General features: G+C 55.3%; 1 protein-coding gene across 3 annotated transcripts; it reads right to left on the reverse strand.

Moving 5' to 3' along the window:
* Positions 1-245: 245 nt before the first annotated feature.
* ZBTB16 (zinc finger and BTB domain containing 16) lies at positions 246-54517 on the reverse strand. Of its 3 annotated transcripts, none has more exons than XM_030964914.1 (7): positions 54389-54517; positions 52321-53658; positions 25914-26011; positions 17552-17638; positions 4291-4461; positions 1984-2151; positions 246-1737 (listed from the first exon to the last, which is right to left on the reverse strand). In XM_030964914.1, exons 2-7 carry the CDS (start codon positions 53586-53588, stop codon positions 1508-1510), a joined length of 2022 nt encoding a protein of 673 aa, XP_030820774.1. In that variant the 5' UTR covers positions 53589-53658; positions 54389-54517; the 3' UTR covers positions 246-1507. The 3 variants fall into 3 exon arrangements, with proteins under 3 accessions (XP_030820774.1, XP_030820772.1, XP_030820773.1); XM_030964912.1 differs by lacking the exon at positions 54389-54517 and adding an exon at positions 54151-54253; XM_030964913.1 differs by lacking the exon at positions 54389-54517 and adding an exon at positions 54151-54228 and having other exon boundaries at positions 52321-53662.
* Between the last annotated feature and the right edge of the window lie 15728 nt (positions 54518-70245).

Below are 70245 nucleotides of genomic sequence, written 5' to 3' on the forward strand. Positions count from 1 at the left end.
ACGTGCAAAGCCGGACTGGGGCGCCAGGGAGGACGCTGCTCCCACAGCCCTATCCCTGCTTGGCACCAGGAGAGGTGGGAAGGGCACCCCAAACCCAGAGGGGCCATCAGTGTCCCTCCAAACTCTATCCAGACACTGTCCCACCCCCCCCCCCCAGCTCCTTTTCCCCCCTTTTCACCCAAACGCAGCAAAACGACAAAAAAAGAACCGTGGGATGGAACCACCAAGCCCGCGGCTGCGCAGGAGAAACACAACAAAAACAAACACAAGAGGTAGCTTCAGAACCAACACCCCAGCCCCATGGGGCCAGGCAAAAAATACCAGTTTTGGTAAGGATAATGCACAACAGGAGGCTGGCAGGGGCACCAGTGCCCTACCACCTCTCCACCACCAATGCTGGGCACGTGGCTGGTGCACCCCAGCCATGCCACCCCCTGTCCCTCCCAAATCAATAAAAGCTCATGAGGTCACAAAAAAATGAGGTAATTTCAAGTAAAATGTGCTAAATGCGGAAATATTCCAAAAGAAAGTTCAAAAAAACCCAAACAAAAAGCAAAAAAAGCGGCGAGCAAAGCCGCCTGCCACGGGGCACCCCTTACTTGTGGGCTCCTGCGGCTGAGGGCTGGGCAAAAAACCCCACACTTGGCACCTTCCAGGTGCCCCAAATCAGCAGAAGAAAAGAGGATCCCTGCATTCGGAGTGATGCCACACGCTAACAGCTCCAACACTGGCACTGACTGCATATCACCAAACCAACTGCATCTCCCCATGGGGGGCTTCACCCTTGCCCTGGGAAGGCAGGGAAGGAGGGAGAAATGCATAGAGAGGTCTTTGGTCATGGGGAGAGCAGCAGCATCCTGTGCCCCTGAGCCCACCTGGACACCAGGCAATACCTCAAGGCAGCCTGGCTCACAGCTGGCTCCCTGTCCCAAACACCCTCCTCTGGCCAGGATGCCCCCAGGACACTCTCGCCAAAGCACTTGTGGCTCACAGGGCACTGTGCTCTCCTGCCTGCGATGCCGCAGCCTGGGAGCATGAGAACCTGCCAGAATGGGGCCCAAGCCCCACATGGGAACTCAGGTCCTCTGCAGGGCATCCACGGCAGGGTCTATGCAGGGACAGGACACCAGGAATTAAAGCCTTCCCAGAGCACTAGCTGTACACACGCTTTTAGGGAAGTGCCTCTTTCCTACATGGTCCTCCCAGCAGCACTAATGGCCAATGCCAAGGGTGGCGGAGGGCCTGGCTGGGGGTTGCAAAGGGTGAAATCTGCCCTGCAGCAAGGGTGAAAGGGCAGCAGGCGCACGAGCAGCTGGGACAGCAGTGTGGATGGGGCTGGAGAAGGGGCCGGTGCGTCCCTTGGTCCGGCATGAGCTGCGGGATCCTTCCGGCGAGAAGAAATGAATGAGAACTGAAAACAAACAAGGCCATGGATGCTGCGGGTTTGGTGGGATTTTTTTTGCCCAGTCATCTGCCACTTGGCCCTGCTGCCCCTCTGCCTCCTCCCTTAGACGTAGCAGAGGTAGAGATAGGTCTTCTCTATCCGCCAGTCAGTGGGGATCTCCTCTGGTTTGTGGCCCTTCATGTGCTTCTGCATGGCGGAGAGGCTGGGGCAGTACTCCAGGCAGATGGTGCACTGGTAAGGGGAAGCGCCATTGTGGGTCCGAAGGTGTTTGATCATGGCCGAGTAGTCCCGGGAGCGCTGGTGGCACAGCTTGCACTCGAAGGGCTTCTCACCTGTGGGATACAGGGCTGTCAGTGCTAATCCACTGCCCAGCATCAATGCTGCCGCAGTGGGCACGGCCGATAACCAAGTAATGAGCAGCAGAACCGATGTGACTATTGATCCCTGTTTACAATAGCGACATGCCGGCGCATCGCGGGATCGGTATCCCTGGCTGCCACCCCGGTCCATGTGCCAGCCCTTCCACCGGGGGACTGGTCTGTCCTTGCCAGCCTCACCACAGACACCCCAGCATGTACCTGTGTGGACTCGGTAGTGGGTCTCCAGCTGGTGCTTGAGGCTGAACTTCTTGCCACAGCCGTTGCACTCGTAGGGCTTCTCCCCGGTGTGGATGCGCTTGTGGCCCTTCAGCGTGCTCTCGTCCCGGAAGCAGCTACCGCAGAACTCGCACTCGTAGGGGTGGTCGCCTGCAAGCACATGCCAGGGTCAGGGCTGCCGTGACTGCTGTGCCACACCAAAAACAGCTCCCCAGCCTTTTTACCCCAGGCAGCCATCCTGGGGACAGAGCGTCCCCGTCTCCCCAGCGCAGTGTGCTGGTCCCTCCATGCACAGACCTTCCTGTACAGAGGACATGCTCGGGTCTGCAGCATGGTAGAGACTGGAGTGTGCTGCAACCCTCCCGCCACCAATTTCCAGGTTTTTCACCCAGCAGCACCAGCACAGACCCAGCCCTGGGCATCTCCCACACTCTAGACCAGGCGGCTGATAAATGAACTCTGGTTTGGCACCAAAGGCAGAATGATTTGAAGGAAAGGTGAGGGCTCCAGCTACTTATTTATTACAGCCGCGAAGGCAAGGACAATAAAGATAGATTGATCGTCCGAGACTTTGTTCATGAATATTTAAATATTACTGATTTGTCTTGTCACTGTAATTACAATTTCTCTGTGCTGCATATCCTACAAGCACAGTTTATGGTAAAGAATGGCGAACTGTATTTCACTTGTCCTGCTGCAGATGTGCGGAGCTGCCAAGCGTGTAATGTTCCCCGCATTTCATACATTTTCTTCAGCTGTGAAGGCTTAAGTCATCCACAATGACCTACGTTTTTTCATTATCCCCGTGTCAAACTGCACTCGTGCCTGGGCATAAATTGTCCTTCTCGTTATATACTCACATGCCTGTGCTTTCGCTTCCTCTTTAAAATGATATTTTACTCTCTCCCCATTTGCCGCAGCCCAGCTCTGCGGCCCCTCGCCCCTCCCGCAGCTGCTGCCTGGGCACCTGGGGGGAGGAGGATGCTCGGGATGCAGCTCGGAGCCCCCCTCCAAAGGCAAGGCAGGCGGTGCCTGTGGGCTGTTGTTGACTTTCCCTTCCCTGTGCCCAGTTCCAAACTACCACTTTGGCTTTTGATCCCACAGTCAAAAGACAGCAATTTTTCAGCCAGAGGCAGCCAGCATTTCTACCGGCCCACTTTTCAGGGGAGCCTGAGCCCATGGAGCACCCTGGCCCTGGGACAAGAGGGAGCATCCTGCAGCTGTGCAGGACGGCACCACATGGCATGATTAAATGCTCCTAAAGCGCCGATGATCCCAGTGTTTTTTCACAGCCGGGAGCTACTAAAGCAGCAGAGGTTGGGGTGGGACACGCGCAGCCCGACCCGCAGCCCAGGTCACCGGATTACTGGCTATAAATAGCTCCAGCACTCAGCATTAACATGCTTATCATCGACACAGGATTCCCATTTCCACATCGGGACCCCTAGCCCACGTGTGGGTCTGGCAGCTGCCAGCCACAGGCTGGACAGAGCAACCCTCTGTGACACCACCCGCACAACCCCCAGCAGCCACCTTTACGTCCCTTTTGGAGATTGTGTGCATGCCCCCTGCCTGACAAGAGAAAGAAGAGGCATCCCTCCTCAGGATACATTTTGTTCCCTGTCAGCAACAACAGTGGTGTCAAGGAGGGTGCATGAGCCTCACACTTGTGTGGGCAAAGGATGGGTGCGGAGTGCTTCACCCAGGCAGCTGTGAAGATCCGTGGCACTGGCTGTGATCCTGCATGCTCCTGCTCATCCCGCAGGAATCAGCTCTTTCAGGGGTGTTTTGTGGCTGGCCCCGAATGATGGTGCTGATGATGTGGCCAGGACCACGGAGCTGCCCAGGGATGCTGTCGGAGGAGATGAGGACACGGCGCGGGCGCTTTGAGGACACAGCGTAAGGCGGCCAAGCCGGGCTCTCCCGCTCGGCAATCCTGCAGCCCAGCCCTGCCCCAGTGGGGCCACGGCAGCACCAGCTACACGTAGCGCAGGTCGCCCTAATCCCATTAGGGCCGAGCTCCAGCTGATTATGTGCATCTACCGCCGTAAGCTGATGAGGCGGATATGATCGCACACCCCCTAAGAAGGTCACGTGCCACCTCAGACCAGATCAACTTATTACACACAGCTTTTTTTTTTTCTGTTTTGTTTTTCAAATCCAAGCCACTTTGGGCACCTCCACCTCCTCCTTTTTTAATACAAATCACCTCTCTTCCCCCTATTTCTTTTTCACGTGTGTGGAAGGAGCACGTCCCGGCTGCCCCAGCCCTGAGTCCCCCTGCCGTACCTGTGTGGGAGCGCAGGTGCCTCTTGAGCGCGGTGTGGCTGGGGAAGGTGCGGTTGCACTCGCTGCAGATGTAGCTGCGCACCCCGGCGTGCACCTCCATGTGCTGCTGCAGGGCGCTCTGCGTCTGGAACCGCTTGCCGCACAGCAGGCAGAAAACGGCCATGTCTGTACCTGTGAGAGGGAGAGACACTGCTTAGGCACTGCCTGGCACTCCCCGTGCCATCATCCCACTCCCACGTGGCAGCAGGCACACTCGGGCAGCAGAAGGGACCCCAAGAGCTGCAGGGCTTTGGGTGTCATTGGGAGTCCTGGCCACCCTGACCCTGCTGACACTGGCCCTGTGAGGGGAACAGCTGAAGAGGAGAAGTTGCTCCCACTGCATTGGAGGCAGCTGGGAGCCCTGGCGATGTCGAGGGATGCCCCTCGACACAAGGCAGCTGTTGGGTGATCAGTGCATCCCCAGACACCTCTGAGAGCTGCTGAGCTCAGACCTTGTGATGCCCAGGGAAAAGGGGACCCCAAGAAGCGCCCCATGAAGCTGCCCTGGGGAGCAAGGCAGGATGTGAGAGGGGGACGTGCCCACCCCTGGTGCTGTGCGTGGCCCTGAGCCCCAAGGCAGATCCAAGCTCCATATCATCACTCTTGGGTACAAACCTGGCTGCAGTAACACAACAGGGACAAAACCCCAACCCAGGTGCTCGTACCCTGTCCATAAACATCTCAGACCTCTAGCCTTAAACAGTTTGTTTTTGCTTATGCATAGCTGATTGTTCAGAACTGTGAGTCACTGCAAATTGTATTACACAGGGAGATTAAGCAAATAAATGCTCGCTTTTTGGAGACATTAAAATGTGAGGACTATGGAAATAAAATTAGCTAGAAAATTGTATTAGCAATTCATTAGTAGCACAAGATGTTCAAGGTAACCAACAAATCCGTGCAGCCTTCAGGAACAGCAGGGGCAGAGGGCTGCTTGCCATGCTGCCAAAACCAACCCCAGCGACACCACGAGGACCACAGCAGCACGGGGCAGGGACATGATGGGCAGCAGCACTGTCACTGGCATGCAGGCAGGGGACAGGGAAGGATGCTCCTGGGCAGACCCACACCTCCAGCTTGGGAGCCACGGGCAACGGGCATCCCGGAGGGCATCTTGGTTCACACATCACCTGCTCTGGCATTGTGCCACCACCCACCCAGGTGTGGCGGCACACCGCGGTGAGCTCTGTCCTGCTGGGGATGCAGAGGCTGCCTGGGGGGATGCTCAATCTCAGCCTTGCACTGGGCTACCCAAAAATGCTCTGAAATCTGAAAAAATCCCCAGTGAAATGGGAATAAAGGCAGCAAGAGAGGTGGCCCCGCATGGGAGCTGCCTTTCTCCCTCTGCAGGGATTTATCCCGGGGGGTTGTGGGCTCATGTGCCCCCCACGCAGCTGCGGACAAAACGCTCCCAAGACAAAAAAAAATTAAAAAAAAAAAAAAAAAAAAAAAAAAAAGCAGGCAGCCCCGAACGGGCAGCGCGCAGCAAATCCCAAGAGGTATGTGGCCCCGCGGCCCTCGGCGGCCCCGGCGGTGACAGCAGGACGGGTCAAAGGTCCCCGGGGCTGAGCCCCCAGCGCCGCGGCCAGCTGCGGAGCGGAGGCCCCGGCCGGCGGGACGCCGGCCCCGATAAATCTGCCGCCAGCAGCCCCCGCTGGGGCCGGGGACAATGGGCTCCCGTGGGGGCGGAGGGCAGGACAATGCCGCCGGGCCGGCGCGCGGGGCCGTAACAAATCCTCCCTGGCACCGTAGGGCCCTCATTTGTGAAACTAATTGGCCCCCGCTTGAAAAAAAAAAAAATGGGCTGACTCCAGCAGCCACAGTGATGGGGACGAGCTGCCTCGTGCACGCATGGGGGACGGGGCTGTTCGCTGGAGCCGGGCATCCCCCAGGTGCTGCTTCCTGAGACCTGCAAAAGGCCGGCTTTAATTTCTCCTTTTTGTTTTTCCTTCTTCAAGTAATGTGTCAGTAAATAAACATCCCAGACTGCGAGGTCAGCGTGTACTGGCATGGCCTGTGAAGGCACACGTTTCCAGTTGTGCTGTGAGAGCAGAGCATCTGCGTGACACAAAGGCTGATACCGGCCGGGCACAGAGGTGGAGCATGTGGGAGGTGGCCCCGCATCCCAGCACTGAGCCCAGCGGTGGGACACGGAGCTCAGGCAGGGCTTGCTCCGTGCCCTGAGGCTCCGCAGGTGACATTCCCCAGCAGCCGAGGGGCGCGGCAGGCACCACGCCCGGGTCTGCTGGGTACCGTCCCACTGCCGGCCTCCGAGTTGTTTGTTTTGTTTTAGGCTGCATGCCAACTATGTCACGCCTTTGGAGAAACGATGGGAAGTGGGAAAAAATGGCAAAACTCTTGAGAGGGTGCCACACTGGGTGCCACAGAACTCAGCCCTGTGTCCTGTCGTGAGTGCATCCCTGGGCTCCAGCAATACAGAAGCCCCGAGCCAGCCCTCAGCCATTGGAAGAAAAATCGCCCCTGATAACGAAATGCTGCCGCCCCAAATCAGTGAGAGACGGATTTATTCATTTCCCTGACATTTTAATGGTTTCTCCCCTTTTTGCAGGAAGATGATTACAAATTAAGCAGCATTTAAACGCTTTTTACTGTCAACAATTAAAAGGGGTGAAGGCGGGCGAGCAATTCATTCCCCGGGAAACGCGCTGGCTCTCGGCGGGCGCCGACGGCCCTTCCCTCTACTGTACACAGCACAATGGCCCCGAGCACGCCATTAATTTTGCAGGACGTTCAAAAGCAAATTAAAATATAAAAAGCCCCTGGGCACAAAGATAGATACCGAGGGAGGGGGGGACGTAGGTCAAGCTCGCAGAATTGAAGTCTTAGCAACTGGGAAGGTTTAGGCACAGCCCTGCACGCTGCGTTCAGCTGCCACCTTTGCCCACCATCCCCAGTTTCTGCGTCCCTGCCAGACCCAGTGCTGTGCCAGCAGCTGAAAGCCACTAGTGGGGCAGCTGTTAGCACTGCCACAGGGTTCCGAGGTGGAAGCTGGAGTGATTTGGGTGTTAGACACTCTCTTGGTAAGCGTGTTGGCCACATCTCGCAGGGTCTTTTTAAACACAAGGTGGTCCCCAAACTGATTTTTTGTGGGCGGATGCTTGATGGAGGGAGGGAAAACCCTATGGCTGCAAGGCCAGGGATGCACATCCCTGTTCTCCAGCAGCTGGGTCCCAAAGCAGCGCAGTCGGCAGGGACGTGATGACGAGCAGGACGCGCCGTGTGACAGCGCGCCCCGTCCGTCCGAGCCACAGCGAGGGAGGGATGCTGCAGCGCCGCCCCCACCGCCGCCTCTGCCAGAGCAGGAATCCAGCTAAAAACCGGCGTGGCCACGGCTGGGGGAGGCAGGGTGGGGTGGGTCCCCCTCACACTGGGCCCTGGTGGAGTTTATGGATGCGGGAGGTGCACTGCAGGAGAAAGGCGACACGTCCCCTTTAAAAGGAAATATAATTTACAGTGTGCAGCCAGGCGGGCCATAGTTTCAATCTCGTTTACTATAGAGAAAACTCTGCTAGCTGTTCTCTATCCCACAAATCCGATTTAATCAGACAAGCCAGCCAGCGTGGCTTGAAGTAAAAACGGATAATTAGTAAACAGAGAGCTACTTCAGTGCTTCATTGGCATTCGAGCCGGGCTAGTGTGTCGCATTTAAAATGCAGTCTGATGAAGTTTACAAAATCAAACCATTTGTTACTCCTATTGAAGAGGCTTCAGGCCACTTGCAATTAAATTGGAATTAGTGCTTAGAATGAGATACAGCAAATTCATACTAAAAAGGGATCTGACTTTCAGACATTTGACTTCAAGTTTTTCCCCCCATGCTAGAGCACGCATGCGTGTGCTGGCCTGCCAGCCCCCCAGAGCCCCTGGCAGCACTGCCAAGCCCAGACCTGCTGTGTGGCTGGAGAATGGGGCGACTCGGGGATGCTGTGGCAGCAGGGCAGGGGGGACAAAGGGAGAGGTGCCACTATGCTGGTGAAGCCATCATCCCCACTGAGCCCCAGCAGGGTGGCAGCACGGGGCTGGCAGTCCCCAGGCTCGTGGCACCAACATCAAGATGCGCAAACCAAACTGCCCCTCCCTGAGTCCTCTTCATAACGCTGCCGTTTTTCCCTGCCTGCCCTCAGACCCATGTTATCAGACTTGAAAAATGAGCAGATCCATCCACTGTTGAAATAATCAGGAGCACGGAATGAAAGGCTGTGGAGGGGCACGCTGGGAAGGCTCCAGCATTATCACGGGCATGAGCATGCTCACGTCTAAGGATGCTGACAGAGCCTGTTGCTGCCTCATGCACCCTAAAACCCCCAGACCCTCGGCTCAGGTCCTGATAATTCAGGGTCTTCCACAAGGCTCCCTCCTTCACTCTTCATGTTTAACATCACGTCTCACATGGTTCATGTGCCAGAGGTGACCTGACACAGCTGCTGTCCTTACAACAAAAGTGAGCAGCTCCAAAACATCCTGGCCATGCAAAGCAGGAGCCCAAAGGCTGTTGGCACTCCTGAGACGAGATTTCAGGGACATTTGATGATTTTTGTCAGCATGTCAAAGGCTCTCTACCAGCCTCTACCTCCCAGCCAACACTGCTGGCTGCTGCTGCAGGGCAAGCTGCAGGCCCAAGCTGCAGGAACAGCAGCACTGGGGAGGAAGGTGCCACTGGCAGTGGGGGCCAGAGAGTGGCAGAGAACCGTCCCTTTCAGCCCTGCCTGCAGGAAGGCTGGGAGAGGCAACAGGGCTAGCAAGGGGCCCAGTGCCTGGAGCATCCATCTCACAGCTCCAGCACCCAAGCTCGGGCAGAGCTGGCCTGAAGGACAGCCTGAAGGTGCCCAGCTCAGCTTTCCACAAGGGCCCCTGGGATCATGGTGCACATCCTGCTGTCATTGAGTTGAAAAGCAGGCACCAGCACAGGCCTGGGTAGCACCAGCACCAAGGCTGCAGGACTCACAGGACTTTGCCCCAGGATGATGGTGGATGCATGTGCAGGGTAAGAAAATCAACCCAGTTTCAGAGTCTGTTTTCAGGACGATTATGAAACCCAAAGCGGTGTTTTTGGTGGCAGCACCGAAGTGCACCCACAGGCAGGTGCAAAGGAGCCCTCCCTGAATGCTGCTGCTGGGACGTAACACCTGCAGATGCCAGCCTGGATGTAGGGGTGTTGTGCAGAGCCGTGTCGTGTGGTGCCACCCACTCCAGTGCTACTGAGAGGTGATGGCATTCATTACTGTGCTGAGTCAAACAGCCCCTATAATCTTCATGGTTCAGTGGAGAAAGGGGGGAAAACCCCCATAAGATAAACACAGGAAATGTGTGCATTTTGTACCAGAGTCACCAAATCATCTCAGTTTCAAAGGCTGCCTCTGGACTCCACAGCTCGGCTTCTGTGCTAATTAACATCTTTATGGAAGGCAACTTCTCCCAAGGGGGCATTTGTTTGATTATTATTATTTACTTAGAGATAGCACAGCTTTCTTCCCAACTTTAACCGACTATGGAAAATTAATTCTTAAAAAGCAGCTGATGCAGCCTGCTCTCCTGCCCCTGCTGGGTTTCCTCCTGGGCTGGATGTGGACACTGGCTGCAACAGGAGGGCAGGGCAAGCTTCTGGCACTGCCTGCTGCCTCCACGCCAGCTCACCCTTTTACAAACACTGAGGAAAACTGGCATTTCAGAGCAGTTGTACAGCATTGACCTTGCAAGCACAGGGGATTAACAAACCCCCCAAAAGAAATGCCTCATTTTTTGCTCCAGCAGTGATGCACAGGGCTGCTTCCCACTCAGCCACATTCCTGCTCTCCCCACTGCCCAGGCAGGATGCACATGGAGGATGCATGGGATGCTGGTGCCCGCAGCAGCCTGGGCAATGCTCAGGCCCTGAGCTGCAGCTCTGGCATGGGCAGCTCGTGCCTGCTGGGGATGATTTATTCCAGGGGCCATCTGGACCTGGGGGACAATGTGGTCCCGTATCCTCGTGAACTGGGTCATTAGTCACACCCTCGTAGCTTGACCTCTCTGTCTTCCTTTGAGTATGGTGGGACAAGAGCATCCCCTTCTCGCCTCCCTTTTGGTGGCCCGTTGCTGCCCCATGCCCAGTTGTGCCCTCCCCACCACCCTCCATCCCCATCACTGTCACCATTGCCATCATCACCACCTTCCCTCACCGTGTTTCCTGCGATTGCTCAGGCACAGCGATTATGGGGGCACGTGCAGGGAGGGAAGGAGCCAGGCGACGATTAGCGGCGGTGGCTTTATGGCAACAGGCACACAACTCATTCGTTTCATGTTTTGCAGAATATAAAAGCGCCGAAACATCTTAATTTTAAATTCTTATCATTGAATTTACTGCTTTTCTCTCGCAATGATTTGTGTTGCTTTTTAATTTTTACAGTCTCTACAGAAGCCAGATGCTACTGCCTAGGGCCAAAATAATAAAAACCCGCTGCAGTCGCGAGTTACAGAACAAAAAGGAAACGCGCGGCTGACAGAAGTTAATATCTCAATTTAACAGTGCTGCTCCGCTAATGATCCTTTGATATGTGTTTATTTAGAAAGGTCTGATCTTGACCTTGAAAGCAAACTAAACCGCAAAGTCTTTATGAGAGGAGAGAAAGACTTTATTTATAGACTGGCTTTGCGTCAATCACGGCGGCAGCTGGACCCGCGCGGGTGAAGCTCCGCGCTGCCTGTGGGCCCAAACGGGGCCTTCAGCGGGAAATGTGCTTTTGGGAGGGCGTGGGATCAGCTGCCATGGGGGACTGCAGCGTGTCCCCATCTCCGGGGCAGGGTGCTGAGCGCACCATGGAGATGCAATCCAAGGGATACGGGCTGCTCCAGGCCTGTGAGGGATGCTCTTGGGGGACAACACTGCTCCAGACACACCCCATCCCCAGAAGAAGCCACCCTGGAGCGTTGCATGCCTAACCCCTTCTTCCAGCACTGCAAAGTGCTGCCTCTGCTCCCCATCTACTCCCTGAATGTGGTCTCCTGGCTTGGAAGGAAGGGATGTGTTCAGCATCACCCCAGCTAATACTGACAGAGCCTGAGCAGCGTTTCCTCCTCTTCCCGAAGAAACTGAGTGCTATGCAAATCTGGCAGAGGGAGTTTTTAAGGGCCAATACTTCTTATTGCATTTCCACCTCCTGGTTGGGGGAGGTGGGAAGTTCCTGAGCTTTTAACGCTTCTAGCCCGGGATTGCACTGCGGACGCTTCACACCTATGGTGTGCTGTGCCCTCCAGCCCAATTTCCATTTTTTTTCAGGCCGAACAATTGTTTGAAGCCATTTGCAGTCCCTAAAGCCTTCTGGCCGAAGCTGGAGGCACATCCTCCCAGCAAAGTGGTAATCCCAAAGCCTTTTTATTGTACTGAATATCTATCAAAATATATCAATACATATTAAACCCATTCAGGAGGACTCATGATCATCCTTGGCAAAAACCATCACCCAGTTGCTCCAGCCCTAAAGGTACTGATGGAAAACTGCCCCCTTTGCTGGCAAAGCACATCACCTGGCCAAATGCAGTAATCTGGTATCTGAACATCTATGTGCAACACCTCCCTTTTGTGCTGCCTTCCCCTAAGCTCACACCATTCTGGAGAATGCCAGATTCAACCTTGCTATTCCCAAGGAAGCTGTGCATTGGGACACCTCTGCCCTTACTGAGAACCAGGATTTCTCTGGGGCAACCACCAGCAAATCATGGTGGCATTTCTGGCCACTGCATCAGATGGGAAGCTGTCACACATACTCATCATCACTGCACCAGCTTCCCAGATTTCCTCTTCCCAGTTGGAAATTGGACTGAAATCAGCTGAAAAAACAATCTGACTTTCTGCTGAAAACCCAGAGTATCTCCCCCACTGCTTCTGAACTGTTTAACTGATGTGCTAGAAACTGCTCCATCTCCCAAAAAAGAGTTTTGGTGAGGAGACTGAGGGGTCTTTCCATGTGAGATCACTATCACCATCACCACTGCCATCATCCCACCTGGCACAGGGCACCACCTGCCCATTGCCAATCCGTTCCACTCGTGCACCTCTCCTGTTCAAGGTGGCACCATTCTGGCATCCTCCAGTCCCGCAGAGCTGTCACGAAGCCCTGCTTCACACCCCAACCAACAAAATGACCTTTTTGGTGCTGAGGCGGCTGCCTGTCAGAGCCTGGCCAGTGGAGCGACCGGCTGCCGTGAGGCACAAAGCCGGGACTCGCAGCATCTGCTTATTATTCCTGCACCCCCATCATTAAAAAAAGAGAAAAGATGAAAAGGCCCCATCGGCAAAGCCGGGGAGACGTGGAGCGGCACCGAGCGCGGCCTGGCCCCCAGTTGTTGGGGGTTTTTGTACAGCGGGGAGACGCGAATCCTGGGGGACAAAAGTAACTGCTAAGGTAAGTTAAACCTTGTCGAGATGAACTTTCCTGCTACTTTTAATTAAAAGTTCTTTGGAATTAAAAAGGACACTATTCAGGAAAGGCTGAAAAAAAAAATTCATTGACACCAGCCCGCCCCCCTCCCCTTTTTCCCAAGGAAAAGAAAAAGCTGTTTTTGTGTGTCTGCTCACCCAGCCCGCACTGTACAAAAGGAAGCGGATTTGCAGCAAGACACATGAGATGACCCCCTGACCCCGAGCCGCTGAAAAGTCCTCAATGGCATAAATACCAGATAATCAATCACATACCAGGAGGGCCGGTCCCCCTGCCCTCGCCCCCGCCGCCGGGTTTATGAGAGATGCACTGTAAACGGACACCGGCTCCTGACGGGAGGCCCCTCTCGGCATTCCTCTGCTGGACCAGGAGACCCCGGCCGCCCCTCAGACCGTGTTTCATCCCTCTTTTATAAAGCCCAGCATGGAAATGCCGAGCATCCTCAAGCTTGCCATAGCTGATCCCTTGTGCTCCAGAGCAAAGGGGGACAGAGACACCTCTCAGTGCTCTGGAGAGATGGCCAGGCATCCTCCGTGCCACCACAGGCCAGCACGTGGCCAGCACTGAGCTGGGCATGCAGAAACCAGGGAGAAACCAGCCCCATTTACAGAAGGCTTTTCTTTTTGGGGGGCTGGCTTTGTGAAGCCTTTGTGGGTTCTAGCAGCAAGTACCATGTCATGCTGTGCTCCCCTATGGGGCTCTGACCAGCACCCTGAATGCCAGCAAAGGAAGGCTGCCAAGGCCCTCTGGTGCTCCAGGGCAACAATAGATGTTAAAGCTCTCAAGGGAGGGAGGGAAAAAACTTGCAGTGATACCGCACTGGTTTGGTTAAATGGGGAGCCACTTGGCAACTAAATTTGATAATGCTTTTGTCCATGGGTCAGAGGTTAAATATGTTCACACTAATCCCCTTCATCTAGAATTAAAGGACAAGAAAGATTTCTCCGTAGCTTAGTGAGAGGGCTTTTCTCATCGCGCTTTAAATAGTATTTGCACAGGAAAATTAAAGGCAGACCATTGGCCCCGATGCCATCGTGGCTGCACGGCTCTGCCACGCTCCCACCTCCTCGCTCCTTTTGGTGAATCCACCAGCTTGCATGATGCCTGGCCTCATCATATTTCCCCATGTGCACACCAAGGAGCACAGGGAACTCTTGCTGCCATTTGCTGTCAAAGTGGCAAGGGCAGCCGTGGTTTGGGAGGCAGGGAGATTCCCGGCTGCAGGAATGCGCGCCAGGACTCAGATTTCAAGTGCTGTCACAGGACATTACTGTCAGACAAAGGGGCTCTGTGCTGCGCCCCTAGGACCCACTGCCCCCAGACCCTCCGTGAGCTGGGGCTGGCACCTGAGCGTCCAGAATCCACTCTTGCACCAAGAGAAAATGTGTGAAGCATCGACTGTCCATCGCACATGGCATTGCCAGCACACCCTCCCCCCGCCGGGGCTGTGCAGCCCAGGCGAGCACGAGCACGGGAGGGATAATTACCTCTAAGCATACTTAATGCTACAGTGCATTATCTCTAGCTGTGGAGAAAAGCACGATCTGGAGGTATTTCCTCCCAAAGTCTCATTGGGCTGCTCTCAGAAAACCCTCCTGAGTCCTGTGAAATGGTAACAGAAAGTCACAGGCAGCCCAGGAAGATGTCAGGTTGGTTTTGGTAAGGAAGTGTGCCAGCTGCTTATGCTGGCTGCTTGTGCCATTGCTTTGATCAAACTGTGGAAGAGGATGCAGCAGGACAAGCCACAAACAGCATCTCCCAAATCTGCTGCTGGAGCAGGGACATTGCAGATGGCTGTTGGTGGCCAGCGGCACCACTGAGACAAGCCTCAGCCACTGGCAGAGTCATGCCAGCATCCCAGTGAAGCACTGGCCTGACCATTAATCATGGTGCCACATTGAGTGTGAGGCAAACAGAATTTGTTTTTCAGTGTGATTTATAGCTCACATCACCAAACTCACATGTTATGTTCCACTTGCTCAAAATCTCTCATTTCCACACTGGAAGAAGCAGTGTGCCATACATCTGCAGCATCACTGCAAGGTTTTGGGCGGGAACCATTTTGAGGCAGAGAAAGCAAAGCAAATGCAAGGAGATAAGACAAATATGTAATAAATTTGACTTGATGTACATTTGCCAAGAACAGGGGTGGTGCGTGCCCATGTGACAGTGCAGCTCTGGTGCAATGCCCCCTCCACCTCCTCCAGGTTCCCACTCATTCCTTGGCAAATCCAAGCCAGTAATGGGGTTGCTGGGATGCTCTTCTATGGAAAAACACTGAGAGCTCTGGCATATAACACAAAAATAATTTAAAATTTTTTAAAAATCCCCGTGCGGTCGTTGAGCAACACTTGCCATGGGAGCCAGCGCGGGGGCATCCTGCCACCTCTGCTCCCAGGTTCCTGCTCTCACGCGCCAGATCTTTCTCCCTTTGTACCTCCGCTTATACTGCACGACTGTTTTGAATCTCTAAAATAATGTGACAAGTTAATGATGGCACAATTATCTAAATGTTTAACAGACATGTTATCTAAGTGAATCGGATTGAGATTCCATCCCGCTGACAATAAACATCAATGGGAGAGCAGAAAGTGATAGGCAAATTATCGCCAACCCTGCAATTTCAATGCTATTAAATTTGGAGGAATAACAGCCCTGAGGCCTGTAAACTCTGAATAAAATAGACCCTTGTGTTTGGCCAACTATTAAATCAAAACGCTACCAACATCCCAGCAAAGAAAAAACCAGGGGGGAAGAAAAGGGGGGAAGATATAGAGCTTTTCAATTTTCAGTTACATGTTGGTTTTATTAATTCTTTTCTGCTACTGGTGTCTCAGGGCAGAGGATACGAGGGATATGAGGGATGAGAGTATGGGATGTAGGAAGGGAATGCACCCAGGGGATGTGGGCAAGGGAGAGTGAAGGGTCCTGCTCCATCCTTGGTGGCGCGGCCGGGGGCACGCCAACCCCACAAATCAAAAATCCAACTACTTGCTGAGGCAAACATGCTCTGTAGTGGGTGTCGCTCATGCCCACGTGAAACTGGGTCAGGAGTAAATCTGTGCTGTCCTGCTGACTGACACCGGCTGCCGTGTGCTAACTGCCTTGGCACACGGGAGGAAACTCGAGACGAGTCACCTCTGATATTTATAAACGTCGGCACGAGCCCAAAGCCCGTTAGCACCAGCACCGCTCGTGTGCACATCCCGACTCCCAGCGGTGCTGCCTGGGGCTACTCAGGCTGCCATCTCAATGCATTCTGTTTTTTCCTCTACATTTGAGGAGAAGGGTAAGGAATTTTCCATGCTCTCTTCCCCAGCACCAAGCCTGTGCTTCTGGAAGATGAGCCAAAACAGTTGCTGCTTTTCCTATTGCAGCAGGACGGGGGCCAAGGACAGTGCACACCCGGAGAGGGCGTCTCAGCCCCGTGTCTGTGGGGCTGCACACAGCCCTGCCCGTGCCATGCTTACAAGCAGGAACTGTTTTTTAAATTTATTCTTGTTTTTTTGCCTTGCCTCAGGAAGCGGGGTGTTAGTTTTCTGCTGTGGAGACGAGCAGTGCTTGATGCAGCACATGTACAAAAGCCTGGCTTTGTGTTACCATCATTCAAAGCAGCTGGAGGCAATAATGACAAGCTCCCCTTGGGCCACTGTGTCTCCCTGCTCTGGTTGCCCATTGCCCTTTGAGCTTTGGTACAATCTAGCCCCAAGGATTCACCAGCCAAAGGGGGTTTAATCCCTACAGGAATATAAGGGTTGTTAGCCAAACTGCTCTGCGTCTGCAGGATGGTTTGGGATGCAGGCATCATTGAGCTCCACGGCTGGGCTCCCACTTGTCAGCCCATGATGCTCAATGGGTCTGGGAAATAGAAGGAAAGGGGGAACTAGCTGCAATTTGCTTGGCCACTCTGACCCCCCTGCCTGGGCTTGGGTTGTTCAGCCCTGTGCAGCCAGTCCCTCACTGTGCTGGCTGCCCCTCTCACAGCCCTCCTCCTCAGCCTACAGCATAGAGGGCTTCAAAACAGACCTGGAATGGCGAAACCCAGCCTCCAGCTGTAGGGGCATGGACAGGGAGGGCAAGTACTTTAAGATTTATGGACTGGTGTTTGGCCAGCACAGCTCTATGACCGGGTGACAGCCGGTGACACAGCACTTTGCATCCGTCCTCACATCCCCAGCGTGAAGTCGGGTGGGTTCTCTGTGCCAGCCCCGAGCACAAACTCACTGCTAGTGGCATTTCTATCAGGGCTTTCAGCACTGAAAGATGAACCTGTGCTCAGTTAAACCGCTCCCGATATAGCACAGGAGGAGCAGGCGCTCTGTCCTGCTCCAGTCTGGATTTGGAGGGTGAAGGGCTCCACCTGGGTCTGTCCGGCTGTGAATTCCCCCGGGCAAACCTTTCCCAAGCACGGCAGCTTTTGCAAGAAGCTGAAGAGATCCTTGTGTTCCTGATGGTGGCATCACTGAAGGGCTGGGAAGTGCCAGAGCAGAAACATGGCAGAAACCAGCCTCTGGGAGGTGTTTGGACAGGGACAAGCTTTGCTTGCAAAGGGGGCAAACGACCTCACATTTGTTCTGCCATTGTTTCCCATGTTAATGCTGTAACAGCACTGCACCAACTGGTGCCTTAGTCTGTGCTTTAGTGTAAGAGGAACTGGGGCTGCCTGGGCAGCACAGAGGCAGGAACTGCAGAAGGTCCAGCTCTCTGTTGGGCAAAGGGTGACAAAGGCAGCCCAAATGTTAAAACCTGCACCTAAGTGAAGGGCAGAAGGGGAGGCCACGTACCGGTGTGCGTCTGCCGGTGCGTCTCCAGGGCATCTTCCTTCGAGAACTGGGCGCCACACTGATCGCAGACCAGGGCCTTGGCACCCGCTGGGGAGAGAAAGGGACAGCAGGGTTATTCCAGGGACAGAAGGACACACACCAGAGCGTGCACCTGCACACGGCTGCTGCCATTAACACTCCAGACCAATGCCATGGAGGGTTTCATGTTTAATGTTCCCTGTGCAGCCGGCAAAAGCAGTGCCTCATTCAGCCCTGTGCTCATGTTCCTTGCACATCACAGCAAAATACAGAGCTGCTTGCCAGGAAAAGATTATTATTATTTTTAAAAATCATTACATATCAATGCATTTCATTAGCACTGCAACTTATCCAATTGCAATTGGTTTCCTGCTCCTTCCCATCGTGGCTGATGCGGCTGGTACCCAAAGATGTACCTGATGAGGGATGTGGCTGGAATGCAACAACTGAACAAGAAGCTCAGGGGCATCTCTGACTATTGGAAAGAGATGTGGGATTTGTGGCAATTCTTAGAAAATTACTATCAATGTGCTGATGGTTTGGGTGAGGAAAAACCCAGGATGCCCAGCAGCAGATAAGTTACTTCTAGATGAAACCAGATTAATGACACACCATATCCAACAGCATTGTGGGACAAAGCCATGGCCCCATTTCAAGGTTTGATGCATTTGTTGTGAGGAGCTGAATGTTACAGAGCAGGACTCAAGGCGGGGGCACTGCCTTGCAGAATGCTGTGCTGCCCATTTTCAGGGGTCCACAGTGCCTCTCCCCTCTCCTTCCTACCCCACTGAGCCCTCCATCCCAGTCAGGGTGGGGTTTGGGGAAAGGTGGGCAGAGAAGGCGACAGGGAGAGAGGTATCACAAGATGCATTGAAAAGAGAATTCCTTTGCCTTTAAATTGTCTTGGTAACGGCTGGCTCGCAGGCAGAAATATTTGGCAGCGGCGAAATTAAAAGTGATAAATTTTCTCGCCAAGAGCTGATCGATAATAGAGGTCTCATCTGTTAATCAATATGACAGTCTGCCTGTTTACTGTGCATATGTTGTTCCCCGCCGCCCTCGCTGCGATGTCAAGTTTGCATTCAAAACAACCCGAGTGGACCTGGGCCGCTGGCGGCTCCAAAGAGCCAAACACACCCAAACTTTGGGGTGCTCCGGGGTGGCTCCCTCACACCTGCCAGGGGCCCACACGCCAGGCACGCCATCGGGGATGTGGGGCACTGGGATGCAGGTGCTGCCGGAGGTGCCCTCTCCAGGCACAGCAGGGAGAGGAGGAGTGTGGAGCGTGTCCCTGAAGGTGCGGGATGGGGAGAAGCCAGGGGCCGGATCGATAGGGCAGCAGCCGGGCCGCCCTCCGCCCGGCGCACGGCGCGGGCAGCGCGCAGCCGGCAGTTGCCAAGGCAATGGCTCTCCATCGCCACTCAAAGCTCCGCCGGCCCCAGCGCAGCGATCCACGAGGATGTGGCAACCCGCGATCCGTGAGGATGCAACAACTGTGGCAGCAACAGGTTCTCCCCGGGCAGGGCGGCTGCTGGTGCGCGCCCCTCCCGGCGGCCGTGCCCCGGCACTCCGGGCATTCTGCGCTTGGAGGGGCTTGCTGCACCCGCAGGCTGCGACCGAGCACGGTCCTGCTCAACAGGGGGCTTGCTTTGACTGCCCCCATTTCCACATGGGATTAGCGGGGAGCAGAGACGTGCCGGTGCCCTCCGCAAGCTGCGGCCAGAGGGGCCGCGGGGAGGCACAGCCGGGCGAGGCAAAGGCAGCCAGCATCTGGCTGGGGGGCGGGCGGAGGGGGGGAGGAAAAATTCCTGGCGAGGCGAAAATAAACAGGGCGAACGCAGGGAGGAGCCGGGCGCACTGGCTTACATAAGGAAGCACAGTGTGTACCAAAACAGCGGACCCAAAAAAAGCCGGAGCTGTCAGAACAATGAGTACAGACGCGGGGCATTTACAGCAGGCGCTGCCGTACAGTTTTATTTACAGTACCTCTTATCAGCGCGGGAACAGCATGCCGCCTGCCAATTTCCAAAGGCCAGGACTGCGTGTTCTTTCCCTCAAGTAGATGTGTACGCCAGGCGGGGGGAGGTTGTTTTTTTTTTTTTTTTTTTTTTTTTTTTTTTTTTCTTTTCTCATCAGCAAAACAAAAAACTGATACGGAGCCAGAATTCCTGTAATGTACACACGCCGGCAGGGAGGGGGAGGAGGAGGAGGGCGGCGATTGAATATGTAAATAGTTCAAGGTTAATTTTACTATGTGAGTCACTGGGAAAATGTCATCCAACATCTGAGCTTATTATAACAGGGCTCAGAAAAAAAAAACACCACGGCTTGCTGTTTGTTATGAAAGGGAGCAGGACACGTTGGAAAGTGGAGCTCATGGCAGGGCTCTGTTCTCCCCCCCACCTTGCCGTTCTCCCTGCTTTAAACAGAAACCATCAGCGCAGGTTTGGGCAGGGTATATTTAGCCAGCGCCTCGTATCGCCTACAACACACAGATATCTGCAGATGATCTTATCGATGGGCTGGAACAGGACTCCGCGTGCTGCCAAGTATCGGCCGTGTTTCGGCGCGAGCCTTGCTGCTGGCACCAGCCCCCTGCCGTACATTTATATCCGCACAAGCAAATTTATAGCCCCTGCCTAATAAAGGTCGCTGGTGCAAATGGGTGAGGAGCTGCTGCTGCTCCATCCTGCGCAGTCACTGCCGCCCCATGTGCCCCCCAGGCAAGGTTGGAGCTGCCCAGGTCTGCAGTGCCACCAAAGCCACAAGGAGGGGCAGAACTCAGGTTGGACTTCATGATCTCGGAGGTCTTTTTGAGCCTCTATTATCTAATTTGCCCTCCAAGAAATGTGAGGGAGCAGGCTGCCAGGCTGCACGGTGGCTCTTGGGAGTGGGATGCCCCATGGGTCAGGACATGGGCAGAGGCTGCAGCTCCCTCCCAGCCAGCCAGGCTTAGCTCGCTGCGTTGGATGACAGAGCTCATCTTGTTATCCACCATCATCCCAACAGTCCCTCCCAATGCCCATCAATTAATTACTTCATTGGGGAGAAGAAACTTCCGTGGGGCTATGGAAGAGGCACGCTGAAGTCTAGCTCAGGAAAAGAGAAGGAATAAAGGAAAAAGAGGGACTGCCAGCATCCTCTGGAGGAGGAGGAAGATAGCTAAGGGAGGAGGAAGGTGGGAAATTGGTGAGGAGAGTGGTGGGGGAGGATCCAGCCTTCCCCGCTGCTGGTTTGGCACAATGGCCCCAGCAGTAGAATGTGACATCCCCTCCCTCAGCAGAAGCAATTAATAAAAATTTGAGATTGTATATTATTAACAGGCTGTAATTGGTGAGAAGATGGAGATGTGAGGGGGGAAATATGGATTAAAAAAAAATCGGCAAGAAAATTTATGCACTGCCATTGCTTTACTACCTAATTAATTCAGTAATTTCAAAAACAATTTTATTTATGTTCCGTTTACCACATCAGAAGTGCAAAGAAAAAAGCACCAAACCGCAGTGATGCTAAAATAATACCTCAAGGCATCTATTTTTAATCAGTGAAAAAAAAAAGAGAAAAAAAGAGGAGAGCCAGCCCGGCTTCTATACAATCTCTGCTGGGCAGACCACCAACTCGGGGAGCGCAGCAGCCGAGCCCTCTGCGAGTGCCTTCCTGGCTGCCGAAAACAGAGCTTGTCAAAAAAAAAACAAATCCATAATGGCCTGAGGCTCCTCTCCAATCTATTTTCTGCTCAGCTGGTTTTAAATGAAGTTATTATGAGTCATTAAAACACCCGCAAGCCTGTGGAAGTCAGCCAATTACAATTTTAAATTTAGCCTGTTCTCTATCCCATTCTCTTGTTTTCTTCTTTTGCCCACATCAAGCCGCTTTTGGATTTTTATTATTGCCATTATTATTATTATTATTATTATCATTATTGTTATTTCCCTTCTCCCCTGTTTCACCCAAGTGGAAGAGACAAGTCATGAAAATCTCTGTGCTAAAAAAATACTGTAGAGAAATCCAAGAAGGGCTTAAAAAAGACAGAGCTGCAGAGCAGGCCTGGAGAGTCAGCCTCAGCTCCCGCTTCCTAAAGTGCCAGAGAAAGGTAATAACTAATATCAGAAAAAGTGAGGTGTGGGCATCACAGAGGGAGGAGGGACCTTGAGCTGGAGCGCCGGAAACTCGTCTGAGAAGGATGCTGTGGCAGCATCTCATGGGCTGTCCTGGAGAGCCTTGGGAAAGCACCTGGAGTGATGGAGCAGGGCCTTGGGGGTGGGTGGGGTGGTGGTCAGCAGCAACACCATCACCCAGCCTCGGCCAGGCAGCGCCACCAACTCCTGCACCTCACAGGGACTGGTGGAGCAGGGAGCATTTTCATTTAAAAAATAACAATTAAAATTATTAATGATCATAATTGACTTGGGATCCCAAACTGGCAGGTTTTTACACAACCCCCTTTCCTGCTGCCCCTGCCATTGCCACTCTTTCCAGCAGCATCCTCTCCACAGGGAAAAAATTACAGACCCCATCCCTGGCAGCCCCGCACGGCGAGCGAGCACGGCGCGTACTGCACAGCCCATAAAACTCCAAACAGCCTCCAGACACTCCTGCAATCGTCCTCCATCAAAACACTTTGTCTTGCATACAGAAATGCGGCGGGGCGCCGCGCGGAATACCAAATCAGCCCGTGACGGTGCGGGGAGGCGGCTCCTTGGCAACCGGGGGGGCTCCGCCACCGCCGCCGCTCGACAGGAAACAAAATCTGTCAAGCCTGTTGGGCAAATGATAAACATTAGCGGTATTAAAAACAACACAAAAGCTGCGTAAATGGCTGGCGAGCGTGCGGGGAGGGGTGGGCAGGGACGGGGGGGTCCTGCCCCATTTGCCTCCCAGCCCAAGTGAGGGGGGACTCCAGCACCACCACCTGGGGGGAAGTTTGGGAAGTTTCCCCCCTCCAGCAGAAAGCAGGTGGGCAGTGACGGCCATGGACATGGTGAGGGAACCAGAGGGATAGATGGACATGGGATGTGTTGGGCGAGTGTGAGGGGTCCTGGCACCCTGCACTGCACCCCACCTTCAATAACATCAATAACGTCAATAATGTCAATAATGTCAATAACAAGGGGCAGCCAAACCAAGGGACGGTGGGTGAAAAATAAACGTATTTCATCAGGTGAGGGCGGGGACAAGAGAGAAGCTGGCTTCAACCCAGCGGCCAGGTCCAGGAACCCGGCCAAAACAGGAGCTAAAAAGCAAACCATAATTTTCTGGTCTCAGTTCAGGCTCTTGAGGCAGAGAGGATGGGGAGGGGAGGGGTGGGGGCTAAGAGAAATGTATTTTTCATCAGCCAGTGTATAATTTATAAACAGCATTAAACAGTTTTTGTTTTCTTTCTTCCTCTCCCCCGTGTGCGCGGCTTGGCCGGCAGTCAAGCCTGCATTAATTTCTGCTGTGGGTACAGTGTGTTCTTGGATGCACATCTGCGGATGATCATAAACGCGGGAACGCTGGCAGAACATCCAGACCTGCCGGCAGGCCGCTGACATCACCCGGGACCGAGCGCGGGACGCCGGCCAGCCGGGCCGGGGGGGCGGAGGCGTCCCCAGGGCGGGACCGGCCGGGGCGAGGGGATCGGAGCGCCTCGCCGCTCAGCCCGCACAGCCCCGCACAGCCCCGCACGGCCCCCTCTCCTTCCACTGGCACAGCCCGCACAGCCCGCACAGCCCCGCTCAGCCCGCACAGCCCCGACTCAGCCCTGCTCAGCCCCGCTCAGCCCGCACAGCCCCACTCAGCCCGCACAGCCCCGCTCAGCCCTGCTCAGCCCCGCTCAGCCCCGCCAACCCCTCAACCCCGCACAGCCCACCCGCCGGAGGACGGGGCGATGCTCGCTGAGATGGCCTAGAATGAGTCCCCTCTCCTTCACTGGCACAGCCCCGCACAACGGGGCGATGCTCGATGCTCGCTGGGGGTGGATGGCCCAGGATGAGCCCCCTCTCCTTCCACTGGCGGAGAGAGGCAAGGGTGGGATGTGGATGCGCCATCCCCTTCTGTCTGAGGTGCCATCCCTACCAGCATGTTGGACTCCACTCCCCTGGTAGACGCTGCTCCCTGGACAGTTTGTCCATCTCCCAGCAGGACCTTGGGGCTTTCTTCTGCCTCTCCTGATGATGAAGGACCGTATTTGGGTGGGGAGGGAGGGTGTGAAGCAACAGGGCAGGGGTCTGCAGGGTTGCCTCCTGTATGCTCCCCATGCTGCCCACGAGCATCCCTGCGCGCTATCGGCTGCTCCCACCGTTCCCAGCCCAGAGTGGAGAAGGGCAGCACAGCCATCCACAGCAGCCATTTCTGCTGGATGGAGAGGCAAAGCAAGTGGGGACAGACAGAAATCCCCTTTCCTCCCTGTCCTGGGGAAAAAACCCAGCTCACAGCAGGTGCTGAGTAACCAGCATCCCAGGCTGAGAATGAGCATCCACTGAGCATCAGCTCTGGCGAGGATGCAACTGAGGGAGCAGCAGTGCTGGGATCAGCCTCCCTGGTCAAACCAGTGGTGCTCTGAACCACAGAACCAACAAACTGGGTCTCTCACCTCACCTTCCCTGACAATGTGCTTTTCTGGGAGAAGGGCAACTCTCCATGTCAGCCGTAGAGATCTCTGAGAGCTTCTCTGCCAGCAGTGCGGGCAGCAGGTAGGGAAAGACTGTGCATGGCATTAAAGGCTTTACATTTACACTTTATACTGAGAGTCAACATGGGGCCAGGTATTTACCCTGCGCCTGCAAGGCTGCGGCACAACAGTGCTGTGTGCTCAGCCCAGCCTGCCACAGAGCACCACAGCCCCCAGAGCTGGTCCCCAACCAGGTCCTCAGTAGGAACCTTTACCATAACCCATCAACACCTGGATGCGGAAGCTGCAGATGTTAATGCCCTTGAGCCCTTTGGCACTGGGGCTGGAGAAGGGTGCCAGGGGGCACAAGCCATCCCACTGCAAACTCCCAGTTAAACACAGGGTCCACTGGTGTGGAGGCAAAGCTGCCTTCAGAGCTGAACACGAGCTCTGCACCGCTCCAGCATAACCTCCCCATGTCCAGGGCTGGTGGCGGGGGGAGGCGAGGGAAGAGGTGCAAAGGTCTCCTGCTTTAATAAATAACAGCGCTGGAATTCACAGCGGCTGTTTGCGAGCTCGAGGCAGAGCTCTCCCCACCCCCCCAGTCCTCGCAGGATTAAAAAAAAAAAAAAAATTAATCCTGTGCGATGACAAGCTTGGCTCAGCGTTCACTGTACATACTGTACCCACAAAGCTGGCTGCCTGCCAGGGACAGGCTGTGAGCCAGCACGACCATAACAAACACAAGCCGTGCGTGCCACTGCTGGGGGGAGCAGCATCCTCAGCCCCGGTCCTGGGGGGGAACAGCATCCTGAACTCCAGCACTCAGGGGGACCAGCATCCCAGGGACCACCCCAGCAACCTGCTGCTGTCTGCAGGCACCCTGAGGAGCTGCTGCCTGGCCCAAAAAATAGTGGGATGGGAATGGGGTCAGGACTATTGACCAAAAATCAGAAAGCAGCAACTGGCCAGATGAAGTGCCTCCCTACCCCAGGAAAAAGAGGAAGTGGGGAAAAAAAATGAAAACAGGTAAAAAATCGATACAAGTGAATAACAGCATTTAAAAAAGAATATAGCTTCACTGCCAAGCTATGTGCAAGCAGATCTGTGGCTACAGTACCTGCCACCCCTCAGAGATGTGTCCTTGGAGCAGGAGGACAAGGACTCCCAACGGTGTTGGGGTCCAGGGGTCCCCTGGATGTCTCCAGGTCCCAACATCAGACCCCCAGCTGTGCCAGGACTGCACCCCCAAGGGGAACATCAGCTGACATGGACTTGCAGAGCTCAAGTCTTCCCTCCAGTGCAGCGCTCCAGCCCTCCCCTATCTATTTAATTAAAGGCCCTGCAGCCTGTGAACCTGCTACTTGGATTCATTAGTCAGAGAACGCCTAATTCTGCAGTTTTGCTAACGAACCTGAGGTGGGGGCCCGAGGTGGAAACAATGCTCACGCTACAAGCAGGGCTGACCATGAGTAGCTGCGTGGCATGTAGAGTTTGTTATTCCAAGCTGCTTAGTCTGGAAAATATTTCCACAATTAAGGAACTGAAAACAAACTCCAAAAAAGAAAATTTAAATAAATCAAATTACTGGGCACTGGAGAACAAGTTTGCAATGTGCTGCCCAGGGAAGGGTGCAGCCGGCTCTGCACGTGTCTGCTGTAGAGGAGACGTGTGAGCTGGGCAGCCACAGCATCCCTGCGTGGACAGACAGAGCAACCCCCCGTCCCCAGCCCCGCAGCCCTCCCAACCCACCTGAGTGAGCCAGTAAGTGCATTCGCAGCCGCAAGCTGTCCAGGAACCGCTTCCCGCACAGCTCGCATCCGTACGTCTTCATCCCACTGTGCAGCTTCCTAGGGGAGAACAAAGAGGGGTGAGTCCTGAGATGGGGGGAAGTGACCCAAAACAACACCGAGAAACTGCCTGGTGCTTCCTGCAGCCCATACATTGCCCAGAGTCAGTGCTGGCTTGAGAAACACTGCAGGGAGGGCACGGATGGGGGCTCCCACGTGACTCCCCAGGACTGAGGAGACAACCCTCTCCCCACCAGTGTTTGTCACTGCTGCTATTGTTGGAGTCTTTTAATAAACTCGATAAATCTGAAATCTGGAGTTAAGGCAAAAATCTATGTTGGCAAACTCCTTCCCCATGTTCTGAGTGCTTTTGAAAAAGGCACTGTACTCCAAAAAAAACCCCAACCACTTTAAGAGGTTGTTTGTGTGCATTTCTAACCAAATCCCAATTTCCATCCAAATTCAGCATGACACAAATCACAAGCAACAAACACAGCCACCAGCTCGCAAACAGGAAACATGCCACTCACCGTTTCCTGGCAGCCCCAGGTACACAGCGAGCTACGCCCAGGCAGCGTTGCACAACCTCCGAGTGTGCCTCCCACCCCACAGGGGGCTGAGCATCCCCCACATCCTGCCCGGAGGGGCCTTTCTGCCCAGGGCACTGCCCACAGGCACTGATCACAGCAACGGGTGCCAGGCTCGGCCACAGTGGCCAGACTCTGCATTATTGCCCACTCCTTGCCCTGAAGACATTGATGCTCCACCTTCGGGTGACCAAGCTCTGGACCAAGTGGAATGACCTTTAGAGGAGGCAGCGTTAAAGGAGCACTGTCCAAGCTTGAAAATACCAACCCAGTCCCATCTCCTTCCCAAGACATTGCTGCTGCCCCTGGCATCCCCCCCAGACCCATTTCCCCTCCCCTTTGGGACCAACCATTGCTCAGCCCCCACCACCCACCGGGGCGCACCCTGAGGCTTGGTCCCCACAACAGCCTCTGCTGCTAAGGGGGCACGGAGGGACACAATGCCCAGAACATGTGGAATGGGGGCTTGGTGCTTTATTTCGCCACCTCCACTGGTGACAAACAGACTCTTTGCAAAGCCACCTGGCTCTGTGCTGGACAGCCAGCTGATCGATGCCCCTGAGCCCCAAATGCATGGGCTGCTGCCCGCCAGCTCTCGGTCACCCTGAGCTGCTCAGACCTGTGGCTGGGGAGGACTCAGGACAGCAGCACGTGCAAAGTTTCAACATCGGATGCTGTAAACAGAGAAGTATTTGTGTGTGTCGAGGAGTAACACAGCCCATAGCTGCGTGCTGACCTCTGCTCGCAGCCACCATTTATCATCGTGCCGCAGCAGGACGAGAGTATTTCTATTGCCTTGTTGCCAAAGACAAAACAGGAATGGTCCTGTCCAGGGCTGGATGTGGCCCCTCTCGCGGGAGGGCTCAGCCCCAGCTGTGCAGGCTTGCGAGGACCATGTGCCTGTGAGCTCCTGCTGTACTTCCCCTGAGGTGTAAGTTTTATTGGAGCAAAGCAGCTTCTGCTCTGACTCCAAGCAGGATCACCCCTCACTGCCGCAGACTGCAGAGCCCCACACCACCCCTGCCCCATGGGGCTCAGGGGCCTGTTCCCTGGCTGCCAGCCCCACATCCCACCTTGCAGGATACTGAATACCAGCTTGGGAAGAGTTGGAGCAGGAGAAGACCCCATGATGTTCAGCAGTGAGTGAATGCTGCAGAGCAGAAGGGAGAGGGAAGGAGCAGGAGTTGGTTTCAACTCTCAACTTTGCTGTATAATGTAATTATTAATCAGGCTTGTCCTGAATTCACTGTGTCATAGCAGAGGATTAGGAGTCATGCACGAATTCAGGCCAAGAAGGTTTACAATCCAAAGGATTTATCCGCCTTGCAAAAATAAATAAAACACCAGCCTCCTGACAGGGCTCCGCTGCCAACGAGCAGCTCAATAAGTGACAACCTTCTCATTTTGCATTTTTAATTTGGGACATGCCTGTCACACTCCCTGGCTTGGGCTGTGCTTGCTCCTGCATTTAACACCGGGCTAAAACCACTTTGTTAGGAAGACCCACGTCACGCTGTGGGTCCACACTGCCCCTTCTGAGGCCAGAACACCTTTTCCCTGAATTACAGTCTAACTGGTTAATTAGTTCAAGTAAAACATGGAGGTCTGGGGTTTTCCTAAGCAAGTCTCCAGAAACAGAGAAACAGAAGGACAAGCTTCCTTCCTCTGCATCTCCCAAGCCCATGGCTAGCACAACCACTTCTCCCATTTTCCCAGCACAGAGTGGGGAAATAAGGAAATGAGGAGACCCCCAACCTCACTGGTGTCAGGGTGCCCTGGAAATCCACCTGCCACTGCCCAGGGCGCTACCACGTCCCCAAATCACATCCTCTCTGCATTGTTTCAATGGGGCACAGAGGTGCTCAGAGTAATTTAGTTGCAATATCTCTATCAACAAATTTCAGTGGCAACAAAAGTTTTCCCTTGGGCGCCTGCTTCTAGGACGTTCTTATCACTCGCCATCTTGCACGGTCCCTTTCAACAAGGTCTTAAAGAGCTTTATCTGCTCCATTTCCCGGTAGCGAAATATGATTGAAACGTTCTATTTCTGCTCGCCGGATTAAGGAGATGTTGCAAAACTGCACAAAAACCTGGCAGATGTAAGCAAGGTATTACGGCTGCTCGGGCTGTTAAGATCTGAGGGGAAAGATCAATATGTGCTTCTGAAGTTGTGCCTCCAGAAAGAGGGGGTGGGGGAGAGAAGGGCGTTAAAATACATGCCAGTGCTGCCCAAACTCTGTGCCAAAAGATAAACCATGTTTTATTATTCTGATATGAGGCTGCAACTGTGCTTCTTTCTCCTGCAAGGTCCCTACAAGCACATCAGCCAAGAAGGTGCCCATGGGATGGAGAGCAGAGACAAGTGGGAAAAGTGCTTTTTTTGTAAAAAGAGGTTTTCCTCTAACTCCTACACCACGTCCCACTTGAAGTGCATGGAAACAAAGCCAGCCAAAGCCTCCAGGTGATGAGATATCACTTGAGGATGCTCCGGCACAGAGGGTGGCCCAGGGCGACGAGGATGCCCAGGGCAGCAAGGATGCCCGTGGCACAGAGTCCCAGACCTGGATCCAACCCTCCCCAGCGAGCCCCAGCCCAGGGCTTTGGCAAGGGGCTCTCCAGGCGGAATGCAAGCCCAGCGATCCCCCCTCCCCGCCCAGCCCCGGCAAACAAAAGCCGGGCGAGAGGCTGGCCCCTCGCAAGCTGCCGGTAATTAAAAAGGCCTGTAAATGCCCCACAAAAAGCACTTCAAAGGGACGGCGACTCCAGCGAGACTGCGTGGTGTAAAAATTATGAGTTTTCCCCACAGGGTGCTTTGTGTGAAAAGGCCAGGCTCGGTGGCAAACGCCACTGACCACTGCTCGGGGATGCAGGGGCTTGGCAGAGCCTCGCAGGGGGCAGGAGTCTGGAGGAGCATACTGGGCAGTAGGCACGGGGGCAGTCCCGGTACCTAAAGACCACTGCAAGGGTGCCACTGCCACCACAAGCAAATCTCTGCTCTGCCTGCCTAAACCAGCCTTCTGCTCTTTTTACTTGAGGAACTCTTGCATCCCAGCCCCTCCCCACCACCCCGTTTGGGAAGCAGGGGAGACCCCCTCCCCTCCCTCTGCGCTGAAAAAGACACATGGCTCTTGGTCGTTTGATTACTTTTAAGTGTGTATTTTCCCCCTCAAACAGAGTGAATACAATGGTTAGGAAATTTGACAGAAAACTATTCCAAGCCATTTATTGCCTTAATGCGCACCTTTGTCCAACAGGCAGTTTTGACAGGAGCGATAAATTCCAAATTTATGTCAACAGAGCATATGTTGAACACCTCATTTCTGAGCTAAAGCGGCATGCTGCCCCATAAATCACCCTTCTGTTTGAAATGAAAGTAGATTACGGGCCCATGTTATTGAGCAGTTAGAGCCATAGTCATATAAATCAGAACTTTTAACTCCAGGCGATCCGTTCTGCAATTAACTAAAGGGCACTTTGTCATCTCCGGGCCAGGGCACAGCTTGGCAGGGTGGCCGGCTACCGAGGGAAGGCAAGAGCCCCTCGCTGCCGAGGGAAGGCACCAGCACTGCTGAGGTTCACTCGGTACCTGTTGGAGCAGTGAGCCCCAAGACAAAGCCTGGAGCAGCGTGTGGCTGGAACAGCCTGGCATGGGAGACCCACGGCTGCAGGGCTTGCACATCCCTGCCCATGGATCCTGCCTGATCCATGCTCTGGACATGAAACACGGGGGGAATCGGGAGGCTGCATGGCACAAGTGAAACAGCAGAGTCCTGACAAGTCCTAAGCCAGGCAAAAACACGCGTGAGTGCGGTGCTCAGAGTCCTGCCCCAACAGAAGTCTGTACTTGCAACTTCCACAGCAGTTTTGCTGCATCTCCCAATGCCCAAGCATCAGGTCAAGATCCTCAACCCACTGATCTCCCCCATCCATCCTGCTGCATTTCCCTGGTTTGTTCCCCTGCATCTCCCAGGAACGCCATGCCATGGGACAGGGGTCCTGTGGGGTGTGGGGCTGGCACATGCTGTGGGCAGTGGGACCAGAGGATGCTGTGGGGCTGGGGGACACTGCAGGGGCTCAGCCCCATGAGTGCTGGCAAAGGGTGTGGGTGCAAGGGGCAACTCACACCCATGGGAGTGTCAGAGCTATAAAAAGATTCAGACACCAAGTATTTCCTTTCCTATAAAATATTCATTGCTGCACACGAGTGCCAGGGAGCACAAACCTCCAGTGGTTCTAACTTTGTGCCGCAGCAATAAGGGAGTTTTATGGGAGCCTTCTGATTTTATTTACACTGGGCCATCACGGCGGTGCCCTGCCAGAGGGCCAGCCGCCAGCCAGACATGATGCACTGAACACTGGGCAGCCAAGATGGGGCCAGCGCCACTTTGCATTCCCCAAAAATCTTCCCTGCCACCCCCTTTCCCCCAGTGTCTCCCTTGCCCAGGTAAATCGATATGAAATTGATTCATCCCTGATCTATTTTATCAAGATGAAGGCAGTGGTGCCACATCTCATTTCCAGTGGGGGCAGAGCAGGAAGCCAAGGTCAGCAGACACCACGTGGCTGCAAACCCCACATTCTCCACCCTCTGACACCAGCATCACACCTGAGCTGCCAAGAGGGTGATTTTTCCCCTGATGTGCCTATTTAAAACACTTGGTGATGATACTGGATCGGGCCATGGTCCTGGTGGCTCAGCTCCTGCAGTCACCGCTCTGCCCTCAGCTCCCAGCCCAGAGGATTAAAATAGCAGGGAGAGCTATTAAGGGCACAGGGAAGGGGGAAGGGAGCCGAGACCTTCCTTTCACTTTAATAAATTAAGAAGAAGGAAAAAAAAAACCCCAAAAACCTGCCCTCAAACCACCACTGCTGCTAAATATAAACAAATAAATAAATCTTACAGAAGCTGGAAATAAAGATTTTACTATTTCTGAATGATTTAATATAAAAAAATCCAAACAACCAACCAGGGGGAGGGGACAGCTATCAACAGAGAGCACTGAAATTCCCTGCCTGTACAATATTTATACTTACCATGAGCTAATTTATGAGTTCAAACCAGATGCTGCGGAGTGACATCATTCCACATGATGCCAACACTTCCCCTTTGAAAAAAGCCAAGGAGAGGATCCTGCTGTCCTGCCTTACCTGACAAGAACCAGGCCACAAACACCCAACATACAATTCCAATCTTTTTTAGAGCCTGTCCACAACAAATGTGATCAAATGCTGCCAAAGGGAAACGACTCTCAAAATTTGCTGCTGGCCTAGGCCAAGCATGTGCGGCAGCATCTCCCATCCGCTGCTCCAGCATCCCACTGGAACGATGCTGCCAGCTCCACGGGCTGGGAAAATACAAGACAAACTGCTCACGGCAAAAAGGGCCGCATGCAGATTTTTTTTTAACATATTCCAAGGCCCTGGTTTCAGATCTGTGTTCAATATTCGTTATTGAATGGAATTCCCCAGGAAAGAGCTTTATCCATGTGAACATTCCCTTTGTGTGTCCCAGACCCCCAAGCAAGAGGGTCCATGGGTTTGCCGGAGGTGGGACAAGCACGGATGGGACAAGCACGGATGGGAAACCATCAGCTGCACCCCTTGGCTGCAGCTGCAGTGGGAAGTTTCCCCTGTCCAGCAGGACCAGGGGGGCACAGATGCTGCCACAGGTCCAGAGGTTTGAGATCTGCAGCTTTCAGAAGGGGATTCAGAATGCAGCCACTGCACAATTTACTGAAAGTGCACTGAGTGATGGCACCGGGTGTCAGCAGCTTCTGCCAGCCCCGGGATCGGCCCTGCATCTCTGCTGCATCACCGGGATGCTGGAGACTGATGCGAACAGTTCCACGGTCCCCCACTGTCACCAAGGGGTTAACACGTGGCAATGGACGCGGCCCTGCAGGGAATAACCGGCACTAATGGTCCTCCAAAATCATTGTCCCCATTCTCGGGGCATCTGGTGACAGTGACGTGCTGAGCGCCGCGAGAGGAGCTGAGCTGGGCGGCCTCGGCCCTGGGCTGCGCTGGGCACGGTGCTGAGCCGATGTGACACGGGTGTCAGAGGAGAGCAGGGGAGCTGCTGCTCTGGAATCATCCAGATCTGTGACATGGGTGTCAGAGGAGAGCACGGGGAGCTGCTGCTCTGGAATCATCCAGATCTGTGACATGGGTGTCAGAGGAGAGCAGGGGAGCTGCTGCTCTGGAATCATCCAGATCTGTGACATGGGTGTCAGAGGAGAGCAGGGGAGCTGCTGCTCTCGAATCATCCGAGATCTCCACAAAACAGCAAAGTGACCTTCTCGCTGAGTACATCTGCCGCAGCAGCGGCATGATTATGCAGATGTTTTGATTCCTAATTCAGAAATAATAAGCGGTTCACAGATTCCAAGTTTAAAAATATATTCATCATCTGGTTTCCGTAGCAGCACGTGTGCCATTGGAGCACCAGCAAAGTGCTGGCCTCGGCCACTCCTTCCTGCCGACCTTCAGGATGGCTGGGACACCTGGCTCTGAGCAGCCTGGGCTGGTGGAAGATGTCCCTGTCCATGGCAGGGGGCTGGAGCTGGATGAGCTTTAAGGGCCCTGCAATCCGAACCATTTTGGGATTCTGTGACACAGGAAAAGGATTCAGCATCATGCATCGGATGCTTTCCAGAGACAACAGTCCTGGGATGGTCCAGGCAGCATCATCCTGCTGCTCCCCCAGGAAGGGGGAGCCTCTAGATCCTGAAGCCCTAAGGAAATGGCCAAAGTGCCCACAGAGCCAAAAGCAGGGAGACAGGGGAAAGTGGATATGCTATTGGGGTGCTGGAGCACAGAGAAATTTAAATGAAGGGGAGAATTTTAGGGTAGAGGGAATTTTGTTTTAATTTCCATTCTCTTTGATGACCTGACAACAGGGCTAAGGCTGGACATGCATCAGGAACAGGGTGGTACCCCAGAGCTGCCTCAGGGATGAGCTGGGATGGGCCCAGGAGCTGTTTCCCTGCACTGAGCTCCTCCTCAGGGAGTAGGAACGGCCCCCAGGTGCCAGATGGAATCCATCCACAACTTGGCTGCTGTGTTCCATGAGGGGGACATGTGCCTCCCACCCCTCACCTCCCGATGGAGATACTGACGATGCTGCTGCCCCCTCTCTGCTGCCTCCCTGGTTTCTGCCCCGGCTCGCCCAGCCTGGGAACTGCACAGGGAACAGGCACAAACCACAGAGAAACGCTGCTGCTGCTCCCATGAGCAGCCCAGATCCTGAGGAGTTTTATAAGGTAATCAAATATGCAAGAGATTCAACAAACTAATTTCAAGCACACACCTGGGGTCCTCTGATAATGTCGGCTGTGCCTATACAGCGCAAGGATTAAAATTTCATAGAGTCATGATTTCATCAGTCGCTAAACTACAAAGGATTAATTAACAGCCAGAGAAGAGCTCATGGCTTGGAAATACAGTCTTAAGGAAAATATCTATCTTGGCTCTCCAGATGTCAGCACACAGACCAATAAAGTTTTGATGAAAACACTTTCTTATTATTAGCAACTCCAAAACATTGTGTTTTTGTAGCTGGAATTAAGGATGCCCAATTCCAACCTGCCACCGCCTGGATCTGTGCATTGTCACGTGCCTTTCTGGAGGGCTGGTTTGGGCTCCTGGGATGTGACTGTCTGGCACACACCGGGGTTTTATGCCTGTATTTTGGGGATGGGCAGAGACACGTCCCTTGGAGAGGGGATGGGAGAGCCCCAGTCATGCAGGAGTCCAGCCATGGGTCTTGCCTTTGCTCTGAGCACACTGCCTGCCCTGTGCCCACTGGCTTCCAGAGAGTCTCCCAAAGTATTCCTCATGCTGGGCTGGCTGGGCTTCAGAAGTTTGGGAAGGAGAACAGGCGATGGCCTCAGCACTGGCAGTGTGAGTGGGGAGCAGCAGCATCTTCTCTCCCCTTCCTGAGAAGATGAATTAGGGAGCTGTCAGCGAGGGACAGGCGCGGCAGCCGTGTTGCTGTACGGGGGCAGTGGAAGTGTCTTTGATAAATGAAACTGTAACGCTGGGCTGTTACACGGTCCTTCTCCGGCAGGAGAGATGCCCTCGGACAGGCTGGAAATGCCGTGCTCCACATGGATTCCCCAGATGCCTCTCCCAGCCCCGGACTGGGCTCCTCCCGTCCTCTGCCAGCGCCGCTGCCTTTGCCCGGGTCTGCGCCGCCTCCTCAGGAGTTCCCAGGGAGGACAAAGAACTAATTATTTCCAATTACAAGTTGGGAAGTGAACACTATGCACCTTGTCAAGGTAGCAAATTAACAAATCTGCACTGCGCTGGGTTTTGGGGAGCCCCAAGGAAGAGGAGGTGGCAGCAAGGGAAGCACCTCGGCAGCTCAGGGACTGCTGCCCATCCAACTGCACAATCCCCCTTGGAAAACACGTATTTTTGGGAGAGACTGAGGAAATGGGAAGTGTCAAAGGAGCTCGCACAGCCTGAGCAGAGCTGTCAGCACTGCACGGTGCAGCACGTGGGACTGCGCTGCATCCACCGTGTCCGAGCTGGCTCTGCTCCCAAAGCCACGCGAACATCTGCGCCGAGGGACGAGCTGGAACCACGCTGGAGCTGTCACCTCATGGCAGAGCTGTGTGGGCAGATGCTGCTGGCTCTGCAGGGCTCTGCTCCGGGGACAGCAGCAGGGGCACGGCACCAGCAGCTTCCCCTGCAGTTTTACCCTCTTGCACCGGGTCCAGTGCCGGTGCACCGACAGGAAGACACTGCCTCAGCTCTCCATAATTAGTCTTGCTCAGTGTACAACATGTTTTGCTGAAAAATAAATAAATACCTTCCTGGCGAGCCAAGCTGCGAGTGGGACGCCAGCACTGACAACACGCTCCACTCCCCCTGGCCCCGGCCAAAAGTACGCGGCGTCCCGAGGCCGGGCGTTGCTGAGCCATCCTGGCACCGTGGGGCCTCCCCAAGGAGCCTTGCTCACCATTAATTCATTTATGAGCAGCCTCACCCCCCTCCCCAACATGCACAACAGGTTCCATGCAAATTCGGGAGCTTTTAAATTATACTGTTAATGAAAGCAAATAAAGGCAGTTAAAAGGCAATTTGCTCAATTGGTGTTAATATTTAAGCACAGCATGTGCAAAAACGAGATCGCAGAATTTGGTTTTTCCATGAGAAAACTTTTGGTCCCGACTTTCCTGAAGAAAGGATGGCTCATGCCAGTGAATGCTGTGCCCGGGATCAGGTCTGGAGCGCCCTTGGCAGCAGCCAGCCAGTCTGTTTGTCAAGGAAATGTCCCATGTGCCCCAGCACCCCACAATCTCCACGACACTGGCAATTCCTCCTCTGTCAAGGGGTGCAACTGCCACCCCCTTGCATGCCAGCTTTCCCACAGCCCTAGTGCCTTCCTGCAAACCTTTCCTGAGGGCAAAACCACAGGGACAGCAGGAGCTCTGAGCATCCCCTGTGGGACTTGAAACACGTGCGGCGACTGGGGCGTGGGCAGGCAGAGGTGTCACGGGTGTCACTGCCAGCACTGCTCCCCAGTGCATCCCCAGCTCAGCACACCATTGTCACCACACATAAAACCTTCATGTGCTGGGAACGTGGTGGCCACTGTGCCAGCAAACAGCAAGGACAAACCACCAGGCAGCACGAGCTGCCCTGGGATCCCTGAGGCACAGCATCCCTGCCAGGCACACTCTGGTCCTTGCTTCCCGCACCCAGAGTGTGATGTTGGTGTTGTAACAGTAATACATTCCTAAATAAAACTGGAAACAGTGACCTGGCACCAAATTACCACAGGGAAAAGCGGCCGATGATGCCCCTCAGTGCAGCCCCACTCCTGGCCATGCTCTGGCTCAGGGGTTACGATGCTCTTGCATAAATTCGCTTTCAAAACAGGAGCTGCCAGTGAATGAGACCTCGATTTCTAATGGTTGGAAATATTTTGTACACTCTGCTGCTCCCTCTGTACCCCTTTGTCAGGGCTGAGGGCTGACGGCTAAAGCGGGTACCAAAAGACCATCTGTAGCTCCCGTCTTTACAGAGAACTTTAAATAGGGGGATGAATGAGCACAGGAATTAATGAATGATAAAGCCGTATGGTCCCAGTCAGCCTCCTACGCCGGGATGTGGCATTCAAACCCTCCCAGCCTTCTGCCACAAAGAGAGGTTTCTAAGCTACAAAAAAAAGGGAGGAAAAAAGGGGGGGGGGATGGTGCATGCAAGTTTTTAACAACAAATGCAGTGCCTTGCCTGCAGGTTCCCACCCGATTTCCCTGTGCCAGGCTGGGGGAAGGCACGTGGGAAGGAAAACTGGGGGTTTCCCCAGAGCCACCTGCAACTCCCCTTGACAGGGCAGTGAGAGGAGTCGGCTCTGGGGCCCATCCATGTGCTGGGTGGGGGCTGCAGAGAGAGCACCCTGGGGTCTCACACCAGCAAGGGTGGGCAGATTTTGGGTAAGCTGCCTGGACTGACCATGCTGCATCCACTTGGCCAGCCTTTGCAGCATCTGCAGCATCCCTCCTCATCCATTTGGGACAACTTGAAGATGCCTGGTAAAAACTAAAGAACCTGGAAAGGCTGAAGGGTGTTTCAGGTGAGGGGTCAAAAGTGAGGGTGTGCACAGAAGAACATCCATTAGAAACCAGCTCTACCAAAAAATGGTAAAAAAGATAAACCCAAGGCTTAAGGAACAGAAAGGAAGCCTGCTCACCAGTGCCAGAGAAAAGATGCTCCAGCTCACAGCTCCAGTACAGCTGGCTGGAGATTAACAGGTGACACCCAGGGAAATACAACGACATGGAGGGAAGAGCTGCTGTTGCTTATGGAGGCTCCTGCCAGCCCAGGCACACTGACAAGGCAAAGCCAGGATCAAACACCCCAAATCAGTTCAAATCCTGTTCAAGAATCGGGGTCTGCTGGGAGGGAATGTCTGTCTCCAAAACAACCCAGAAGAGGCAGAGGGAGTGTGGCGCAGGACTGGAACACTACTTGTGTTTTAAAAGCTGTCATGTGTAAAGCATTAGTGGTTTTGAAATTGCATTCTCGAGTTAATTAAATGGACAATCTTTTGTACATAAAAAGTGAAAGCACACAATCAAAACCTAGGGAAGAGCATGTGTCTCTTTGGAGCAGGGTGCTGCCTCTCCTTGCCCACTCTCCTGATCCAAGTATCGCAAGGGAGCCACTGCCCTGGTGTGCCAGCACAGCGCCAGGGAGGCTGTTTGCTCTGTCCTGAAGCATTCAGCATCCCCAAACCCCATGCCTGGGCACTGCACTGACCCATCCCATGGGTCTGTTTTCCCACAGGAGCCACACGGGCTCTATTCAGGGGTTTCCTCTGTACAGGGATGTTTTGCTGGCTGATGGCAGTGTGAACACCCGTGGCAGTTATCTCTGCTGCAGTAAAATACCGACCTTCAGTTTTAGGCAGGAGGTAATGTTCACCATCGATTGGATCCACCATAAACTGTTGATAATTACTATTATCTCTGAGTTAATCTTGTGAGAGGTCAACAGTTTTATAAAAAACTTGCAAGCTGTATCTTTTACCTTCCAACTTCATATCTGGGTCAAAAGGTCAATTACTGCAGCTTGCTGAGTTGGGATTTCAGAAAAAATGTCTGCTCCCACCCCAAAGCCCCACTGGTGCACGTGAGCAGGCACCCACCCTTGCACAGGCAAAGCACCCAAACTCTTGGGCTGAGAAGGGGAAGAGTTTTCTCAAGCCAGGGCAATTGCCGTTCATGAGCTGAGCTGGGCTGGCTGCTGGCAGGCTGAGGGGTTGGGGCACATCCCGAGCACTGGGATGCGGCCAATGGGTCCTGTGTGTCACTGGAGAATGCACAGTCCCTGCCTCGTGGCTCGTGGCACAGAGCTCTGGAGGTGCCAACCCCACGCGCAAAGCTCTGTGTGTGGGCAGCTGCCTCCCTGCGCCGGGTGCACAAAACGAGAGTTTAAACGCCCGGGCTCTGCTCCCACACCTACCCATGCAGGTGGCAAATGGAAGCAGAGCAGAAACCTTTGGAGGGGCTGGGAGAAGCCCCAAAAATGGATGAAGCTGTGACCCCCACTCTGACCCTACCTGCCTCCCCGTGCTCTGCATCACCAAAGATCATCGCTGCTGTTATTTTACCCCGCTGGCAGGATGCTGCCGGGCAGCTCTGGGCAATATCTCTCACTTGGGAAGCAAAAAATGCTTCGGTGCTGCTGCAGCCCCTCCCGTGAGTGCAGCCTGGGCCCGTGGAGCATTGCTCAACTGCTCGGCAGGCAGGTGTCATAAACAAGCAGGCACATGGCAAACATATCGATTTCCCGGAGCTTATCGCGCAGCAACCGGTGCTCAGTTACCAGGCTACTTTAATATGTAATTTACTGCGAGAAGGGAGAGTGGGGCTGAGGCTGGCTGGAATATTTACTGTGGGATGGACGGGGAGGTGGAAGGTGTGAGCAGAAGGGAAGTACGGTGTCTTCTGCCTCCAGCCATCCTTAGTATTTTCTAACTAGTAAAAAAAACCCAGCTCCTTGCTGCTTCAATGGAGTGTTTACACAGATGCCATTAATCTTCTTCTGCAACTGCTTATACTATGAAAATATAGTCTTAGCTGCCCGGGCTCTCCATCTCCTTCATTTAAATTCAGATGCTTAATTTCTGTCAAAACAGAGCCCACCAAAATTACCTCCATCCACTTCTGGTGCTCAACTTGCCTCACCACCTGAGAACTGCCCGTCAGAGTGGAAAGGGACCCCAGGTGGGAGCCTGGAAAAATGGGAGAGGGGGGGCATTTCAAAGGCTTCTCCTCTCCAGCCTAGATAGGACCAGATGTGACAGCCAAAACCAAAGCCCAGCCTGAGACAGTGCTCCCACCCTGCATCCAGTCACCCCCTGGGAGGGGGGATCCTTGCCCTGACTCAGCACCTCCACCTGCCTGGGGAGGGGTTTGGCCAGTCTCCCCAGCCCATCAGCAGGGTTTTGGTGGGGACAGAACCATCCTGTCTCCCTCCTTGCCCTGTCCTGCATCTCAAGGTATTTTGCAGATGTGACCCTCAGGAGAATCCTGGGATCCACGGGAGGCTGGTGTTTTCAGGGCACAATATTTTAAAAATCCTTCTTGTACAGTACTTCTCAGTAGAACTTTTGGAATTTACAAGATAAATACTGGTAATTTGATTCTTATCTTCTTCAAATCCAATTCTAAGGCAATTCTGTGTAAAGGACACTAATTATAGCCCAAGGGGAAAGAAAAGGTAACCCATCAGCGAGAACACACTGGAAACGTTTAAAGGGGAAACGTTTAAAGGGGTACAGGGCACTGAAAAGTTAAATAGATTTCAAATCTGCTCTTGCAAGAGCAATAACATGTCAGGTGAAAATGATGCTCAGCACCATTCCTGCTCCCCAGCTGGTCCTCCCTGTGGGCAGCTCAGTGCTGTGCTGGAAGTGTCAGCAGCCGGGGCTGCATCCAGGTTCTCTGCACATCCTTTTGGGAATGCCTGGCCACTCCAGAGCTGGGCTGGGACAGGCAGCAGTGCAAGGACAGCCCCATCTCTGTGCCCAGACAGTCATGATGCTTTTTACCCTCTTTTCCCTGGCATTATTTACTAAGGAAAAGGCAAAGTTTATACACACAAGGAAATGTAACCAGCAACAGACACTGAAAATGACAAAATCATCACTTGTTAATACAAATATTATGGATTTTCCAACAAACACCCCTAAACATGGGATATTCTGGCTGCAAAACACATCTGGAGGCAGAAGCCTCCACATGCTCCAGCCACCAAACAGTTCTCTGTTCACTGCTGAAGAGCATCCTGAGGAGGAGGAGGATGGTGGGGAGAGCGCACTGACCACTGCCACATGGCACAGCCTGAACATTACAGCTCCTATAAAATAATAAAACCCCAATGCTGGGATGCAGAGCCAGGATGAGGCAGAAGATAATGCAGGAAGAATCAAAGGGATCTGGCAATCCAAATGGAGTCTTGTTTAATGAGTGCTGCCACAGGCTGTCGTTCCACAGGCATTAACATCCATCGTTACCATCCCCTCGAAGAGCACACGGTTATTCCCCTTAACAAGGTGACACTTGCAGCTAACTCATGTCTGACCCAGACAGCCAGGGCAGACGCCGTGTGAGAGGTGACCAGAGGTAATTGAAAATACACTCGCTGCAGACTGGAGCAGAAGGGCTGCCTCAGCAGCAGCCCTCGGTGCAACAGGTGACAGCGGTGGCACCTGGAGGATGACCAGCACGGGCACACGGTAAATCAGCACTTTGCTGAGGCAGTGCTGGGCTGCCTGGGGAACATGGAGCAGCAGAGCCATGGTCCCTGGGTCCCTGGAGCACATGGGCAATAAGGACACAGTCCCTAGAGCACACAGTCCCTGGAGCACACAGTCCCTGGAGCACAGGGTCCCCCGAGCAGGAGGACCACGAGCAGCACAGCTGTGGCACCTCGCTCTCCGTGGCTGCACGCCGCAGCACCGCATGCAGTGCCGGTGACGATGGAAGGGCCCTTCCCCGACACACACACGGATTGCTGGCAGGAAGCTCGCCGTGCACGGCCGCTTCGTTCACTTGGCAACAAAGGTGCTAATGAGGGAGCGAGCTGTTCTCCACCTCCAGCCAGAGGAGGATGCGGCACAGCTGCCAGCGGTGCCACCGGCCCAGCCTTTGGTGCCCCACCACGTGGCAATGGCACCATGGGGGAAGGTGAAAAGCATCCTGAGTGTCATCCTCAGGAGATGCCCATCTCTGCGACCCCTCACTCAGCCCCCCAGCACCACGGTCCCCTCTTCTGCCATCCCCTTCCCCTCTTCTGGCCAGGCAGAGCTGGACTGGTCTCTCTCCCAGTGCAAGGTCCAGTGCAAGCTCTCCTCCCAGCGATGCCTGCACCCTTAGCACACAACCCATGAGAGGCTCCAGCACTCATGTGCTGGCTGGTCCTGGCCCCTGCTCCAGGACAGCCTGCCACAGAGCCCACCCTGCTAAATAATGCATTAGGCAGGGCTCACTGCTGCAAGGGAAGGATGATAAACATTTCTGCACTGCTCTAAGTTACATTTGGTTCAACGCTGAGGGAAGAGCTGCCTCCAGCTAAAGGGTCAGAGAAGCCAGAAATCAATACAGGCGCTTGCCTCTGCATCCTGAGATGCCAGTGTCCCTCCCCAGATCCGTGGGCAGGGTTGGGCTGGGGGAATCCCACAGGCAGGTCTGGGGGCATCCCCTGGCAGTCCCGGTGCTGCCCCACTCTCAGGTACTGCTGACTCAGCACCCTGCAGGCTGGGAGCTGCCAGTGGCCCAGTTCCCACCACAACACCCATTTCCTACAGCCCTGCCCTACATGCAATCTTCCCCACTGCCCCAGAAATTCAAATCCCAAATTCCCCCAAAAAACCCCAACCAAATGCTGCCCTTCAGCTGGGGTGATGATGAACTGAAAGGCTGGGGGAGGCATGGCAAAGTCAGGATAACATTTCCCCATCCCTCACCCAAGGAGAAAACAGGAACCTGGGAAGCAAAACCAATTGCTTTTCACTTTTCTTTCACTGGGAAGGTTTTCATCCAAGTTAAAATGTCCCTAAGATGACTCCTGCTACAGGGCAGCAGGTTTTCTGCCAGTTTCATTGCACATGCTGGTTCCCACTAATACAACTCGTGCAAGAGGAGGCAAGGGCAGTGTGGGCAGAGCTGCCCAAAGAGGCTTCGCGTGTGACAAGCGCCTCTGGTCACCGCTCTTACCCGCAGGAGTGCCCTGCCCTGTGCTCGGCACTTGGGATCTTTTCTAAGAACGGGGAAGGAAGAAAGAGAAGAGGAAATCACCTCGTTCCTGGTAAAAACAGCAGAACACCGTGGAGGGGGGAGGTGGGCGGGAGATGCAGAGAGTTTCGGTTCTGAGCACTGGGCTGCTTCGCAGAAAGGGGCCCCAGTGAGAGGGCCAGTGGCTCTGTGCCGTGCCCCAACCACCCGGGACCCTCCCTGGTGCCGTGGGGCCGGCAGCACCGCGGCGGGGCCGAGCAGCGGGCACTGCCAGGGGCACAGTGCCGTGGGTGCAGGGTCAGTGAGGCACTGCCAGGGGCACAGTGCCGTGGGTGCAGGGTCAGTGAGGCACTGACAGGGGCACAGTGCTGTGGGTGCAGGGTCAGCCAGGCACTGCCAGGGGCACAGTGCCGTGGGTGCAGGGTCAGCGAGGCGCTGCCAGGGGCACAGTGCCGTGCAGTGCCGTGGGTGCAGGGTCAGCAAGGCGCTGCCAGGGGCACAGTGCCGTCAGTGCCGTGGGTGCAGGGTCAGCGGGCGCTGCCAGGGGCACAGTGCCGTGGGTGCAGGGCCAGCCAGGCACTGCCAGGGGCACAGTGCCGTGCAGTGCCGTGGGTGCAGGGTCAGTGAGGCGCTGCCAGGGGCTCAGTGCCGTGGGTGCAGGGTCAGCGAGGCGCTGCCAGGGGCACAGTGCCGTGGGTGCAGGGTCAGCGAGGCGCTGCCAGGGGCTCAGTGCAGCCGTGCTGTGCCGTGCAGTGCTGTGGGTGCAGGGTCAGCGAGGCACTGCCAGGGGAACAGTGCCGTGCAGTGCTGTGGGTGCAGGGTCAGTGAGGCGCTGCCAGGGGCACAGTGCCGTGGGTGCAGGGTCAGCGAGGCACTGCCAGGGGCACAGTGCCGTGCAGTGCCGTGGGTGCAGGGTCAGTGAGGCGCTGCCAGGGGCACAGTGCCGTGGGTGCAGGGTCAGTGAGGCTGCCAGGGGCACAGTGCCGTGCCAGTGCCGTGGGTGCAGGGTCAGTGAGCGAGCCTGCCAGGGCACAGTGCCGTGCAGTGCCGTGGGTGCAGGGTCAGTGAGGCGCTGCCAGGGGCACAGTGCAGCCATGCCATGCTGTGCTGTGCAGTGCGGTGGGTGCAGGGTCAGCGAGGCGCTGCCAGGGGCACAGTGCCGTGGGTGCAGGGTCAGTGAGGCGCTGCCAGGGGCACAGTGCCGTGCAGTGCCGTGGGTGCAGGGTCAGTGAGGCACTGCCAGGGGCACAGTGCTGTGGGTGCAGGGTCAGTGAGGCGCTGCCAGGGGCACAGTGCCGTGGGTGCAGGGTCAGTGAGGCGCTGCCAGGGGCACAGTGCAGCCATGCCATGCTGTGCTGTGCAGTGCGGTGGGTGCAGGGTCAGCGAGGCGCTGCCAGGGGCACAGTGCCGTGCAGTGCCGTGGGTGCAGGGTCAGTGAGGCACTGCCAGGGGCACAGTGCTGTGGGTGCAGGGTCAGTGAGGCGCTGCCAGGGGCACAGTGCCGTGGGTTCAGGGTCAGTGAGGCGCTGCCAGGGGCACAGTGCCGTGCAGTGCTGTGGGTGCAGGGTCAGTGAGGCGCTGCCAGGGGCACAGTGCCGTGCAGTGCCGTGGGTGCAGGGTCAGTGAGGTGCTGCCAGGGGCACAGTGCCGTGGGTGCAGGGTCAGTGAGGCGCTGCCAGGGGCACAGTGCCGTGCAGTGCCGTGGGTGCAGGGTCAGTGAGGTGCTGCCAGGGGCACAGTGCAGCCATGCCATGCTGTGCCGTGCAGTGCGGTGGGTGCAGGGCCAGGCAGGCACACAACGCTCTCCCTTATCTCTCCCACGCACAGGCCGCTCGCGTGCGCCGTGCAGCCGGCCGTGACCGCAGCCCGTGCCCGGCCCTGATAAGATCTGTCACCACGCTGCCTGTGCCGCGCTCTGGCAGCCCAACTCACACAGCCTGAGAGCCGTTGGCAGGGTCTCTCTGCACCGAGCACCCCTCTGCACATCCTCTCTGTGCCTCCCCTCATCAGGGAGCTCTTTTCTGCTACAATTTGCACATCCTATTCCAGACCTGCGACAACAGAATGGCTTAGACTGGGAGGGACCTTAAAGCTCATCCCATTTCAGCCCTCTGCCATGGGCAGGGACACCTGCCACTATCCCAGGTTGCTCCAAGCCCCGTCCAACCTGGCCTTGGACACTGCCAGGGATGGGGCAGCCACAGCTTCTCTGGGAACCTGTACCAGAGCCTTACCACCCTCACAGGTAAAGGTGATGCCTGAGTTCACAGCCATCTCTGTTCCTGCAGGACAGCAAAGCCCTGAGAAACCAATGGAACAGCCAAAGACACTTCCAGTGAAATCTGGAAGGCAACGAGCTGCCCCAAAAGCCTTGTGCTGCCATGCACATGCACTTTCAAGAAGGCCGCCTGGATTTTGGTTGAGTTTTTTATAAACAAAGCCTGTGCTGTGGTGAAACTGGATTTCTTGGAGTCATAGCCTTCCTGGGTTTACTCTGTGCACGCCAAAATTAGTACAACCTGTCCCTAAATACCATAATAAAAAACACGTAGTAAGCGCTTTGCCTTTATTTATGTCAGTGGTGGTTTCAAGCAGGATGAATCATGCTTCCTCCTTAGCACTCCTTTCTAATATGATTTACTATAAATACTCCATGGAGATGAGAATAAGGGAAGGTGACCAAGGGCAAAGCATGTGGAGTCCAGCACCATCCCCAGACTCAGTGGCAAAAGCATAAAAGCACATTCAGTAGTTAGGATGGAGTGGAAAACCACATGTGGGTTGTATCTGGTGCAGCACCTGGTGTGGAAATCACAGCATCACAGAATATCCTGAACTCAAAAGGATCATCAACATCCAACTACTGGCACTGCACAGGACAGCCCCAAAAGTCCCACCGTGTGCTTGACAGCATTGTCCAAATGCTCCTTGAACTCTGGCAGGGCTGGTGTTCGGGAACCACAGAGGTTGGGAAAGACGTCTGACAGCGCTGAGACCAACCCTTCCCTGGCACTGCCAAACCCACCACTGAAGCACGACCCCAAGTCTGGCGATGGACATGGCCTGGTGCTTGGGGCTGGGGGTTTCTTGAGCTTCTCTTTGTTTTTATGCTCAGTTTCCCTTCTCCACAGGTCACCAAGGTGACAGCAAGCCCCTTGCTCCGGCCCAAGCTGCCGCTGGATGGAGGTGCATGTTTTGCAGCAGGGGTGCAGCTCGGTGCCGCGCAGCCCAGCAGCGCCGTGCGGCACGCAGAGCGCTCCGCTGAGCGAGCGAGCGGGGTTATCAGCGCTGCTGATACACGCCGATAAGAGCCCATCTCCGCGCTGACACCCGAACAAAGCACGGCGTTTAACGCTGATTTATGGCGGCCGGCCGGCTCTAGACGGGCTCTGCGCTTTGTGCCTACGTGGAGAAGCTTTTCCTCAATCGCACATTGCCGGCTTGTTTGCTAAACAACGTGCCAATAAAACAGCAATGAGACAACCAAGGCCGATGGAAACCCGAACCAGCACAGCAGGGCGCGTATCCAACCATAATCTACTTAAAATCAGTTAAGAACACTACAGCGAAAATGATCCGGGCGGCCCTGGCCCCTGGCCAGCGCGTAAGCCTGGGCCACAAAGGCTCGCTCCCGCAACCCCGATTCTAGGGCAACGCTCCCTCCTTCAGATGCAGAGTGACCTCTTGCCAAAACCAGGAATCGACGTCTTGCGAATGACGCGGTCCAACAGCACTTGTGTTCTTCCAAAGGTACCTGCTGCTCTGCTGTCAGCACAGAAGTTACCCAGAGCGCTGCCACCGCGAACCAGCGCGTTCCACGCCGAAACCAAGGGGTTCAGGCACGCCTCAGCCTGGATAAAGATTATCCAGAACAGACACAGAGGTGATGCTCCTGAACACCCCACAGCAGCTCTGAGCAACTGGGCTTGAGCCTGGGAACAAAAGTAGATGTCACGACTGCACTGGAAACTCATCAGCCGATGTGAAAAAAGGTGTCTGGCCACACGCAGACTCCCCTGCCATGTCTGCATTTATTCCAAACGATGCGAGAACCTTTCCCCGTTGCTCATATGATATCCTGTCTGAAATTCCCTTTGTGCCACCCTCCCTGTTTCAGCTGGTACCTGTCACACCACCAAACTCTACCAGGGCCAGGGTGCACACCAAGCTCTGTCCAGGTCACTGGCTGCAGAGTGGGATGCAGATCCCTTCCAGCAAAGGAGGGAGCGATGCCCTGCAAAGGACTGATCCCACCATAAAGTGCTGAGCCAGGCTGGGGAGAAGAATCCCTCACCGGCAGAGTGACACAAGCCAGGACTGCCGGGTGAGGAGGAATGAATGGAATAGGCTAATTTACACAGGAAGTGAGCACTTACCAGACCCTTCATCCCAACACACAAAACCCTCTGCCATATCTGGAAGCAATTACACCCAGTTAACATGATCTGCCTGCCACTAAAATTAACTGCAAACAGAAATATTTTTCACTTTTGCAACAGGAGATGCCACGGCCCCGTGTTTGGCTGCCGGGAAATATTTAGTAATTACTCATTTAAAGCCTCTCTTGAAGCTGTCAAGGGGGGCAGGGGGGGAATAAAAGAAAAATCTTGCTAATTGCAGGCAAAAAGGAAAATGCAGATCATTTTACTCTATCCAAGGAAAACAGATTTACAGACTGGTGTAACTAAAGAGCCAACATCCCACAGAAGCAGAGAAGGCTGCAGGAATGCTCCGTCACCAACAGCCCAGGCTGCTCTGCACCACTCCCGTGGTCCACAGGGAAAGGAAGAAAGGGTGGACAGAGTCACCCCTGAACCAGCACAGGCTCTCTGAGGGGCCCTCTGTACAATGCTGCAAAGGCATTGTAACCAACAGCACTGTACGAGGTGTAACGAGGACTGAGGGTGCTCTGCAAATCTCATCGAGCTGTGCAGCAACGGCCAGCTCTGGGGAAAAGCCACCCAAGTGTCCTCAGTGCAGCAGGTTTCATGCACTGGGGTCCCAGCCCTGCAGCCAATGGGGTCCTGGTCCCTGGGAACTGAGCGGTGCTGGGGAAGGGGCTGCACCCTGGGCAGAGAGCAGGCAATGACCCCATCACACCCCTGGATGTCCCTCTGCAAGGTGTCAGAAGCACCAGGCATCATGGCCACGAGAAACCAGAGTTTCACTGGGCAGGGGGAAACAAACAAACTAACAAACAAACAAAAAATACACAGAAATAGGTGTTTTCTGATGGGAACCTCAGAGCTTTGCTTTCAAATGCAGTGCCTGCATAACTAAACTGATGCAGGATAATGGATGGAATTATGTGGAAGCCAAAGGGGGCTTTTCTCCCTCCACACTCAGAGCTGAGTATGGAAATGGTTAAGTCACCCACTGAATAAATCAAAAGTTCAAGGCTGCAACATACCACGTTGTATTCCCCCTCTGCCCATGACAAGAACCAGAGAGCCCCCGAAATCCCAAGCATCCTGCGCGGGGTCTCGGCCCGCGCTCACAGGTTACACGCTCGGGGTCAGCGCAGTGGACCTTAGCTGCAACATTCATTTCCTGAGCGGGGCACGTCCCCCTGCCCATAAAGCTAATCAGAGCTTCCTCGCCCGGCTGCCCTGCGCCTCGGCCCGGCAGCGGCAACGCTGGTTTCCATTAGCCCCTTATGATGCCAGGTGCCGCTAATAAGGCCCATCAGCAAGAAACAAGAGCTGCCAGGTCATCCTCCAACTCTGGAAGTAATCATGGGCAGAGTTTGGGGGGCTGCTGCCCTGGCTTTTCCTTCCCTCCCCCACTTGCTTTCCATTTTTCCTCCTTTTTTTAAAAGTTAAATTGCAGTGGAACATAAATTGACAAATGCTTAAAATGAAATAAAAAACAACTACTGTATTCGGCTACTGAAATTAACACTAATAACATCTCACAAAGCACTTGGGATCCGATTTATCACGTTTATTGCTTTAATGGTACACTGCATCTGTTTCTCACTGTGACATGCCGAGCAGTGCCAACGTGCCTAATGGCATTAGCAGTACAACGCTCAGCTAATCCAGGTGGAGAGAGGGGAGGTGAGGCTGCCAGAGGAAGAGCCAAAGGCTGGATCCCCATGGGAAGCTGCAGTTTTCCCAAGCAGGAGCATTTCAGACTGTGGGAGCATCGATCCCTGGCCCTGAACACTGGTGCTGCTGGTAGCAGACAGGCAGATCCACTGCTTTTCTGTCCTTTAACGGGAAAACGGCACAAATCTGGAGTTTGGGGTACAGCGGCTGGCCAGCAGCCACTGGGGTACAGTGAGCCTCCTTACCCTTGTCCTTAAACCCTCCATTGGAGCACACACCTTTAGCTGACAGCTCAGTCACGGAACCTCAAAATGCAGAACAGACCTGGCAGCTGGAATGGAAGCTTTCCCCAAGGTACATCCCCCCATATGACAGTGAGGAAAAGCGCCTTCCTCCCAAAGTCGCCCCATGAGGAGCACTGACCCACCATTACCAGGAGAGCACTTTTTCCCTGCAGCCCAGCATCTCCATCTGTCACTGACGCGCGCGCTGCCCGCAGCCGCATCGCTGCGGTGGGGAACTCCTGGGCAGAATCCCCCACTGGCTTGGGGTCCTTGGCTGTGCCATAAATGAAGCGTATGGGATCACATCCCCACTGGCAGCCTTCCCAGTCACTATCACTTTATAAAAGACATGGTTTCATTTTTTTAAGTTTTAAGGTGTTTACCTTCCTGGTGACAAATTATGCCAGGCTCAGGTGGCAGCTCGGCACCGCTCTCACCTTACAGCTTGGAGGCATTCCTTCACAAAACAGCCCCCAAAAGGGCCACTGAACTATGGCTTTTTTGCCTGCAATTAGAAGTGACGATCAATACTAACATTAGATTAAGTTTGAACTTTGCTGAACCCAGAAGGAAATCTTTTATAAAAAAAATTAAAGACTCGACGACTCAATCTACACTCAATTAGTCAAAATCATAAGCTTGGTAAGGGAGAAAGAAAATGGATCACGCAGCAGCCAGTGGGTTCAGGGACCTGAAAACCCTGATCAGAGGTAGTGCCCAGGCTTGTGGTCACTTGGCCCCCTAAAGGTCACAGCTCAGTGCTCCTGGGTATGACAGGGCACAGGCAATGCTGCCACGAGGCCAAGGATTTGTGTTACCACACTGGGCCAGGGCAGATGACTGTCCCTCGGGCACTGTCTGTCACCCAGAGCCAGCGGCCCCCGGTGCTCGCTGAGGCCAACCCAGCCCTCTGCTCTCCTTTTTCCTGCACGTGCTTCCCATACTAATGAAGACAGGAACAACACTCAGAAGGCTCCAAGACTATAAACATATATGTTTACACTTCTATAGGCATGTGTGTGTGTAAACAAACAGCCCTGCCATATGCATGGGCTGCCTGTGCTCTGCAAACAGGCTCAGCACGCAGAATGAGTGGCACTGGCGCTGGGTGGCTTCGGGCTCTGTCACCTGCTGGGGCTTGGCACGTGGAAGCTGTCACACTGGCAGCCAAACACCCCATGGAACAGAGAGGTACCCCTGCCCCTGCCCCCTGGCCCTGGCCCCCAGCTCAGCACAGCTGGGAACAGCTCTGATCGGGCACCTCCGCCTCGCATCGGGGTCGGAAAGCAAAACCACAGCAGCGAGAGCACGGCAGAAGGAGGTCAGGAGAGTCAGCGAGTGACAGCGCGCTGCCCCCGGCACATCCTGCCCCCCTCCAGCGCTGGGGAGGTGCTGCCCAGACCCCAGCACAGATCCCCCGGCCCCCTCACCACCAGACAGCAGAGAGAAGAGGAGCCCACAGCCAGCACGGTGCAGCTGCCACCAGAGCTGCTCCGGCAGAGCTGCAGATCCCAGCCCAGCGCAGATGCTGTTTAACAGCTCCATGAATACAATAGGATCCCACAAATCCTCCCCAAATGGTAATTCTCACAACGTATTAGAAAGCAAACACTATAAAAAAGCCACATGAGACCCTGTCTACACACAAACCGCCTGGGATTTAGACTTTGGGGGCCGGGGAGTGAGTTCATTGGACTGTTACCCAATGCCTTTCAACACGGACGGTCTTACAGATCAGTTTAAACACGGCTCAAAGGATTTGGCTAACCCTGCAAAGTTTGCCAGCGCCAGGTAATCGGTCAGAAAGCAATAACACACAAACAGAGTTCGGTGCTGGCTTCAGCAACTGCCTTTAAGGCTCCACTGGAGGGGCCAGTGCTGAGCTGCATGCTCCAGGCAGACCCCGAGCCCCGCGGAGCGTGGCGTGTGCCCAGCCTCACGTTAAGATCATGAATAAGTGAGAAATAAGCTACGGCTGCAGCCGCGGCTGTCAAAACAGGCTGAGCCCGAGAAGGCGCTGTGAAATAGGGGCTGCCGTGCTGGACAGCTGGGCCATGCTCCCTCGTCTCTCGACCCCGGGGGAAGGGTCTGACCGCGCAGCTCTCCCTCCCTCTGGACAGATTCACGGCTGGGCACAGCAGCCTCCGGACAGCCCCAGCATCGCCCCCACTGCGGCCACAGCAATTGCTGCTCTGGGCTTGGAGGGGGAAAGGGAGAGCCTTGAGACCGTGGCGGAAAGGCACGTTAAAATTCTCCTTGAGCCCTCACTGCAGCTCTCCCGGTGACGTTCGGTCTGCATCACCGCACGGCCGCGGCGGCTTCGGGGACGTAATCAACGCCAGCCCGGCTCTCCCGCTTGCCAGGGGGGGAACAAAGCCGACAGCGGCTGTGCCCCGACACGGAGCCGAGCAGCCTCGATGGGTCCCTGCGGCAGAGCGAGGGGCGATGCTGCCAGCACTCGCGGGGCCGCGCAGGGCGGAGGATCTCGGCTCGGCAGCTCGGCTCCCGCTGAGCCCGGAGCGTTCCGGGCGGAGCGCACCGGGAACCGCCGCTCCGCAGCCGCTATCCCGCCCCGCAGGCGGGCGGCGAGCGGCACCGACTGCCCCGCCAGAGGCACGTGCCGGCACGGACACCGGCCCCGGAGCCTTGTGTGCATCAGCACTAATTAACCTGTTGATTCATTAAAAATCTGACAGGGTGCGCAGCCAGGGGAGGCAGGGAGATGCTACGGCACCGTGCCGGTGATGTCTTCCCTAGGCGGGACGCTGCTGTCCTGTCGCGGGGCTGCAGCCACAGCGGGGGCCAGAGCAGCACGTTCAGAGCCATGGGATTTGACTGGCGACGCCGATTTTGGTATGGTAATTAACGTGGCTCCCTTCCCCAGCCAAATGAGGGAACAAGCCCTGGTCCCTGAACCACGAGCAGGAGGCAATAAAGAGCGGAGCACTGAGTTCACGTGTAAGGAACCACCACCGGCTCCCAGCCCGGAGCAAGCCCCCGGGTGCGGGGCTGGGAGTGAGCACAGACCCCCAGTCCGAGCAGGGGAGCCCCGAAGCCGCATCTGCAGCCACTGGAGGTTCAGCCCTTCACCTTCCCCGCAGGGACAGACCCGCGGCTCTGCGGCAGCCCGAGCCCTCTGCGCTCGCCCCGGCGTTACCCAGCCTGACCCCCGCGCCACTTTCTGCGAAGTGTAAATGTTTCATAAACCGGAAAGCTGAGCGGCACAAACCCCCCCAGGCTGGCAAGTCGGCACATGTTGCCACCGCTGCCCGCGCTGGCGTGCCCCGGCACTGGCACAGGGGGGACCAGCTCTGAGCAGAGTGGGCGAGCGCTGCCTGTCCCCACTGCATCTCTGCACACGCAGATCCCTAAACTCAAAGGGTAGCAACTGTGAGCTGCTTGGTTGATGCCAGCCAGGGAAACTGGTGGTGGTTATGCTCGCAGGAAACACCGACGGCCTCAGCTCATCCGGGCCATCCCCAGCCAGCACTCACTGCAAGGAACCTTCTGGCACGGTAACCAGACCTGGGGGAGCTGCAACAGCCATCCCTTTGAGAATGCTACTCCAAAAGCTGGTTTTGGGGTACGTGATGGAAACTTTGCACCAGCACGTATGACACTCAGCCAGAAACCGAAACCCTCTGGCGAGATCCTGGCTGCCCAGTGCAGCATGCCACGGCACAGCCTCGCACTCACCTGTGCTGCTCGAGGGTCTCGTTGTCCGGCAGCTCTGCCCCACACACGCTGCACTGCTCACCCAGGGCTCTGCTCTCTGTCTTCATGCCGGCTGCCAGCTCCCCCAGCTTGCTGAACAGCTCCCGCTGGATGAAGCCCTGGGGCAGCAGCCCACCATAGGCACTGAAGTCCATGGAGACAGCCAGGGCCGGCTGCACGTGCAGGGCAGACGCCGCAGTGGGCGGCACGCCGAGCACCGGCTCAGTCTTGTGGTTCGGCAGCAGCGAGTAGATGCCCAAGGGCTTCTCTCCCGGGGCAGCGGCGCACGGCTCCGGCCCCAGCGGCAGCCCCTGGCCGGGCTCAGGGGGTGGCTCGGCACCCTCCTCACGGGTGTAGTGCAGTTCACGGGCACTGGTGATGACACTGCTGCGGGTCGGGGTGCCAGGTCCTTCCTTGCCCTTCTCATCAGGCTTCTCCCCACTGGAGGCACCGGGCTCGGCTGTCCGGGGGCTGTCATGGCTGGAGGCCTCATCCACCTGCATTGCTTCAGTTTTGACTTCGGCGAGGCCAGAGGGCCGGCGGGTGGTGGCAGAGCGTGAGTCCTCGGGGGCACTGGGTGGCAGGGCGCCCTGCAGCAGTGACTGCCCGATGGTCATCAAGCTGTCCACCGCCGCCTTGGTGGGGCTCATGGAAGAGAGGGAGCAGTAGGATACGGAGGCAGAGGGGCTCTGCTCCACTGTGGCTGCCAGCAGACTCTGGCTGGCCATGCCAGCATAGCCACCATCCTCACCAGTGGGCTTGGAGATGAAGAGGCCCTTGATGTACCTCGACTTCTTCTCCTCCTCCTCCTCAGTGGTGGCAGTGGCACCTCCATCAGCCATGGCGACCTCGGTGTCATTGTCCTCGGAGGCCTGTATAGTCTCCAGGATCTTCAGGCACTGCTCCTCCAGGTACTCAATTTCCAGGATCTCGGCAGCATAGAGCAGGTCATCCAGGTCCTCGACCTTGGCTTGTAGGGTGGCAGTGTACGCGTACTCCAGGATTTGCTGGAACGTCTTTGGCGAGAGGAAGTCCAGGGTATAGTGCTGGCTGTTGCGGTGGAAGAGGATCTCGAACATCTTGCTGGTGCAGGCCAGCACGGTCCGGTGCGCGTGGAACTCCTGGCTGTCCACCATGATGACCACGTCGCACAGCGTCCCCGCCAGGCGCATCTGGTTGGCTTTGTGCAGCAGCCCGGTGGGGTGGCAGGGGTTCTGCAGCTGGATCAGCCCCATCTTAGTCAGATCCATGGCGTGCCCCAGGCTCACACATCAGGGTGTCTCGCTGTCGCTCAAATCTGGGACCAGCTTTGTGTGCCGACTATCTGCGAAAACAAAAGGCGGAGGGGGAGAGGAGCAGAGTGGAGCGGGAAAGGGGGAGCGAGGAGGGAAGAGACGAAAGAGAGAGAAAAGGGGAAAAAAGAGAAAAAAGGAGGGGGAGAGAGGAAAGCCGGGGGCAGAAAGGAGAGGAGAAGGGAGCAGGGAGTAGAAGGGAGTGGGGAGAAGGGAGCGGGAAGGGAGAGGGAAGTTAGCCCGCAGCCCGGCAGCGACTCGCCCAAAAGTTTCCGCGCTGCTCGGCGGATCCGCAGCTGCCGGAGCCGCGTTCCCGCTACGGCCGGCCGGGGAAGGCAAGGGAGGGAAGGGAGAGGAAGGTGCGCATCCCCCGCCGCCGCCCGGCTCCAGCTCCGGCCGCCCCGTCCCGCCGTCAGCGCGGCCCCATCAGGTGCGCGGCGAAGCGGCGGAGCCGCAGCCCCACGGCGGTCCCGGGGCGGGGGCGCGGGGGTCCCGGTGCCGCCCCCTCGCCCGCACTCACGGCGGCCGGCGGCTGCTCCGGCAGTTCGCACTGCCCGCTCTCATCGCCGCCGCCGCCGCTCGCCGCGCCGCGCAGCAAATCACGGCGGCGCCGGCCCACGGGCCGCCCCGCGCCCGCGTCAGGCCGCCCCCACCCACCACCACCCACCGCCCCCCGCCCTCCGCCCGCGCCCCCCGCCCGCGCCGAGCTGAGTGCGGGCGCCCCCGCCCGGCCCGCCCCGCCCCGCGCAGCCCCGCACCTTGCGGGGAGCGAGCGGCGGCGGCTGGACAGCGCTGCCGACAACAAACATGGAGGAGCCGGAGGCGGCGGCGGGGAGCCCGGCACCCGGAAGCCCGGCGGCACCGGGGAGCGGCACCGGGCCCCGCGGCGAGCGGGGCTGCGCGCCCCGACGGGCTGCGCCCACCGCCCCGACGGGCTGCGCCACCGCCGCGCCCGCGCCAGACAAAGCCGCCCCCCGCGCCGCGCCTGGGCGGACCCCCGAACCCGGGGGTGGAGACGGTAAAAACCAACCTCAGAGCCCCCTTTGGGGTCCGGTGGCGGATTCCGACCGGGAGCTGCGGTGCTTGTGACATGATGTGACACCCAGCACGTTGTCGCCCCGACGAAGCTGGTTTTTCTTTCCCCCCCCCCCCGCGATAAAATACTGACGCCGTGACGGCACCGCTTGTATGTAGGGGTGTGGCGGGTGCCCGCACCCCAGGACGGGCCAGGGGCTCTGCCACAAGGGTCGCCTTCGGGAAGGGAGGGAAACACACCGGGAGCTGCCAGCCGCACCGTGACACCGACAGCAGCGCCAGGCAGCGGCACGAGCAGCGGGCCACGCACCGAGCGAGCTCTGCGTGCCCTGAGCATCCTCGACCGAGGACGTGCCTCAGCTCCTTGGCGATGCCCACGCTCGGAGCACCCAGAGAACCGCTGTAATCCTCGGGGCAGAGTGGCAGCCGCACAGCTCTCCCTCCTTCCCTCCCTCCCTGCCTCACCCGTGGCGCAACACAGCCAGCGCAGGGCCCGGTGTCTTCAGCTAAAACAACAAACGCGGACGGCATTAGTACAAAGATACCCTTGGGGTAAAGCAGCGCAAATGTAATCTAAGGAGAACGTTATGGGGAAGTGTGTTTATAATTATAATGGGATTTAATGTACTTTGGGACCAGATGATAGCAGTCATTTAACGAGAACAGCCTAATAACGGAGGCCTCACGATGCACGGCGGCGCTGTGTGGGTTATTAGACGTGTGTGATAACGCCGTACTATAGTTAAGGGTAAGGCATCAGCTTACTCCTATTTTTTCAGGGGTTATAACTCTGCCGCTGTAATTGGCAGAGAGCAGGGATGCTCTGCACAGGCAGCCAGCATGCCTGCAGGATGGGGGTTTTTAATTGTCTCAAACTGCTTGAGTTCCTCCCTCTTCCAGACTTTAAAATCCAAACAGCTGAGAGGGGGAAATAGTGAGGCACTGTGGTTTCAGGTGTTTGTTTACCCTTCTCTAACTTTTAAAAGGCTTGATTTCAGGACTGAAATTTTGCAGGCAGTTAGGGGTGTGTTTTTAGTGTAGCTCACATGAAATTAAGCTGCATGAGTCCCATTAGCAATAATGGAAATCCCACGGCTAAATTCCCAGGCAGCATCCTGAAAATTAACCCCCCAGTCCTTCCTGTCAACTGGTGCGTTGCACTTTTTGTTGCTCTCTAATACATATAGTAAAAGCTACTGAATTGTTTAAGACACCAACTTCCCACAGCCACCGTTTGCTGAAGGCAGAGACCAGCTTGGTGACCCTGAGCAGGGACACCCCACATACCCCGGCCGTGGGGCTGCCCAGAACCTGCAGGCCACAGGTGAGGCCCACAGAGATGCTTGGAAAGCTACAGCCATGGCCTTCAGGGTCATTTCCCCATGTCCTGGCATGGGAGTCAATCCCTTGTCACTCCTCCCGGTACCTTCCATTTCCCTCCCATCTCTCCCCATCAGTTTCCAATTTATTTACTTTTCTGATCTTAATCCCCACCTTGTAGTGTAACGTGTTTATTAGAAAGGCACCAGCAGCTAAATGAAGCCAAGCTGGGCTCCGTGTTAAGTAGCAGTCACGCCCAAGTGCCTCTCCATGTGCCATTACTCCGAGTGATTGAGGCAATTTCTTCCTCCGCCACGAGTTTCACTTGTAAATCTCTCAACCAGATACGGTGCAATGATGTGCTGCCTGGTGTGATTATTATTAACCTCCAGCATTAAACCCCTGAGCGGGTGGTTCCTCAGGAAGGGCTTTCTGTGTGAGGAGGACCAGGTGAAGCATGGACATCCTTCCCAGGAAAATGAGGGATCCATTCAGATCCACTTCTAGCTCTCAGCCCTATCAGTTACTTGCACAGGGAGACACGAATGTTTGCTTCCCCAGTGGAAATATCCTGGCCAGCAGCACCAGGTCTGTGGGAAGACAAGGACTGGGCAACGCAGCAGCCTGCATTTTGAGGGATGATGGCAAAGGCAGCCTTGGGATGCTTCTACAAGAGGCAGCTAGTGAGTGGAGAGGAGCAGTCTCCACAATTACAGTAAGAAAGGAAATTCCTTGTTCAGGACGCTTAGTCCACAAAAAACATCCTGGAAGACAGCTTCAGCCCGAAGGTGCCCCAGCATCATCCACTCTGTACGAATGGAGAGGGAAGAGGAGCAGCTCCTCTCCATCATGCCCAAACCAACAGCTTCTTCCACTCTCTGCAGAAAAACGCCCTTGTCCATCACTCACAGTCCTCCAGTGCTGTTAGACACATAATCTCCCCATTCCACCCCAAACAGGCACGCAAGGACACAGCTCCGACTTCTCCGGCTTTCTAGGCCCTGACTTCAGCTGTGCCCACCTCCTGTTCCTCCTGCTCCTGCAGAGAACCTACAGGGTGGGGGACAGGCACATTCCCATGTTTTTCTAGGACTAGCTGTGTTTTGCTTTTGATGTATTAGGAGTTTTCCAGTATACTGAGTTTTCCAACGCTGCTGATGCAGAGCTGAATTATGAAACACTGGAACAAAGATGCTGTGCAAAATAAGATCTGTTTCAAATTCATGAAAAATCCATAATTTGCAAAAACTGATTTTTGATCTCACCCTGGACCCAGAGGAAAGTTCACAGCTCCTGAGCCCCTGTGGCACGCTCCCAGGAGCAGGATTTCTCCGGGCATATTTGCTTTGCTGGGAGCTGGGGCAGAGCGCGCTGCTCTGCTTTGGCGCGCGGCAAGCTGACAGCTTATGAAAAGATGATTAAACGTGTTAGACTGTATTTTAAAAAAAAGCCTAAATGCACAAAGCTGTTTGCAAGGGGGAGGGTGGAAGCCCCGGGAAAGCTGCTCACTGTGCAGCCACGGTGCATTAAGCTTCCTCTGAACCCCGCTGATGAGCACCAGACTCCGTCCAAGCGCGCGGACACCGGACCCGTGTGCGTTGTGGCAGCCCGGGGGAGTGGAGGGGCCAAGAACAGGCCCCTCATTGTGCCCTGCCTGCTGCACAAGGGGAACCTGAGAGTCACGCTGAGGATGCAAGTGGATGGGGGGCTGTGGCCTGGGGTGGTGGGATATGGGTTATCCACACTGAGTTGATCCCAAAGTAAGTTATTTTTGGAGTCGGCTGTAGCCAGCCCAATGGAGCTGCGCAGGATCTGCCCGCTGTTGTGGGAAAGGAGAACCACACAGCCTGATAGTTCAGACAGAGCTGACTGGACATGTGTGGGCTGTCACACTGCAGAAACCCTTGTCTGCCCTTCCCCACATGCCTGGGAGCCTCCCGGCCCTGCTGATGTGGGATGCTGCCCGGCCACGCTCGAGCACGCAACGGAGGCACGGCAGCAGCGACGAGGATCAGCGTGTCACCGCCACGTGAGCGGGCAGCCAGCGTGCCACTGCAAACATCCACAGCTCCCAGCGAGGCCGCTGCATCCCCTGCTCTGTGCACAAAAACCCTTCCTGCTCACGAGCACTGCTCCAAGTCACAACTTCGCTGGCACACAGGCATCACGGAATCAATGCCATCCCACGGAAGGAGTGGATCAGTATCCCTCTGGGACTGTTGAGAGGTGGGTTGTGACGCACAGAACGCAAGTGCCAGGAGATACAGCTCATGGAGCTTTGTCCCTCCGTCCTCCCCCCTTCCCGTGCCAGGTTATGGATGCTGCAGCCCTAAGACAATGAGGCTAATTAGTGGCTTAGGGCCCTGAGCCTGCCAGGGCTGGAGGATGAGCTGAGCAGTGACTCAGGAGGGCAGCAGCCCGGGCCAGCCTTCCCACATTCCTCCCCTAAATCCCCCACACAAAGGGGAATTTAGCCACAGTGACTCAGCGAAGGAGCACAAACTTTACAGCCGGGCTTCGAGTGCTGTGTTTATGTATTCCCCCCCAGCAACGCGCTGCTGGGCTTGTAATTAAATAAAAATGTCTCCCTCTAGCAGGCTGTGACCCAACCATCAGTACAGGACCTATTTTTAGTGTTACCCTCGGTACGTATTCGAGAGAGCTCCAGCCAGAGGTAGCAGCTTATGAAGCCCCAATAAGTGGGAGGGGGGTGGCCTTGTTTAATTTACTGTGTAATTATTTTTCCTCTTTTTCTCTTCTCTTAACCTGACACACTTGATGTCTTGCACGGGACAAGGAAAGAAATGTGCTGAGGCATTAAATGTCAGCCCCGACTTTATGGCGCTGTGGAGGCTGCATGTGTGTTCGGTAAAGTTCATCCCAGAAAAAAGTCCTTTAAACAGAGCAGAATCTATACCAGGACCTCAGCAAAGCGCTTCTGGGGGCTTGTTCTGCCTCTCAAAACAGGGGATACTCTAGTGAGGGATTGCGTTCCAGTTTCATCCTGCTTTTCCTGTCTCACTTTGGTTTTGACTCTCCTCAGGAAGGATGCAGCACTGGGGAAGGAGATGTTCTTAGTCTGTCCAGACACCCTTCATGCTGGTTAGTCCCCTCAGGAGTGGGGTACAGGGCTGCACCTCCACCCAGGGCTGTTCCTTCTCCAGTAGGATCACATCCAAGTTTAGACACTAATAAGAATTCCAGGTGAGCTAAACATTCATTGCATGCTTTTCTGAGCACAAGATCAACAATTAGAACTCCCTTCCTTTAACAGGATGGTTTGCAAGAGCCCTTAATGGCTTTAGAGTTCAGAACCAAAAAGTCATCCAGGACCACAAGCAGCATCCCCAGTCTCACTGGAAGCAGCCAGTTTCTGCACCCTCAGGATGCTCAAGTTCATTTAGTGGAGGGAGCAAGGCACATCCCAAATCCCAGTGACTCAGTAAACACCTCCAGCCCTCATTCTGTCTCTCCTCTCCAGCAGCACTCCATCTCCCATTTCCAGCTGCACAATTCTCTGCTCTCCCTTTCCAGGGGAGAGGATATTTATATGTATTTATGTGCTCTGTGTGCGCACGGAGAACACGTTACTGCTTCTGACAGGACAAACAAAAGCCCACACTCATGGAAGACTCCCCCCCCTCCCTTCCCTGCTCTTAACATATCTCTGCATTAAATATTCACACAAAATGCCTTCACAGCTGGGGAAACTTCTGCCAAAGGGGCTCCTCCTCCTCCCCTTTCTTGCACCAGGACAAAAAGATCGAGTGGCTGCATCACACATGGCACAGACCTCATTTCTGAGATGCTCGAGCTGCATAATGATGGTATTTTAGGCTCAGATTAAATTCCTGTTCATCTCTTCCATCATTCCTAACAGCCCTCTAAACTGTACAACTCCTGAATGTACAAGAGAGGCAGAACGAAGTCTGAGGCTAAATGTTTTGGTCTAGGTTCAAGGTTAGATATTAACTGATTTTATTTTCTTAATAATTGCCAGAAGATACAATAAAGCCCTGGTATCTTATCTGGTCACAGATTCCTCAGTGACCAAATCAGATAACATTGGTGCAGCAAGGCAGCTCACAATCAGCCCTTTCAGGGTGGATATTGATGAATCCTTCCCAAAGGTCACGAGGAATTGGTGTGTTCCAGCCAGGTCACAGCACACACACACATCCATGGCCAGCAGTCCCTCGGACACAGGATTCCCATTCCTGTGTGGTGGGACCGGGCTGGCAGCGGGGCTGAGACCCGCCGGGGCTCCAGTGCCCTTGGCCCTGCAGTGTTCATGCTGGAGGGAGCTTGGCAGGGTCCCCCTTCGGCCAGGGCACATTCCTAGCTGGAACAGCTCGATCAGCCTCCCAGGAATGAAAGTAAACACTCCTGCAAAGTCATTCCTGGATAAGACCTATCTGCCCAGGGCCACAGGCTCCACGTGTCCCTGCCAGTGGCCAGGGATGCAAAGGGGGGAGGCAGCAGAGTGTGTGACACGGCTGTCACCGGGGCTGCAGCTGCTGCCACCACCCCCTGCTCCTCTCCAGGTAGTAATTCCCTTTGGAACCCAGTCCATTCTTTCTTATGGTGTGCCTCTGCTGCCTCAGGTGCTCCGTCCTTTGGTTGGGAAATGCCAGTTCCACCACAAATGGACCAGAATTCCATTTCCCTTTGCAGTTTGGAAAGCAGTTCGCCATTCACAAAGAATTCTCCCTGAAAGGTTCAGTGTTGCTGTGCTGCCTACAAAACTGGCTACGGCATCACCAGATGGCCAAGGGCCCTCGCAGCTGTGCAGAGGAACCAACAGGGCAGGCAGGGAGCAAAACTGCTAGGGGAGGTGGGCTGAGATATTCCAGCCCAGAGGCTTTTGAGGGGGCACGTTTTGGAATATCTCCTCCAGAGACATGAGGGGGAGAAAACCAAATCACAACTCTCATGAAAAAGCAGAAAGGAGGACATGGAATAGTGAAAACTCAAAGATACTGGTGGTAGGGGGGCTGGCAGACTCTGGAGAGAGGCACTGAGGCCGGCAGAAAGGGGATGGGTGTCACAGTGACTGTCTGGGGACCCATCTGTGGCCACTCATCCTCCCATGGAGCATCTTTATTCTCGGGACCAGGCTCTGACTGTGTCACAGCACTGTGTGCCATCCACTGCCATAAAGAACAAACAGAGGGGCTCCCAAAGAAATGGCTGTAATCCCAGGGGAAGCAGCACTGTGTGAGCTGGCAGGTAGAACACTTCACCCACACTGCTTGAGAGGTCAGCTGAGGTGATGAGAAATAATCCTAGCTGCCATTAAAGCCTGTGGGTTCCGCAGCACTACAGCTCTTTGCCACATCCCTCCCTGGGAAGAGCAGTCCCAGCAGGACACAGGCAGCTCTGGAGTGACAGAGCAGGGCACAGCGAGGCTGCTCACGCAGCCAAACACCTAACTGCCACCCCTGCCCAAAGAAAGGGCACGTGCTCTGTACACCAAAGCACGCTGAAGTGATCATCACCATGGCACTTATCCAAGAGTGCTACAGCCTCCCCAGCAGCTACTCTGGGCAGGAGGGCACCGAGCCCTGGGGCTGCCCTGACCCACCTGATCGTTGGCTGGGAGCTGGAATCAGGGATTGTTGGAATCAGGGAGCTGGCTCTGTGCTGCTGCAGATACCTGGGCTACCTGTGCACAGACCAGCAGAGCCCATCTGCAGGAGCCCAGAGCCATTCCTCAGCTCATGGGCCGGAGGAATTGTCTTTCTGCAAATCAGAAAGCTCACCCAGGAATCAGTGAAGAGCAGGATCCAGGAAACAACCTCACCTAGGCACCAAGCGAGCATTGCCTAGGAAATTTGGCAGCAGTGCTAAATGTGCCTGAAACTTGTCTTTCTGACCCATTTCTGGAAATTCAGAGGTTGTCACAGGATACTGCAGCAGGATCACAAAGTCTAGTTTGATCTGTGCTTTCAGTACTACTCTGATTTAAGTTGCACTTTGCCAAAATCACCCTTTAGATGTGTTTATTCTGGGAGAATCCACTCCCAGAACAGGAATGGAGAAGTACCTTTTCCTTGCTGGAAAAGTACCTTTTTCTTCCTTCCAGTACCCAGGAGGAGACAGTCCAAGTCCCTGTGACCTGAAATGCTGTCCCTGGCTCTTGTAATCCTAATCCTGCTGAAAATAGGAACCAAGTGTGGTGTACCCGGTGTAACGCTCACAGCCTGGGCTGTAACAGGTCCTGATCTCCTCCCAAGAGCACTAAACTAACTACAAGTAGGATTTTCCCCTTTTCAGGGTCAGAACACCTAACTTCATGTTCTGTCTTTGGGGTCCCAAGGGGCTGTTTCTGCTGGTGAAGCTTTCCCCCCTACACGCACAGATATGCACAAACTGTCTCTCCTCTGCACAGCAGCAATCAATGCACCCCGGGTGCCTCGGTGCAGTGCCCAGTGCTGGAGTTTGGGCAGTAGCAAGGATGGTGCTGGATAATTAATCCTGTCCCCAAGAGCTGCACACACCAAAGCGTCAGTGCCATCAGAGGAAATAAAAGTCAAGAGGCATAAATGCAGCAGGATTAGATGGAGGTGGGTCCTTCCTGTCGGTGCTCAGAGGGAGCGAGGGAAGGAAAGGAGATGAGTGAGCACGCTGCCTGCTGCAAATATTGACAGAACCATTATGGGCATGTATAAAACTCCCATTTGCGTGATGCAAGCGGGATAGTCTTTGAATACTTCTGTCTCAAGGAATTCTTTATTTTGCCATAGAAGAAAAATGTTTTCATATTCTCTCCTGCCGTGCAGACCTGCAGCCCGGCGAGCCCTTTTGCCCTTGAGAGCCATAACATTATTTGTTAACATCTTTATGATGCCAAATGGTCTGTGCTAGAACGGGTGCCATTCTTTAGCTGGGAAACCATATGGCATGCCGAGTAATAAATAAGGTATTGTGATAGTTAATGAACCTAATTGCCAGCAAAGGCTTTAATACAGGGAATGTGCTGCTGAGAATTTAGCACCACATTAGAGATGCAGCAGAGCTCCTCTGACTTCTGAGGCTTAATTTAAGTTCTATATTGCAAACTCCAGAAAATAATTCCAAACCCTCCTGCTGGAAAAGCAACCTGCTGGTAGACTGTGATTATACTGAATTACTAAAATCGCAATCAATTTTATACACTCTGTTAACCCTTGCTGGGGAACTTGGCTCTCCAGGAGTGGAAGGGACACCAGTCCAAAGAGGTACCAGAGCCAAGTGAGTTGGAGCATCATGGTTATCACCCTCACCATGACTGGTCCTCTCCCCTGGCATCTCCCTCTTGTGGGAAACACCCCTTTCCCTGGCCCATCTGCCTGCCAGCTAAGCTGACTGTGGGCAAGGCTGGGAAGAAAAGTCACAACTGTGAAAGGTCGTCGCTATTCCTCTGTGACCGACCAAATAACTGCTGTTCCTGCGTCATGGTGACACAGCATGGCAGAAAGTGCTGCTGCTGCCACTGCCTCGTGGCTCCCAGGAAATGCTCCTGTGGGCAGCGCAGCGTAAGCAAACCTAAAAACACAGTTAAACTTGCTTTTACTCCCCCAGCCCTCAGGGCAGGGAGAGCTCTTCTGGCCTAACAGAATCCCTGGCACTGCTACAGACTGTGAATGTGACCACAAGAGCCCCTTCAGTCCAGAACACCCTGGGATCGCCTGCAGAGATGCCAAGATGCCTCCCATGCATCCAGGGGTGGAGAAGCCACAGATCCCTCATGGGGTCTTTTAGAGCAGCAAGCAGGGATGCCCAACACCAAGCATTCCCTGTGCAGCATGCAGAAATCCTCAGAAAGACAAGGAGGGTATACTGGTGTTGGAGGGCTATTTCCAAAGCCTGCAGCAATCCCAGGTGCAAACATGGACCTGCTATCCCATGGAGGAAGAACGTCCCTTGGCACAGGTCAGAGCTCTGCTGCAGCACGCCTGCACCTTCTCTGAGGACTGCTCCAAGCGCTCATCAGCATGGAAACCTTCACTCTGACTCTGCACACCCTCCCCTGAAACAGCCTCTTTCTGTAGGAAAAGCTGGCCCTTTTTAGGGATCCATCCTTCCCCAGAGCCCAGCAGCTCCACAGGGAGCGCTTGGAGAAGAGCAGCGGCGCCGCTCCTCCGGAGCGGGCAGGGAGGTTATTGGTTTCTTCCCTGCTCTGATTGCGCTCGGCTGCCCTGCAGTCACGTCCTCGGGCAGCCCGGCCCTGCCAGGCAGCCAGAGCCCGGCTGGAAGCGCTGGGAGGGAGGGCAGGAGGGTTCCCTGGTGGGGCTGCCCCTCTCCGTCCCTGCACGCTGGCTGCAGCCGGTCCTTGGCCGCCTGCAGACCCCTCCTGCCCTGGGCTGCGGGCAGGAGGCACAGGGGCACACGGGGAATCAGGGCAGGGGATGGCCAGGGCCAGCACAACGGCAGCACAGAACGGGCAGAGAGGCGAGATAAAGAGCGGCGCAGGGCGGATTTAATACTGTACATAAATACACTTTACAATCTGGGAAGGCTCAGTGCTAAGAGGAAGCCATTGGAATATTTTATCGTGATGCAGATCGAGTGAAAAGACTGTGAATAAATAAAAGGGAAGATAATTATTTGATGGAGTTCTCTTAGGATATGCCACAGCGGGGAATACTTACAGAGAATACATATTACTAGAGAGACTCAGCTATTCAAGCATCAAACCAACCTATAAATTGTCAGAGGAGAAAATTGGAGGAGAGGAATGGATGGGGGTTTGGGCACCGGTCTCATCAGTAACGCCGGGTTGCGCTTTCCACCTTCCCCACTGCAATTCCCCCTGCCCGAGGAGCCACAGCCCTGAAAAAGGGAAGGCTGCCTCCAATAAATGTCTTTCAGGAATTACAGCCAAGCCACTACAGTACGGAGATGGTGTCGTTTGTCTCCTGCCATCTGCACGGGCTCGTCGGGCCGGGGCGCAGCCGCCTGCTCCCGGGAACCTCGTCTCTCCTGCACCTCTGCAGGGTGAGCCCAGAGTGATGGCTTATCCTGAACGATCCAGCCCTCAGCAGAGCCCAGAGTGATGGCTTATCCTGAACGATGCAGCCTCTCCAGGCGCCACGCTCCTGTGTCTGAGCACATCCTCCAGGGCTGGCATTCGCCTCGCCCCGTTTCGGAGGGAACCCTTGCACGGGAAGGGGCTCCTGGCTCTGAGACCAGGCTGCTGCATCCCCACGGGCATTTCCCAGAACTTTCTCCCTCGAGCTGACAGACAACTGCCGAGTCCCAAGCTCTGCCACTCTGGAATCCCTCGACCTCACTTCTCGCCCGCTGCCAAGCCAAGGCTCTCCAGAAAAAGCACTTCGCCAAGTCTAAGGATGCTGCGCGCTCTCGCAGCTCTGCTCGGAGCGATCCTCCCCGTTTCCCTGAGCTCAGAGTGCTTCCTAGAGGCGAGAGGGAGCCCGGCACAGCTCGCACCAGCCCTGCTGCCCTCCCACCCGGTGCCGGATCGCTGCTCCCGGGTCACAATCCCTCGGGAATTCTACAAAAATGGCGCAGACAAAACCAAAACCGTGCTGATACAGCGTCCGTGGACGACAGCTTGTTGCACAGCTTGTTTAATATGGTACCACTCGTGTACTTTTCTCTTTCCCCCCGCTGTTTTTGGCCCTGTTCCCTAGGAAAGCGCCCCCACGCCCATGCCCTCCCTCCCGGGGGCAGGTGGGACAGGAGTGAGCGTCAGCTCGGAGCTGGGCACGCCCCACTCCTGCCAGCCTGGCGCCAGCACCGGCTCTGCGCGGGCGCAACCCGTTCCTCAAGGCCTGATGCCATCAGCTCTGAACACCTCCCGTCCCTCTGGGATTGAAGGGAACCTTCGGCTCCTTTGTGGGGATGATGTAAGCGACAGCCTGCGGTTCAAAGAGGCAGCCTCAGGTAATTAGCAGAGGTGCTCATTATTTTAAGCGAGACTTGCCACTGCTTCCAGAGCCCCGAGCAGGAGCAAAGCTGGTCTCGAGCAGGGGCTACCTTTAAGGCTGGCTCAGACAACACAATCAAAGGCAGCCTGATGGCAGCAGGTCTCCCTCCCTCCACCTGCCAGAAGGGAATTGCTCACTCACCTGCACCCAGAATAGGACTTTGTCCCTGTTCCTGTCATTAATTTATTGCCTGTGAATTAGTGGGGCCCCAGAGACGCACAGAGCCCACCTGTTCCCCTGCCTGGCTCTGACATTTGGAGCAGGTACTGGCAAATGGTCCCATAAAGCATCCGCCAGCGTGGGCTGCCAGCGCGTGCCCGCCCTGCCCTGCTGCCCTCCCTGCTGCAGCCCGGGGCTGGGGGCACCCCCAGCCTGCCTTGGGGATGGACTCTGCCAGCCAAGGCTTTTATCAATAGATCTCGTTCTTCCCTGGAAAAGCAGCTTTAATGCAGTGCTGGATGCTCAAAGGGATGAGACAAAGCACCCTGCTTTTGGTAACGGGCAGGGCACACGCAGGGAGGGACAAACAGCAACCCCCACCCCATGCCACCCTTTCAGCAGGGGTCATTCCCACCCCGGTGTCACTGCATTTACCCCAAATGCAGCGCTGCTGTAATCACTGCCATTCTGGACTCCAAACAAACCGGCCCTGAACGCTTTTCTGTTCTGTTAAAGGGACAGGAGGAGGGCGGTTTTAAAGCTGCCATTGCTGTAATGCAAGGAAATTACCATGTAGGATCTGAAAGCTGCACTCAATATCCCACACCTTTCCCAGTCCTTTGTGCCAGGACAGCCCAGAATAACGGCAGCTGGCTGGGGGCTGCAGCAGGAGCCCCCACTCCTCCCTTAGGGCCACCAGCAGTGCAGGGGTGCCGGGTGCCCTGTCCCCTTCCCAGAGCCCGGCAGGACCAGCAGCACACAGAGCCCTGCTCTGCCGAAGAACAAAGGCATTGGCGTCCACAAGCCTGGCTGCCTCTGGTCATGGACACCTGAGCCTGTGTCAAGCACAGCGCTTCTCCAAAGTGTTCCAAAAAATGGGCAGTAGGGTAAAAGAACTCCTCAATGTTCCCATGGAAATAAAAGCTGCGGGGTGGTTAGAAACAACACACCCATGTCAGACCTAAACCCACAGGAACATCAACACCTGACATCTTTATTTTTTGCTCTTAGTACAGGGAGAGCAGAGAAACTCCACGCAAATCATAGGAAAAGAAAGTTTTTTACAAATAACCCGCAAACAATCTATAGGAGAGGAAATTCTCCACCCAGCACAGCCTTTGCTCCAGGGCTCCACAATGGCAGTGCCCGAAGCCAGCCCAGCACAGAGCCCCAGCTCACCCTGAGCTCTCCACAGCCCCCTTCCACAGCCCCCAGAGCCATAGGGATGTGCAGCTGGTGCTGGAATGCCCTGGCTGAGTGACCTGCTGCTGCCAGAGCTGCTCTACAGAGCTCTGCACCTTCGGGCAGAGGAGAGACAGAGGTTTGGGATGAATCATACCACGATATGTAGGCAAAGTCCCATTAATGGAAGCACTCTGAGGCACTGCAGCTCCTAGTCAAGTGCTGGGAGCTGGAAGCCATATTTATGAGTGAGATATATCCGCAGAGGGAGCAATAAACTGCAAAGCAAAGTATGAAGGTTTGCAGCAAACGCTGTAAAGTTTTACACTCCTGAAAACTGGGAATAAAAGATGTACCCATTTAAAGCAGAGTGGATGGAAAGGGTTTGCACAGGACTATAAAACAGCCTTATAACAGTTAATTGCTACTTTCTTGTTGCAGCCCAGAGAAAAGAATGGCTTAAATCCCTGTTGAAGAGTGGGAGCACAGAGAGAAGAGTGAGAAGCAGGGAGAGGAGCGCAGGGAATGGGAACCTTTTGTTTGGGATCCTCTACAGCACATGGAGAGGAGGCGCCTTTTGTTCCTGGCACTGGGCTGCTCCCGCTCCCCTCTGTGGGCAGAGCCTCTGGGGAGCCAGAGCCAGGGCAGGGGCCCAGCAGCATGGCCAGATGTTAATTACACATCCCTTAACTAGATCCCATTGACGCCCCTGTGACAGAGACTCAGCCAAACGTCCAACCCTGGGAGGAAAGGGCACAGCAGTGGGTGGATTCCCCTGACTCTGGCAGGAACCTCGAAGCACAGGTGAGGGGACGAGGCCAAGGTGCCCCTCCATAGGCTGGGAGGGCTCCCCTCCTCCCTCCCCAGCCTTCTGCAGGCGCTGCTCCTTTTTGTGTGATTTCCCCTCCCTGCAGTGGCAGATTTTGTGTGATATCCAGGAAAGCAGAGCCATGCATTCCTCCCTGTAAACACTGAGATGCTGTTTCCACCCATCAGAGCAGCACTTAGGTGGAGATGACAATGGAGCTCGTGCAGCCCTAATCACACACTTTGATTGAAATAGGAGTACGGGGGGAAATGGAAATCAGATGTCTGGAGCCAGGCTCTCATGGCGATGGGAAGCTGCAGCCTCAGAGCCATTCTGGGCACTGCCACGAGCCTGGGGGTGGCTCTTTGGGCTGACCTAATCGTGGCCTTCTAGTGCCTGAAGGGAGCCTATTCAGAGTTTCTGCTATTTACAGCCTGGAGTGACAGGACATGGGACAAAGGCTTCACACTGACAGAGTAGGTTTAGATCACATATTAGGAAGAAATCTTTCCCGGTGAGGGTGGGCAGGCCCTGGCACAGGGTGCCCAGAGCAGCTGTGGCTGCCGCTGGATCCCTGGGAGTGCCCAAGGCCAGGCTGGATGGGGCTTGGAGCAGCCTGGGACAGTGGGAGGTGTCCCTGCCACGGCAGGCCAATCCCAGGACAGGCTAGGATTCTGTGATTCCCAGGCTGGCAGTGCCAGGCTGGTAGTGAGGGCAGTAAGTCTCAACAGCTCTGAGATGCTCTGTCACTCCTGCTCAGAGGCCTCTGGGCTCTGACACTTTGTGCTTTAATCCCCAGATTACGTCATTCAGTGACAAAATCAGGCTCTGAGGATGGAAAGCAAAGCACTGCACTGGCAAACACCCCTGGGCCAGCTTGCCTGGCCAGCAAGGCTCTGGCAGGGCCCCATGTCCCAGCACTGCAGTAGCAGGGAACACTGATTGCTGGCTTTGCTGTCAGAAGAAAACCTCTTTGCCACGTTCATCTTTCTAGCTGACGTCCTTTCTACGCCTGGCATGCTCAGCAGAGGCCAGGTCTGGCTCAGTGAGGGGGTTTGTGAAGCAAACACACCTTGGATCTACACTCCCACTCGTTAGTTTGGCGATGGTGCCGCAGCTCCTCTGCTGTCACTTCTAACGATGGATCCTTAAAAAAGCAAAGGCCAATTACATAGATTTGGAGTCGGTAATGAGCCTAAAACTGTTTGATCATTTCGGCTCCAGCTGGGCGAGCGGGAGGAGGACGAGCTGCGGCGGGACGCGCCGCGCTGAAGCGCGGGGCTCTGCTGCCTCTGTGCGGCGGAGACGGCGAGGAGCTGTGCCCGCCTGTCCCTGTCCCTGTCCCTGTCCCTGTCCCTGTCCCTGTCCCTGCCCCTGCCCCTGTCCCTGTCCCTGTCCCTGTCCCTGCCCCCCTGCCCCTGCCCCTGCCCCTGCCCCTGCCCCTGTCCCTGTCCCCTCCGGGCTGCTCCGGAGCGATTACTGTGCAAAAAAGGCTCGGCAGGGACTGAGAGCTGCTGGGGAAGGCGCCCGGGGGAGCGCGGAGCTCGCTCTGGAGCTGCGGCCGGGGCTGCGCGGCTCGGGAGGGCGAGCAGCGGAGCCGGCTCTCGGTGCGATGGAGGAGCCAGGGATCCCCACGGAGGCGAGGCTTTACCGGCGGAATTCTGACCCCTCGGAGTACCTGAAGGAATTTCACAGCATGGGGAGCAGCCGGGCAGGGGCAAGCGCGTTTGCGATGCAGAACTTGAGGACCCTGCAGGGGATGTTCTGCCCAGGCGAGCAGCCCCGAGGCGCTCCCGGGCTGCCCCAGAGGAGCGAGCGGTGCGAGCCACGGACACACAGACACACGTGTCAGTGCGGGCAGGGAGCTGCAGCTGTGCCACAGCCCTGGAGCCCAGCTGGGGCTGGGGCCATGGGGACAGTAGTGCCACTGCCCCTGGAGCTGGCACTGCCCCTGCCACTGCCTCTGGACCCGCTGCAGGAGCTGCCCCTGCCCTGGCACTGGGGTAAGGGGCTGTGCAAGGGTCTGTAGCACCTGGGGTCACATCTCTGGGCTGGGGGAACACAGCCCGAGGGGCTCTGGGACGTTCCTGCCCCTCTGGGGCAGTTTCCATCCTCACCGGGAGGGTTTGTCCCCACTCTGCACCAGACGGGCTGAGAGGTGACACCCTGAGAGACGGCT

This window comes from Camarhynchus parvulus, chromosome 24, assembly GCF_901933205.1.
Source record: "Camarhynchus parvulus chromosome 24, STF_HiC, whole genome shotgun sequence".
Classification (NCBI taxonomy): domain Eukaryota; kingdom Metazoa; phylum Chordata; class Aves; order Passeriformes; family Thraupidae; genus Camarhynchus; species Camarhynchus parvulus.

Coding starts and splice junctions, on each gene's coding strand:
- ZBTB16 (XM_030964914.1), bottom strand. CDS start 53,588: ATGGATCTGACTAAGATGGGGCTGATCCAGCTGCAGAACCCCTGCCAC. Junction 17,639..25,913: donor GCACTTACTGGCTCACTCAG/GTGGGTTGGGAG, acceptor TTCTCTCCCCAG/CGGGTGCCAAGGCCCTGGTC. Junction 2,152..4,290: donor GCACCTGCGCTCCCACACAG/GTACGGCAGGGG, acceptor ATGTGCTTGCAG/GCGACCACCCCTACGAGTGC.